The sequence below is a fragment of the Acipenser ruthenus genome, chromosome 6, assembly GCF_902713425.1.
Source record: "Acipenser ruthenus chromosome 6, fAciRut3.2 maternal haplotype, whole genome shotgun sequence".
Taxonomy (NCBI): Eukaryota; Metazoa; Chordata; class Actinopteri; order Acipenseriformes; family Acipenseridae; genus Acipenser; species Acipenser ruthenus.
Genome location: NC_081194.1, coordinates 49870391 through 49942479, shown reverse-complemented (window position 1 = coordinate 49942479; position 72089 = coordinate 49870391). Strand labels below are relative to the sequence as shown.

The 72089-nt window shown below is 37.6% G+C and overlaps 2 protein-coding genes across 3 annotated transcripts; one reads left to right on the top strand and one right to left on the bottom strand.

Annotated features, from left to right (window-relative positions):
• Nucleotides 1–10255: 10255 nt before the first annotated feature.
• On the bottom strand, nt 10256–17236 carry LOC131737401 (uncharacterized). Its single transcript, XM_059025956.1, has 3 exons — nt 15859–17236; nt 10704–15697; nt 10256–10540 (listed from the first exon to the last, which is right to left on the bottom strand). Exons 2-3 carry the CDS (start codon nt 15360–15362, stop codon nt 10415–10417), a joined length of 4785 nt encoding a protein of 1594 aa, XP_058881939.1. The 5' UTR covers nt 15363–15697; nt 15859–17236; the 3' UTR covers nt 10256–10414.
• A 13067-nt stretch (nt 17237–30303) lies between these two features.
• On the top strand, nt 30304–48513 carry LOC117410946 (ewing's tumor-associated antigen 1 homolog). Of its 2 annotated transcripts, XM_034017914.3 has the most exons (6): nt 30304–30940; nt 31618–31752; nt 42861–42937; nt 43399–43511; nt 43973–45924; nt 46759–48513. In XM_034017914.3, the coding sequence occupies exons 1-6, from the start codon at nt 30793–30795 to the stop codon at nt 46860–46862; spliced, it is 2529 nt and encodes an 842-aa protein (XP_033873805.1). In that variant the 5' UTR covers nt 30304–30792; the 3' UTR covers nt 46863–48513. The 2 variants fall into 2 exon arrangements, with proteins under 2 accessions (XP_033873805.1, XP_058881448.1); XM_059025465.1 differs by lacking the exons at nt 30304–30940; nt 42861–42937 and having other exon boundaries at nt 31616–31752.
• The last annotated feature ends 23576 nt before the right edge of the window (nt 48514–72089 follow it).

Genomic DNA, 72089 nt, shown 5'->3' with positions numbered 1-72089 from the left:
GATTAATTCTCACAAAGAACATTCAAACCTATCTGATTTCAAAAAGGGATCATCTTCACATCCTACGATTCACACTCTCACAATGGCGTAGCTACTTTATTACCCTGACTTTGCCATATTAATCTTACTTTACAAATTCACAGAGTGATTTATATCATGTTTAATTAACTGATTGAGGGCTCCCGCAGTAAAATGGCGTTATATTAAGCTACGTCCGTATGGCAAATGCGAATCACGTCTATAGCTTTGCAAGGGAAAATGCCAGGGGATTCACTGATGACAGGATGTAGGAATCAGAATAAGGTCCCTCCTGTTGTTCGAGAATCCAGTGAGGGTGGTTGCCATATGCTCATCATTTCCAAGGGAAAACGTATGACAGGATAAAAGGGAAAGCTGCTGTAGCCCCTTCATTACGTTCAAAGCTCATATGAAAATGATTCTGTACAAGTCTTCTTGGCCAATTTTAGATCAAAGCATCTTGCAAAGTACAGAAGTACCTTAAATCAGAAATGTATCCAGCTTTTAAATTAAATACTTCACTTCATCTAAATGCATACTGCAGATGCTGATCATACCAGAGAGATGCAAAAAAAGAAACAATGTCCTCTTTCTCTAATTAAGTTTGTGTTGAAAATTGAAATGTATTTAAGAAAAAAAAACTGTTATGGACAGGTTAAATGTCATTGAGGATGAAAAAGAACACATGAAATAGGCATAATAGCATAAAATGGAATTCTAGCATAATTTTTAACCTTAATAAATAAGTCATGTCATTTCATAAGAGCAGTGTAAAATAGGGGAGTTATTGACATACACATACATAAAAGTTATTTGAATTAGAATTCTTACTATATTGTATATCAAATGGGTACATATTGAAAGAAAACATTTATAAATGTGCATTTAACAACAGGCACCACAAGTACCGTTAAAAGTACAACACAAACTATTTTAAAAATCTAATAAAACAACATCAATGTGGCTGCATTAGTATTGTACACTAATTTAGGATAAGTATGCTTTTTTTTAATACTCCTTTGTGAGCCTCTGTAACACCAAACTGATACTGTAGTTGATATTTAATGAAGACAAAGCATTATTAAAAATGTGCTATAATTAAAATTGCTAGACTAGGAAACTCCCAGGACGTGGCTGAGAATAGAAATGTTTGCTCTAGTGGATGTCACTATTGACAGTGATAAATTGACTATTATTAACAGATAGGACAACAGGGTTTGGAGTCAAAAGGCACGGAATGGAGGAGCCAAGAGCTCCCTCTGCAGTAAGTGCACTCTCTTTCTCCATTCAAGCTGGCTGCAGCTCAAACCCTTGTAGAAGAGGTTGACCCTGCCATGTAGGAACATGACCCAGAAATATGACACAGCTCAGATGCCACCTCTGCTGGTTGCATTGGGCTGTAAATTCTCAACCTTTTGGTTCATGCAACCAGTATAAATAGTTACAGTAGCGTCTCTTACAGGTTTGCCTCCATAATTACAGGTTTGCCTCCATAATTATAACAGCCCTCACCACATATCTATCTATCTATCTATCTATATGTACACACACACACACACACACACACACAATTGTAATCAAAAGTTTACATACCCCAGGGGCTCCCGGTAAAGACGTGGAGTGCAGGAAGCGCCCTATAGTCTTTTCTGTACATGCTATTCCACTGCCGACCGTGGACGGGAGTTCCCGGGGGCAGCGCATAATTGGCCGAGTGTCGCCCGGGGGGAGGGAGGGTTAGGTCGTCCAGGTTGTCTTCGGCTCACCGCGCACCAGCGACCCCGGTAGACTTGCCGGGCGCCTGCGAGCTTGCCTGTAAGCTGCCGAGAGCTGTGCTGTCCTCTGATGCTGTAGCTCTGGGTTGGCTGCATGGCAGGCCTGCAGAGTGAAAAGAAGCGGCCAGCTGACGGTACACGTTTTAGAGGACAGCATGTGTTCGTCTTCGCCGCTCCCGAGGCAGCATGGGGGTTGTAGCGGTGAGCTGAGTCTAAATACAATTGGCCATTTCAAATTGGGAGCAAAACGGGGTAAAATCAATTGCTGACTATAACATTTTTATAAAAAAAAAAAAAAAAAGTTTACATACCCCAATGGAAATTTATAATTTATAATCTCAAAGTTACAAGAAATAGATGTCTAGTTATTTATTTCAGCAATTTTTTTTTTTTGCAAAACTCCAAAAATGCTAATTCCAAAGTATTCATACCCTTTGATGCTTTAATAGTATTGTCTACAAGGTCCTAGAAATTTCAATATGATAATGCAGAACCTAATTCTAGAAAAATCTATAAAATACTGGATTGTAGATGAACATTCTTAGAGAGTATAAAAGGGTTAGGCATAGGATGACTGCTGTCATTAGCAATAAGTTAATATGGGAAAAAGTAAAGCGCTATCTGAAGACCATAGGCAGAAAATTGTTTATTATCATAAAGCTGGAGAAGTATACAAGAAGATTTCCAAGCATTTGAGTATCCCAATTTCAACTATTGTTTCTGTTATCAAGAAGTACAAGACTCATGGTACTGTCACAACACTCCCTCGGTCTGGTTCTTTCACCAAGAAAAAGTAGAAGAATTGTGAGGAAGGTTAATAACAATCCAAGATTGGCTGCCAAAGATATTCAAACTGAATTGGCTGGAAGTGGGATGGGGTCTCCATTTCAACCATAGGTCAAGTATTGCATGGTGAAGGTCTCAATGGTCACAGGCCAATGAAAAAGCCACTCTTAGTAAAACGTCACAAGGACAATCTCTTAAAGTTTGCAAAACGGCATTTGAATGATGGATATGAGTTCTGGTCAAATGTTTAGTGGAGTGATGAAACAAAAATCAAGCTATTTGGTCACAATGATAGTCGTTACATTTGTAGAAAGTCTGGTGAGGAGTACAAAGAAAAGAACACCATACCTACTGTCAAGCATGGAGGTGGTAATATCCTTCTATTGGGCTGTTTTTCCTCTAATAGCACAGGAAGACAAAGATTACCTGTAATATGGTTTCTTCATAGGATGATGAACTCCACACAACGTGATCTCCCGGTCTCCATGTTGCTTGGGTCAGGGGAAAGAACCAGATCTCTTTCCCATAGATCATTGTTATAATCCTCATTGGCGCCAAGTACGTGCTCCTCCTCCATAAAACCCCCACATGTCCAAATTTCGACAAAAAAGATAGTAATGGAAAGAGAAGGGGGACAGGAGGGTGGGATATAGGAGGAGTTCATCATCCTATGAAGAAACCATATTACATGTAGTCTTCGTAGACTAAAGGGTGGTAGGTTAGATGTTAGTAGAAGAAACCACAGATAAAATGTTTGATAAAAGTATCGAAAGATGCCCAAGCAGCAGCCCTGCAGATGTCCTGAATAGAAACAGATTTTAATGTTGCCCATGTAGTAGCCACTCCCCTTACTGAGTGGGCTTTGATGGGTCTTGGAACTGTATTGCTGTCAAGACTGTAACAGAACTCAATGCATGATGTTATCCAACGAGAAATCGTCTGTTTAGGTTTCCCGCTATCTGGCGAGTTGAAGGAGATGAAAAGTTGCCCTGATGGTATGCTACCGATGGTCCTGTGAATGTAGAAGTTTAGGGCTCTTCTGACATCAGTTAGATGGAGTTTTCCTTCTTCTTTTGATTTATGAGGTTTTGGGTTGAAATCTGGAAATGTTATGGTTTGATCCAGATGGAATTCAGTTACCACCTCTGGTAAGAATTAGGGATTAATTTTGCAAACACTCCTGTCCTTAAAAGACTGAAAATATGGAGCGTCAATAACCAGTGCCTGGAGCTCACTTACCCTTCTTGCCAATGTCACTGCCATCAAAAATGCCATTTTTCATGTCAGGTACTTCATGTCACAAGTTGCCATGGGCTCAAATGGTGGTCCTAAGAGCTTACTAAGTACCAGACTGAGACTCCATTGTGGAATAACATGTTTCCTTGGGGGTTTAAAATGGTTCACTCCTTTAACAAATCTGGTAACCAACCAATGGGAGCCCACAGGGTGATTATCCCAACCAGATAGAATACTGGAGATTGCAGGAACATGTACTTTAATAGAGGATAGGGAGAGACCCCTATGGAATAGGTGGATGAAGAAAAATAAAAATTCTGAGAGGGCAACATTTGAATGGTGCAAGGATTTTTAATTGCACCAGGAAACAAACTCCATCCATTTACCAGTATAGGTTTGAAAGGTGGATGGTTTTCTTGAAGCGAGTAAGATATTTACCACTTGTTCAGATAGCCCCCTATCGCTCAATTGTTGCCATTCAATCTCCAAGCAGCAAGTTGAAAAAGTGCTGGATTGTGGTGTAGTATCCTCCCTCTATTCCGAGATAACAGGTCGTGATTCAGTGGTATGCACAGGTCCTGCCTAGGTCAGTTGTAGAATCTCCAAGAACCAGTACCTCTTGGGCCAGTAGGGCACTACTAATATTAAACTGTCCCTGTCTCTTCTTACCTTCCTGAGTACATCTGGGATTAGTGGTAGGGCCGGGTATGCATACATCAGGTTGTTAGACCATGAAATGGACAGACCGTCTGTTGATACTGCTGCATCCTGGTGGACATGGGAGCAAAAGAGTGGCAGCTGGGCATTTTCTGCTGTTGCAAATAGGTCTATTTTTGGGTAACCTAGGCTGCGTCGCAAACCATTCCCTTGCACCCTACACCCTTCGACAAGTGTACATTTTGCGTGACATTTTGCGTGACGTTTTACTGACGTCACAGAGTGTGCACTTGGGTGAGCGAGAGTGTAGGGTGGAGCTAAAAGCGTTAAATGGGATGCCCTTCAGCATCATTATTCAGCGCCTTTACCTTTTACTAAGCAAGAAGCTACGCAATCTTTTGTTGTCAGATTGTAGTTTGGAAGAATGGTTGTAGCATTTGCACTATTTTCCTGTTCCAAAGAACTGTGGCAAGGACTTCGGCAAGTAGGAGACGTCTTCGCCGTGCTAGTGCCCTACCGAGCAAACAAGAGGTATTTAGAACATTTTACATGTATATGGTTATTTTTAAACTTTGAGATAATTTGATATTGGTTAATAAAATGTAAACTTTGCCACATCTTACGAACATGTACTTAATAATGTAGCCTAATATTTAAGTTTTTTTTGTTGTTGTTTTAAATAATATTTTAAATGATATCTATTTTACTTTAAATCCACTAGGTAATATATTTTGCTTTATATTCAGTATCACTGCGAAATGGCTAAAGGTTCTACACTAATTTATTAATCACTGCAAAAACATATAATGGAAATGATAAAAGTGTGCAGGCTACATACAAGTTTCAAATGTCACTCCCAACCCATCTTCGCAGCGTATCTTTTCCCCATGAAGAGGACATCGTTTGCCGGAAGCAGCTGGATCAGTTTTAGGGTCTCTTCATGTGTCCCTGTATTTTGTAAAAAAAAAATATATATAATAATTTTGAAATGTATTGCTCACTTATATCATCTCCTAGTTTTGCAGCTACCTATCTAGTTCATTAATTAATTAATTGATAGATCATTCATTCCAGCAATCGATATGTACTGAAAAGATTTTTCACTGTACTTTCTAATCATATATTTAAATCGTGATCATAGATTTAAAAAGATTCATTTTATTAGCTAAGCGACTCAATACAACATACATTTCACAAATAATTTGCTTGTTAAATAACTTAACAATATCTACAAGTTCCTAGCTAACTACATTTACATTATATTTATTTGCAGCCGCGTCTGACATATTTGCAAGGGTGGGGTTCCAAGAAGAAAGGAAGCACCTCTGCGTGTTTCTCATATGTAGCGCCGTGTCTCTTACTAGGAAGACTGATGCTGCTATGTGTCCCAGAAACTGCCAATAGGAATGTGCTGTTGGTCTGCCTCCTATTTTGAAATGGTTTGCCGTGTGTCGAATTGTGGCGGTTTTGTTCTCTGCCAGGTACGCGGTTCCTGAGATTGTATTGAACGGTGCTCCTATGAAGATTACAGACGACTTCTCTTTGTTGACCAGTAGGCCCAAATCCTGAAAACAGTGGAGTGCCTTGTCTCTGTGTTCCAAAGCTTTTTCTCTGGAGGGAGCCCTTACCAGCCAGTCGTCTATGCAAGGGTAAACATGGATGCCCATGTGCAGTTACCACAACCATTACCTTGGTGAATACCCTGTGGGCTGTAGAGATCCCAAAAGGAAGCACTTTGAACTGGAATTGATTGTTCTTGATGGAGAACCAGAGATATCTTCTGTATTCTTTGTGTATGGGAAGATGGAAGTAGGCACCCTTCAGATCTATAGAAATCAACCAGTCCCCTAGTTGAATTGCCTTGATGACAATGGCTAGTGATACCATCTTTAATTTTCTGATGGAATAAAAATATTCAGGTTCCTGAGGTCCTAGAATAGGCCTGAATTCCCTGCTTGAGTAATGGCCCAGTGTCTGTGAAGATAAGGGGACCTCTTCTATGGCATGGGAATGCAGCATAGTTTTTATTTAGTCTTGCAGGTAGATGGCCTTTGACCAATCTAATACTGTCTGGATGATGCCTGTTGATTGTTGGCAGAACCTGGGTCGGGATCTTGTTGTCATCTTGAATGAGCCTCAGGACCCCGGGGTCTGATGTAATTTTTTCCCCAATTGGTGAGACACCCTTCCTCCCATTGGCAGTGGTAGGAGTCGGGGGTGGTGGAGAGAAAGAATCATGCCAAAAGCTCATTGGCACATATCCTAATCGTTTAAAAGAGGTTATTATTGCTAAAGGTGCCTCAACTGGCTTTTCATTTCATTTTCCTTTTCAGGGTATGAATACTTTTAAATTTGCAGTTTTGGAGTTTTGCAAAAAAACTGTTGAAATTGAAGACATCTATTTCTTGTAACTTTTTTTTTCTTCATTCACAAAAGTAAAACTTTTGCTACAAAAAAGATTTTTCCGATAACTATTTGTTTTCGAGAAATTTCTAGAAATTATAAAATTTATGTATGTAAACTTTGACTTCAACAATATATATAATCCTGGTATTAGTTACGTTCATACGTATGAACGTGACTAATATGTTTCATATTAGACTCCTTCCTACGTCATCACTGTCTTCAGTGTGCAGTGCCTGCCTGGGCTGCTTTATATCAACAGACACCATGTTTATCGCTAATTAAAACAAGCACTGTAAAGTGTACAATAATAGGTTACATTCAAAACAAAAATATGGACAATTCGGGGGGGAAACGAGCTTCATACCAATGACAAAATGATTTAAACAAATGTTATTAAAGTGAGCAAGAAAATGAAAATACAAGAAAAACACTTACTGACATAAACCTCACAATGTAATGTTTTGCGTTCAGTGGAATAAAATGAGAGAATCGCCAACTACCTGAAAAAAATCTTGTAAGTAAAATATATAAATGGGGATGACTTTACCAAGTTCTCTCCTAAGCATAGCAGCGTAACCTGCACAGACATATGAGGCAGCAGTTTCTACAGCAGCGAGTAGCGGTTTACACAAACAAAGTAAAATGCTCAGCCAAACAAAAACAGCTTAAGAAAGAAGGTAAGACTATATAATATGGGTCAGAATATTTTATCACACAAAAATCATTGGTTTCTACAGATCCCCTAAAGGGACATAGTGGAAATAAATCAATAAAATACTATCTCGGGCGCACCAGACGCTATCTCATGCGCAAAACTTAATATCTTACGGACTATAGCAGACACCTGGTGTTCTCGGTGGATAGGTTAGGAGACAATCACTGTATTTAACTCATGGCATAACAAATATGCAAAAATGATGTGCTTTTAGACTGATATTTTAACTTAAATACAGTATTTATTGCATCCATTTGTATTCTCTTACTGTCTGGAACATTTCACCTGGTTACAAAAGCAACTGTGAAGGATTAATTTGAGTCTTCAGGATTTGCCACTTAATTATCTTGAATTATGATGAAGAAAAATACGCACATATATGCCCTTTACATTATACAGTAGGCTACGTCATACAACAGTTTATAGCTCCTGAAGACTAAAGGCCACCTCACACTAGACCGACCCGATAAGACACCGACACGATTTCGTAGTGTCAGTGTCTCGTCGTCGCTCGTCTGCGGGTTTTCAAACATGTTTGAAAACCTGCCGACAAGCAAAATCCATCGGTATCGTGTTGCTTCGGTGTCAGTTTCAGCCACACACAAAACTGATACGACACTGACACAACAAAATCGTGTCGGTGTCTTATCGGGTCACATATCCGCCCTAACCGGTTATCCGCCATGATCAATCTCTTCAGCAACGGTAGTTTATTATTGAGCAGAGATTAGTTTAACACAGATATTGTAGATCCTACCAAAGTTTTTGCACACTGTGTTCCTTTCCTAACAGCAAGAGAACATTCAAAGAGGAGATTAAATGTCTAAGAGATACAAATGGCAAAATCATAGACAAAGAAAAAAAATAGCAAATATATTAAATGATTACTTTTCACAAGTTTTTACAAAGGAGGATACGGACAACATGCCCCACATGTCAACCTGTTCCTATCCAGTTTTAAATAACTTTAGCATAACAGAGGCAGAAGTGTTAAATGGACTAGGAGCTCTTGAAATAAACAAATCGCCTCCCAATAGTACTCAAAGAAATGAAAGACGTTATTTACAAACCGCTAACCAAGATCATGCAACAGTCTCTTGACACAGGGGTTGTACCGACAGACTGGAGAATTGAAAACGTAATAGCGATCCACAAAAAGGGAGACAAAACTGAACCAGGTAACTACAGACCAATAAGCCTGACTTCTATTATATGTAATCTTATGGAAACTATAATAAGATCCAAAATGGAAAATTACCTATATGTTAACAGTATCCTGGGAGACAGTCAGCATGGTTTTAGGAAAGGGAGATCGTGTCTAACTAACCTGCTTGATTTTTTTGAGGATGCAACATCGACAATGGATAATTGCAAAGCATATGACATGGTTTATTTAGATTTCCAGAAAGCTTTTGACAAAGTCCCGCATAAAAGATTAATCCTCAAACTGAACGCAGTAGAGATTCAAGGAAATGCATGCACATGGATTAGGGAGTGGTTAACATGTAGAAAACAGAAAGTACTGATTAGAGGAGAAACCTCAAAATGGATCGAGGTAATCAGTGGTGTACCACAGGGATCAGTATTAGGTCCTCTGCTATTCCTAATCTACATTAATGGCTTAGATACTGGAGAGCAAAATAAAGGGGCATTCAGAACAGAAAATAGGAGGCACTATTTTACACAGAGAATTGTGCGGGTCTGGAACCAATTCCCTAGTAATGTTGTTGAAGTTGACACCCTGGGATCCTTCAAGAAGCTGCTTGATGAGATTCTGGGATCAATAAGCTACTAACAACCAAACGAGCAAGATGGGCCAAATGGCCTCCTCTTGTTTGTAAACTTTCTTATGTTCTTCTTATGTTCTTATATGCTCCGTGAGCTGCCATTGCTGGTAGTGTCACATGAACTGTTCAGTGTGTTGATATGTAAATAAATCCTGTTCGCCTGCAGGGTGTATCAACTTCAGTCTCCTGCCTCGATCTCCTGCCTGTCACTCAGCAGCGAATGCATGCACCCACATGGCAGATGGCTACTTTGTCACAAGCATTAATACCCTGTATCTTTCTAAACAAGGGATTTAGAGGAGCTAAATAAACTCTGAATCTCAAAACAATTATTGTGTGAATATAGCAATTGTTACAGCTGTGTATAATGGTATTTAAGACAGGATTCATTCATTTGACGTTTTACATATCCGCCCTTACTCTAGTCCCACCAGTCGAATATGCAACGGATTACTGTATGAGTGCAGCGTTTTCTACAGCAGCATACCACAAGAAACATAGAATATATAAAATAACAATACGGGTCACAAATATGTCTCTCGTTAGTTTTGAGCTAGCAATGCACTTGAGTCCATTACAGCTCATAACTAACTTTGTTTTTTTTATTAGTATTTTAGCCGTCCCTTACCTTTTTATGAGGTGTGCAATCATGTTGCTCTAAAACCAATTGCTATCCTTTTGTCTGTATTGCTCAATCTAACTGGCTGCCATCTTGCTTGCAGGCCTGTGTTGTTTTATCACTGTTTTTTGGCTTGCTGGAGAAATTGTATAATATTCTGACCTTTCAAAAAAGCGAAGGGAGAGTGAACAAAGAAAACTATTAAAATGTAATTTGTAATTATGTCTGTGACAGGAATGGCTGAGTGGGTGGTGGGAAGAATAAAAGAGACCAGTCCCGGCTTTTAGTTATAATCCGCGGCTTTATTGTGCCACAACAGAAAATAATGGAGCCGGGATACACAACGATGTGTAACCCGGCAACCACAAAGCAAAACAAACAGGGGGAAATTGGAAAAACCAAAAAACAACGAAGAATGTCAATAAACCAAAACAAAACAACAGTCCGTCCTTCCTCCTTTCCCCCAGGTACACAGGGCGGAACCAGTGCAGCACTTCCGGGTTTGCGCTCCTCCCGTCTCGCTCCGGAGCGTCCCGTTAGTGCTCTAATGGGTGCAATAAAACAAGGGGTTAACAGGGAACCTCTGTGCCACACAACCTTCCTTCTTATTTCCCTTCCCCTCGTTATTTGTACTCCGTCCGTTTACTTCCTTTCTCTCTCTCTCTCTCTCTCTCTCTCTCTCTCTCTCGCCGTCTCTCACGCAGTACCTTGCCAGAAGGAACAGAACTCCGGGCCACGCCCCCTTTTGTACGCTCCGTCCCGCTCCCATTGGGCAGCGCGGGCAACCGCCGTTGACCAATGCGCGATTGCCACAGCGCTCCCCGTCTGGGTTGGTGACGTTGCGCACCGTGGACCCGCCCCCCTTCCAAGATGGCCGGCTTCCACCTCTCCTGGGGATATCTGCTCCTCCTCCCCAGCACCGTCACCGGTCGGAAGGGAGATCTAAAACAAGAATTCACTCTCTCTTTGTCACATATCCCACCGCTCAGAGTGGAGCCGAAGGAACACTCGGCCAAACCTACCATTCCCATTACTCCCCCCTCCCGGGAAAAATAATCCGCATTTTGGTGATCTTTCCCAGCACGATGCACCATATGATACATATAAGGCTGCAATGCCAAATACCACCGAGTTATTCGAGCATTGCTATCCTTCATAGTGCCTAACCATCTGAGTGGGGCGTGGTCCGTGACCAGATCAAATGAATGTCCCAGCAAGTAATATCTAAGGGAGTGAGTTGCCCATTTAATGGCTAAACACTCCTTCTCCACAACCGAATAGTTGCGCTCCCGAGGAAGCATTTTTTTGCTGATATACAGAATGGGGTGCTCCACCCCGTTAACTCTCTGGGACAAGACCGCCCCCAAACCGACCTCTGACGCGTCAGTATGGAGGAGGAATCTCTTGCTAAAGTCTGGTGCTATTAGCGCAGGAGCCTGGCACAGTTTTTGTTTAATGGTCTCAAACGCCCCCTGACACTCTTCTGACCACTTAATTAAATTTGGTGCACATTTCTTAGTGAGGTCTACCAAAGGATTGACCACGGTGGCATACTCGGGGATAAAGCGGCGGTAATAACCAGCCAATCCCAATAGTGACCTCACCTGGGATTTGGTTTTGGGGACAGCCGCATCCACCAAAGCCTGGACTTTGGTGGCTACGGGTTTCACCCGTCCATTCCCCATGATAAATCCTAAATACTGTGTTTCTAATTTAGCAAACGCACATTTCCTCAGGTTAGCTGTTAGCCCAGCAGCCCTTAGAGACTGAAGGACGGCTTCCAGTCGAATTACATGCTCTCTCCAGGTGGAGCTATATATAACCACATCGTCAATATACGCTGCTGCATACTCACGATGGGGATGTAACACCTCGTCCATCAGTCTCTGAAAGGCAGCGGGCGCACCATGTAGCCCAAACGGCATGGTTTTAAAATGGAACAAACCATCCGGAGTTGAAAATGCAGTTTTCTCACATGAATCACGAGTCAAAGGGATCTGCCAATATCCCTTCGTCAGGTCCAGAGTTGAGATAAACCTGGCCGTTCCCAGTCGGTCGAGGAGTTCGTCGATCCGAGGCATGGGGTAGGCATCGAACTTGGCGATAGCATTGACCTTTCGAAAGTCAACACAGAAGCGATTAGTGCCGTCCTTCTTGGCCACGATAACAATAGGACTGCACCACTCACTTCTGGAAGGCTCAATGACCCCAAGTTCAAGCATCGCCCTCACCTCGTTCTGGACGCCACTCCGCCGACTTTCTGGGATCCGGTAGGGCCTCTCCCGAACAGTGACACCTGGCGGAGTAATAACAGCATATTTGGTAAGGTTAGTCCTGCCGGGCACATCAGAAAACACATCCCCAAATTTCCCAATCAACTTACGTAATTCTACTTGCTGATCCGGAAGTAACTGTCCCCCCATTGAAATCTGGCTGGGGCTAGGGGCCTCTATACAGGGTCCAAAGTCATCCTCCATCTCGCCTGGGGCTATGAATAAGACCTCCCTTGCCTTCCAGGGCTTTAATAAATTGAAGTGATAAATTTCTGTTTTATTCTGGCGATCAGGCTGTCTAATTTCATAATTCACTAATCCTACAGCCCGTATCACCTCATATGGCCCCTGCCATTTAGCACACAGTTTTGACTCCAATGACGGGAGAAGAAGCATCACTTTATCTCCGGGCCGAAAAGTTCGAATTCGTGCATTAGTATTGTAATGCTGCTGTTGCCGACGTTGAGCCGATCTAAGATTGTCTTGAGCCAATCGACCAATTAAATCAAGGCGATCACGCAGTAGGAGCACATGCTGCACTACATTTTTAGAGGAGCCCTTGTGTTCTTCCCAACCTTCTCTCAACAGGTCGAGGATGCCCCGTGGCTGCCGGCCATACAGCAGCTCAAAGGGGGAAAATCCCGTTGAGCTCTGAGGCACCTCTCTCACTGCAAAGAGGAGATAAGGGAGAAGAGTGGCCCAATGTTTCTGCTCCTGACTCACAAACCGTCTCAACATTTGCTTCAAAGTTTGGTTAAAACGTTCCACCAGTCCATCCGTTTGGGGATGATAAACCGACGTCCTGATGGGACGTATTTTTAGAATTTTATACACTTGCTGTAGCGTTTTCGATAAAAAGTTCGTTCCATGATCAGTTAATATTTCTTTTGGGATCCCTACTCTAGCCATAATCTGACTTAACTCTTTCGCAATTGCAGTGGCACTAGTGGACCGCAGCGGAACTGCTTCCGGGTACCGCGTCGCATAATCCACCATCACTAATATGTGTGTGTACCCGGAATCAGAAGGCAGCACTGGCCCAACTATGTCCATTGCAACGCGTTCAAAGGGAATGGAGACAATGGGCAGTGGGACCAAAGGGGCGGGGCGCACTCGACCCGGCGCTACTCTCTGACAGTCCGGGCAGGTAGCTACATATTTCGCCACCTCGGTGTAGAGCCCTGCCCAATAAAATCGAGCCAGTATCCTGTCCCTCGTCTTGTCAACACCAAGATGTCCTGCAAAGGGGACGTCATGCGCCAGCCTCATGACCTCTGGTCGACAGGACGGGGGAACCATCAACTGTTTGACAGGCTGTCCTGTGCCCGGGGCGGGGTTTACTCTATATAGCAAGTGCCCCTCTACAACGAAATGAGGATATACCAGCGTCCCAATGCCATCAACATCCTTACCCTCGATAGACCGGACCTGTTCCCAAGCGTGCACCAGTGTGGGGTCGTTGTTTTGCTCCCACACTAGGTCCGCGCTTGAGGCCCACACGTCCGGGATATCGACGGGGGCTGGAGCAGTCTCTGCCCTCGAGGGTCCAGTAACCTCGCCCGCCCGGTCACACTGTGTCCCCACTCCCTTCGATTGGCGTTTGGGACCATCAGAACCTTCCCCCGCCAGTCCCCAGCCGTGTCTCATCGATGCGCCCTCCCACTTTTCCTTCCGTCTCTCCTTACGTGTTTTCCTAGGATGGAAAAGGGGAGAAAACAGTTCGGCGTGGAAAGGAAAAACGGTGCCAATGACTTCCTTTCCTCGGGAATCTGCCGTGTTTACACGTGTGGTCGAGGCTGCCGATGCTTTTAGTAAATCTTTATATTGCGGCCAGTCTCGACCCAGAATAACTGGGTGTGGTAACTTCTCGGCCACCCCCACTACTAGGTGGCGCTTTATCGGACCTACCGATAAGTATACTTTTAGAGTGGGGTATGTCGCCGTATCCCCATGGATACAGGAGATCGCCACCTGGCCTTGTGGCTGCCACGACATACCGCCAAGGAGAGCTGTTCGAATCAGAGTTTGCTCACACCCTGTGTCCACTAATGCGTGGGTACTCACATTCCCCAGCGCCACATCAACAATACACGGGCCCTCCCGACCATTTCCCCATTTCTTACCTGTCTCAGACGCCAGGTGACACGCAGCCACATCGCATTCCATAGCGGCCGGGCAGTATCTCGCGATATGTCCCGACTGCTGGCACCTGAAACAGATTGGAGGGGCAGAGGGTGAGGATGGTACGTATCTGTCCCGCTGTTGGTATGTCAGCGGGGCAGGGGGAGCCATTCTACCCCAGCTGGGGGCCAACCTCTGCCTCCACGGTAAGGGGGCTGGATGACCCGACGGGACTGGTGATTTGCTGGGTCGTGGTCCGGGAGCGAAGTTCGGTGGTGGTCCTTTGGTAGAGGAGGGAGGGGTGCAGTCCAGCAACGTGGAGCGGGCGGACACGAGGGAGTCCTCAAAATTCTCCGCCAGGGCCACGGCCTGTTCCAGAGTGGTGGGATTGTGCCGGCGTATCCACGCTTGCGTCTCCGCCCCGACCACATGGCAAAATTGTTCCATTACAATGGCTTCCCCCATCTGGATCCCAGTTTTCTGGCTGGGGTTCAGCCATTGCGCCATGTGGTCGCACAATCGTTGGGCCACCACCCTGGGCCGGGTGTTTGCTGGTCGCTGGAACTCCCGGAAGCGGACTCGGTGGGTCTCCCCCGTGATATTAAGGCGGCGGAGGATAGCCTGCTTCACTAACTCGTACTGGCTGGCGTCTTCATCAGTCATGGCCCGGTATGCTGCTTGCGCTTCTCCCATCAAGCAGGGGCCAAGTTGGCTTGCCCAGTACTCCCGGGGCCATGCTGCGGTGGTAGCCAGCCGTTCGAAGGCTACGAGGTAGGCTTCGGGGTCATCCTCCGCCGTCATCTTCTGAGCCCGGGCCTTCGGGGCCACCATCACGGGGCCAGTTGCCGCCGACGTCATCCCCATCCTGACCCTTTCGATGAGGGCTGTGTACCGCTCCTCCCTCCTCCGTTCCTCAGCCTCCCTCCGGCTGTCCAACGCCTCCAGAATCGCGGATAAAGTGGTGGGGTCCATCCCACGATGACACCACGTGTGACAGGAATGGCTGAGTGGGTGGTGGGAAGAATAAAAGAGACCAGTCCCGGCTTTTAGTTATAATCCGCGGCTTTATTGTGCCACAACAGAAAATAATGGAGCCGGGATACACAACGATGTGTAACCCGGCAACCACAAAGCAAAACAAACAGGGGGAAATTGGAAAAACCAAAAAACAACGAAGAATGTCAATAAACCAAAACAAAACAACAGTCCGTCCTTCCTCCTTTCCCCCAGGTACACAGGGCGGAACCAGTGCAGCACTTCCGGGTTTGCGCTCCTCCCGTCTCGCTCCGGAGCGTCCCGTTAGTGCTCTAATGGGTGCAATAAAACAAGGGGTTAACAGGGAACCTCTGTGCAACACAACCTTCCTTCTTATTTCCCTTCCCCTCGTTATTTGTACTCCGTCCGTTTACTTCCTCTCTCTCTCTCTCTCTCTCTCTCTCTCTCTCTCTCGCCGTCTCTCACGCAGTACCTTGCCAGAAGGAACAGAACTCCGGGCCACGCCCCCTTTTGTACGCTCCGTCCCGCTCCCATTGGGCAGCGCGGGCAACCGCCGTTGACCAATGCGCGATTGCCACAGCGCTCCCCGTCTGGGTTGGTGACGTTGCGCACCGTGGACCCGCCCCCCTTCCAAGATGGCCGGCTTCCACCTCTCCTGGGGATATCTGCTCCTCCTCCCCAGCACCGTCACCGGTCGGAAGGGAGATCTAAAACAAGAATTCACTCTCTCTTTGTCACAGTCCTTTACAGGTATTCCTCTACCTGGATGTTACAATAATTGTCTTATATTCAAACACCAATACAGACATATCACAGGATTAGGTTTCAACAGTTTTAGTATAGGTTAATTTTATAATAATTGTATTAAAAGGTTAGAGGTTTTGAAGAGGTATCTTTTTCATGTACTGTAAAATTTCTACTGAAATCAATAGGTTTAGGACATCATCCTATGCACTTTGCTTTGGCTTTATAAAGTAATTTCATTTTACAATAAATCTGCTTTAAGGTACAGTACAAATTAAATATTTGTTTCAGAATGTTATGGTAGCCGATATCAATTAGACAACAACTTACCACAATTGTTTAAAGGCAAATGCCTAATGTATTCATTTTAAAGTTCTCTAAACACTGAACTATTTTTTGTAAAAAATAAATAAATAAATAAATAAATAAATAAATAGAAACACATTGTCACAATCTTTAATTTATTGTTTCCCCCCTTTTCAAATTAAAAGCTTTGGTTTATGAATGTTTTAACACATGTGCACTTCGTGGGATATTTATCATAGCTTTGCTATTATAAACAGAATAAATGAGCAGTCAACCTGTCACACAGCCAGACATATCACAGGTTAGATTAATAGGCATGGAGCCAGTTGATCTGCTTCCTTAATGAAGCTGGATTATATTCTGTTACCATTTCATCTGCATTGTGGTGCAGCACTTATAAAGCAAAATCTAGGCTGGGTATTGTTAAAGGTGTACATGTAGAGTTTTAAAGATATAGGAAGGTTGTTACCTTTGAAACCCACATTTCTGCTGTAGGAGCATTTTTTATATTACATTTCTTAACTGTTATGTGGGTACCCTAAAATTCTGTATTGTGGTTTCTTTTCAGATTATTATTTGCCAAGCTTACTGCAGTAACTATTCCAACAAAAAAGCTGTGGTTTGAAATGAGCACTAGGGATGTGCAGCTGTAGTTTCTCCCTAAAACTGATTTTTTTAATATATATTCTTATTTTTTTAATTTTTCACATTATTTTTACATACAATTACCCATTTATACAGTTGGGTTTTTACTGGAGCAATCTAGGTAAAGTACCTTGCTCAAGGGTACAACAGCAGTGTCCCCCACCCTCTGATCAAGAGTCCAGAGCCCAAACCACTACTCCACACTGCTGCCCTATGCCTCTCCTCTCTCTGTCTATATGTGTATGGGCTGGTTTGAACGGTCACATTGTCTCTATTCAAATTTGTCACTGTCACTTTATTCAAATTTGTTCAGCCCAAGCACTTTGGTTTCTTGTGATAAGTGCAAAGCAAGTTCAAAGCCAGATAAAGACTGATATATATAAAATTGATAACTCAATATTGCACCCCAAAACCACTTACAAATACCATAAAAAAGGTGTAAAGGGAAAATGTAAAACAAAAATGTATACATATATATATATATATATATATATATATATATATATATATATATATATATATATATATATATATATATATATGACCAATTCAAATGCCATTTTAAGCTACTTATTTCTTACTGTATCAGTTTGTGCCATACAGATAAACTACCTTTGCGGAATGCAAACAAACTAAACTGTCAACAAGGTCTGCATTTCGATAAGGTATCGTACACAGAAAAATAAGCAATGGAAGGATTTGTGAAACAAGAGAAATACACTTGTAAAGTAATCATTTTTTTTCTGTATGTGACCAGTTAAATTCACTTTAAGTTAGAAATCTGCTTTTCTGTTAGGAGACTCCAGCCCTCATTACCCGCAATTAAAGATGTTTGGGCAAATCCCTTTCACACATGGCCCCAGACCAGTGGAATAAGCTGCCAGATGCTATCAAGACCGCTGCCAGCGTGTTCACTTTTATATCTCAGCTGTCTGAACATTCATATTATTTGTGTGTGTGTGTGTGTGTGTGTGTGTGTAACTGTGTGCCTCAAATGTATAACATGAAGAATATTTTTATGGATGGATCTTTTTGCCCCTTTTTAACTGCTTAATGTTTTATTTCAACAATCTGTTGAGTGCAAGATTCTCGAATAAACATATAAACACATTTAGTACCCAAGCCAACAAACATGGCCTGTTGGATTTGGATATGACTCGGGAGATAGAGATGCATCAAAATAGAACTCATTTGGACCAGGAAAGGATAGCCTTTTTGTATTGTTTCAGAGACCATTCTTTTAAGCGCCAGCTAAAGCAATAATTGAAATAATTTTGTGGTACTGGCTTGGTGCCTCCTGGACAAAATCCACATCACAAAACCTCCACATGTTATCCGTCATACATGAAGCAATCTCTGCCCAAAGAGATTTTGTGAAGAAAACTGTGAAGTGATAATTACCTTGATAGAGACTGTTTTCTCTCCAGGTCAGGATTTGAGGCCTTGTGGCACTTTTGAGTTACCTGGCTCCGTACCCAAACACACTATAACTGGCCTATGAAGTAAGTAAGTAAATAAATAAATAAATAAATAAATAAATAAATAAATAAATAAAGCAAGCTTCAGTTCTTGCTGCCGTTAATCCCATGCCTTTCATAAACCATAGCAGCTGGTACTGCAATTAGCGGTACGCTGTGTACTTTTACAACAAAGAAATCCTCAATGATCTCGACAATTAGTATCTAATTGGTTCTAAACAACTAAGACGGAAAAAATAAATAAAGGAACAGAACAGTGAACAGTTATTAAATACAAAAGCTTCGTATTGGTATACTGCATTCTTCGTGTACACAGTAGCTGTCAGGATTTTATGCCAGCTGCTATTAAAGATTAAAAGATCCGAACATGCACCCACCATTAACCATTTGCCTTTTATCTAACGCTATCTGAACTACACAACAAATTACCATAACTCCTAAAGCTTATCAGAAACAATCCACAAGAGGATGTTTGGACTGCTTATAAGGAAGGAAAAAGAGTTTTTTTTTCTTAAATGTAAATTATCATTTGGTTCTTAGTTTGTTTTTTATACTTTAAATGTGGCATTTATAGAATTAAAATACAAGCTACAGTATATATAAGGTAGCTGCTGTTTACTAGTACTTAATCACGTCTTGTGCTGTAGTTTAAACTCAATCCTATGGACAGGAGGTTGTGTGGTCCAGTGGTTAAAGAAACAGGCTTGTAACCAGGAGATCCCCAGTTCAAATCCCACCTCAGCCACTGACTCAGTGTGACCCTGAGCAAATCACTTAACCTCCTTGTGCTCCGTCTTTCGGGTGAGACGTAGTTGTAAGTGACTCTGCAGCTGATGCATAGTTCACACACCCTAGTTTCTGTAAGTCACCTTGGATAAAGGCATCTGCTAAATAAACAAATAATAATAAAAACAAATAATAATGGACAATGTGACCTACAGCACAAGAAAAAAGGAGTAGCATTTTATCTATAGTGATTTAAAGTATTCAACTGAAAAGCTCAAAGATTTTCAGCACATTCAGAATGCTGGTCAGAGTAAAGAAATGGATTTTAAAGGCTTGGTCATCACTTCTTATTCTGAATACACCTGCATCTGTACAATTCCTTTGTCAGGTATCTAACATATTCCTGCAAGTTCATTTGGCCCTGGACATCTTTTTTTAACTACCCCTATACATTTAAGTTTAACTACCCCTATACTGTAACTATAATTAATGTAGTCTGTTTGCAGTTTGATTTGGCATTCCAGTTCATCAGGGTTAACACATCTAATGTATTTTACTACTGCTGAGCATGGTTGTCTGTGGCCAACCAAGCTGTTATTTTATTTACCATTGTCGAACCATGCAACTCTTATAGCAGTAAAATTGATCCTGTTCAGTACAGCAGTTTGACTTGAATGCAACATGCAGTAGGAACTGCAAGTCATATCCTGGTTACAAGACTTACAACTTGGGGTGGGGGACAGAATTGAAAGGGTTAAAGGGAAAGTCAAGGAATTTATTTTATTTCATCAACAGCATTTCCAAATGTGCACAGCAGTCTTTCCCTGTTTTTAACAGCTGCCAAAAATGCATCTGCTTTGTTCCGGGAGGGGAACTGTGAAGTACTGTAAAACATACTTGTACAGTGCTTGATCCTCTCAGCATCAGTTCATCCCCCCAAGAATTCAACATTCTGAACAAAAGAAGAAAAGAGGCACCATCTAGTGCTTTATTCAGGGAAAAGCTGGTGCCGCCTTTAGTAGAATGGGAGAAAGGAAATGTTCATTTTGGCATTTTAGCATCTTACAATTTAGAAATGTATTTAGAATCCCAGTGTCCAGCAAGTATAAAGGCAGCAGTGCTGAAGCACAGCAATTGCTGTATACAGTATGGTATCCAACTAAATAACACAGTGAGCAATTCAGTTTTGCACACAGATTTAACTATTTTAATGTAAATATATGTATACATTTTAAATTGCAACCTTTCATTCATTCACCCTCATAAATGTTTACTTTGGTATTTTTTGTACAGTTTACCTCACTGTTACCATAATTATCACCTTGCTTGATCATACTTTGATTTACCAAATTTTCCATGTGTTTTGCAGTGGTTTTCTTTATTAATAATAATAATAATAATAATAATAATAATAATAATAATAATAATAATAATAATAATAATAATAATACAAATTCTTAAGTGGCTTGTAACCACTTGAAAAAAGTAATATTCCATTTAAAAACAAGGTTATTTTATGAAACATTTGAGGGTGGAATTTATAAATTGCATAAATGTATAAATGTAACAGCACCAAATGAAGATTTGTCTGTCGGGGAAGGTAACAGCCAGGTATGAAATTGTCCTCAACTAAACACTACTTGCTTGGAACCCTCATCATTAGTGATACAGGTCATTTTAATAGACTGTATAAGCTACTAGATACCTCATTAAAGAAATGTATAATCAAATAAAACCAGCATGAAACTCTGGAGTGTTAGCTAAGTATGTCATGAAAAGGTGAAAATACCTTTTTACTGGTGTTTAAAATGGTAGTTAAAACACTTCTCTTGTTAAATAAAGCCCTTTCTTGCTCTAGATATCCAGTTGGTTATGCATGTGATGGTACAATCAGTTTAACACAAGATTATAAATCCTTTAACAATACCACAAAGGTCTATTTTACAGTACACACCGCGTCCGATCTACATTTCAAGCCTGCTGATGATTTCCCCCTGGGGTGATTTATTGACCCCCTTTATTAACATGACTAAATGCAATAAAGAAAAGAGTGGAAAGAGGTCCACATAAGAGCAACTTCACTGATGAAAGTATTTAGGTCTTCTGTTTAGATAATTACAACATTCATGTAAAGAGGTAGTTTGTGTCCCTATAAACTACAATTAAACTACAGTTGGGAATGAAGTGCACAGAAAATTATACATAAAAAGAAACAAAGAAACTTATATGAGTAGAAAAGTGAACATTTTCGCAGATTTAATAGTGACAGGATTTAGATCTGTTGCTTGAATTCTTAATGACTTAAGAATTTGCTTTTATACATAATTTTAATATATAGTGTACAGGCTAGAACAGGGAGTTGAATCATGTGCACCAACAGGATTAACAATTTGGGGTACAGGGTCTTTCTGATTAAAGCTTTCGCTAAGCTTTATGTCTGTGTCTCCGGCAGAAATCTCTCAACACTTGATTTGTCTTTGAAAGTATTTAATCAAGAGGCTAATGATGTAGCTAATACATCCCGTTCTGCAATGGGAGTGCAGGCAAACAAGATGATACTAAATTCAGACCACATTGTAAATACCGAGTACACTGTTCTCTGGCCCGAATATAGTCCATCTTTTATAGGTTCATTGTCCTCTTTGTGTCTGACAGAAATACAAGAATGAGAAACATATGAGAACCAAAAAATAATGTCTATGCTGTATACGCTTTGCTATTAACCACACCCATAATATATGTTGCTTATATTTTGCAGTATATTAATGCATAAGGAACTGGGCCCTTTAATATATTGTAACAGAGTAGCTTCGGAGCAGGGTAAACAGAGACAGAACTGCAGCAGCAAGGGGCGTGGCCCTGGGACTGCGGACTTCTGTAAATAGTTGCAATTGGTTGTTTTGTGCATCTGTGTGTATTGGTGTTCTCCTTGATTTGCTAAATGTGTTACTTTGTTTATCATTTTGTGTCTGCCTGTCTTCAAGCAGGTCTGCAAGAACTGTATAAAAAATAGTCTGGTGGCCTGGTTGGGTTAGTCTGTCGGCGGTTCCAGTCTTGTGTGTTTCGTTAATAAAAGGAGCTTAGATCCATTTTATATGTCATTTCCTCCAACCGCTACAATATTTAGAGGCTGTTTACATGGAAAATACAGGGGGATTTAAAAATCCCTGGAGATCACCAGTTCCATGCAACGTATGAATAAAAAATAAAATAACCCTCGAAACAGACAGTAATGCAATATTATATGGTACAAGGTTTCTATGGTCACATGGAATTTAAAAAGGTTGTAAAGGGTTTTTCACTAAAAACAACTTTTTATTCTCAAAAACTAAACCATCTATAAAAGTCAATATTTAATTATTATGTGTCTAAAGGCAACTCTAAGCAACACTTGTGATTTTTAAAAACTAGATACAGTACATTCGTGGCCATAATATGAAGTCTTTACAAGATTATTTGTCTTCCAGCTCATGCCAGTACATGTCCATAGGAAATAGCCTTAGGGTGTCATTATGTTATGTGTCTAAAACAATAACAGTACAGTATTAGAAAGTGCATGACATCTGAAGTCTACAATTCACTGTTGTAACCTATATATTTTAAGCATTTCTTTGTGCTAGGTTCCCATGACAAGGAGAAAAGTGTCTGAGAATGAATCAGTCGAGCCAACAAGTGTCACAGGGCGTATATTAAATGTCTTCATAAGAGGTGCAGTGTTATTATGGCTGGCATACACAGTCAAAACTTTCAATCTAGATCCAATCACACAGCTATAAATAACTAATAAATGCCAACTTGCCATGTTTACTGACGAATCATGTGGTCATTTAGCATCAGCAGCATCATAACCATGTGATGCAGCTATACTTGCTGACTGGCAAATTGATTTAGGGAAGTGGGTTGAACGATGCAGTGAGCTTAATCAAATCAAACTATAGTAGCTTGTTTAAACATGAGCATGCTTATCTGAAGAAGTTTAACGAGTTACAGTCAACACTCACATATCCGACCTTATAAAATGTTGACTTCAGTTACGGTTAAACGAGTGTGACGCATATCTGATTATTTCATTTTGGCCCATTCCAACCCTTGTCTGTTTTTTCAGGGAACACAAAAAAGATACAATGTCAAAAATATATAGTTGAAAAGGAGCTTACATTTTACTGTACTGTAGTTGGTTTTGTTTGTACAGTACTATATTTTCAACAGAAGTAGTATTTTAATTCAGAACGACAGGATTGAAAATATCACTTGACAAAAGAGAAGACTGTGGACACGTGGACTGTAATACAGTACATACTTTTAAATCCGGTACCTATTGTAGCAGTATGTAAAATTCTCCATTAACGACCCAACAGCAAAATTAAATCAAAATGTTACTGTGACAGAATAAATTCTAGTCAACAATCTCCCTCCTGACCTGTGAGGGCGCTGTGTAACAGGAACAGTGTGCCCCAGACTGGATGGTTTGGCAGTTCATTCCAGGGCAGGGTTGCCAACTGGCTCCAGAATTTACGGACACTTTAAGCCAGGTCAGGTTTTTTAACTCGCCACTAAACCACAAATGAATTGATGTTAAATCAACAGGTAAAGTGGTGTGAATTGTGTAAGCGGCTTCAATAAATGTGTTCAGTTGCTTAATTGCGGTGGCAATTCTATCCGGAGAGCATCATAACATGTATTACAATCATATTGCTTGAAATGTTATATGGTAAACAATATGTATCAAACTAGTGCAATTCCATCGTTATAGAGAATTATGCACTCACCCGCACTCTTTCTCGTTTAACCTTGGGGATAAGGGGAACATAAGGACCTTTTTATTTTATTGTGTTACATGTTCCCATGTGTTGCTACAACTATTTATGTAAGGTGTGTTTATTGTTTTTATTTCATTTATTTTTTTTTACATTTTGACCACTTTTTTAAACTTTTAAATTGCATTTCCTGCATCAAGATGGCTTCCCATGTACCTGCATGGACCTCACAAACTACATTTCCCATCATCCTCCTGCTCACTGGTAAATCCATCTCAATTACATATGTTAGCAGGATGATAATGGGACATGTAGTTCTGTGAGGTCCATGTGGGTACATGGGAAGCCATCTTGAGGCAGGGAATGCAATTTAAAAGTTTAAAAAAGTGGCCAAAACGTAAAAAAAAAAAAAAAAAAAATTAAAACAATACACACACCTTACATAAACAGTGGTAGCAACACATGAGAACATTTAACACAATAAAATAAAAAGGTCCTTATGTACCCTTTAAGTTTCTATTAATGTAATACTTATTTCTGCTTCGCACAGTCCCGCCCCAATCAGACAAATACAACAAATCTGCAAACTGTATAGGTCTGATTGATGGAAACGATCCTCACAGGAAGTAATTCCCACCCCTAGACAGATGTGTGCTTTTAGTAATAGTTAGCAAAACAATTACATTCTTAGTGACAACTCACACAATTTACACTAACGTTACATGTTCAATAAAATCAATTAATTTGTGTTTAGAGATGCGAGTTAAAAGACCTGACCTGGCTTAAAGTGTCCGTAAATTCTGGAGCCAGTTGGCAACCCTGTTCCAGGGTCAGTCGGAAGCCGGCCATCCAAGAAGGGGGCGGAGTCACAATACAAGAAGTCATCGCCTTAATACGGTAAGCACTTGCTACCGAAGGGGGCAGGACTGAAGGTATATCAGGGGATGTGGCTGAGTGATCTGTTCCTTGTGTTATGGTTACGAGCGGACCGACAAGGAAAACCAATGTACCAACCGTGTGTGTGTGTTTGTTTGTTTGTTTAGTCAAGTCTAGTAATTGTTTTGTGCTAAACTATCCAGGAGCAGTAGCGAGACACCAGTATTAAACCGGGACTACACTTCACCACTGTATTTCACCACCTGCACCAAGTGCACTTATTCTGGACTTTGTGAACATGCTGTGTTTGTGTGTGTGTTTATTAGTGCTTTATTGGGACTGAAACTGGTTTACGAACGGAGCGATACACATTGTTGTGTAAAGCCTGTTCTTTATTATTTAAGTGTTGCAGGCACGCAACCCAGCCTATTAAAGAGCTGTTTTTCACTGTGAACTGTCTTTGTGTCCATCGTTACTAAGCACCGCATCACCTCTACACCTGCACACTGCAAACCACTTTGCTAGTTACCCATGCACAGAACCCCATAAAATGTAAAAGAACATTTGTTTTTGAAAAGATTACAAAAACAACACCAGTTTCCAGAATTAAAAAAATATCCAAAGTCAGTATTCCAAATTGCAAAATATAGTGCTCGATAAGGCCCTAATTCACTTGCAAGTCACAGTCACTTGTAAATGAAAATGCACAAAAGTAACTAAAAGCTAAAAAAAATGCTTCATAGTATCTAAAACTGTTTAATGATTTACTTTTACATTACCGTAGCTTGTCTCGTTCGCTTTGTTTTTGCTGCATTTTCGTCATGTGAAATTGGAGGAAGCGCTGTGTAACTGCACAATAAAGACAGACTGAATAGGCATGCGAGAAAAAAAAAACACGGGCTGTGACGGATAAACATTGTAACACTTAAGAGATGGGCTTTCTATCAGAAAACTGGTGACGGAGTCGGAAATCGCGTGTGATGGGTAAGTGCATTAATTTATTACATATATACAGTATATATAACAGGGATTGATTTTATTCTTAATAGAAAGGTGGTAAAATGTGACTGACATTTTATTTGGTAACAAATATCCGAGCGCTGACTGTATAACAAAGACTTTAAACTTATTCTTACCATATAATAATTCAAATTCTAACTACTGAAGTATTTAAAATGATAGGAATGACACAAAGGCCTAAAAATATATAGTTCACAAAAGCAAAAAACCTAATTTTGTAAAAGCTCTCTTCTATCTACATTGCTACTGCACTATACAGAACATTTTATGAAACACTTGGTTACAGCAAAAATCTTCATTATACAATTAACTGTCTATGCTAAAGCAAATTAAAATGCCCCACATTACAAAAGTTACAAATACTGTGATAGTGCAGATTGTTTACTAATAAACATGGACCATACAAACATCACGCAAAGTAGCCCATTAGGACCATCATATATACTGTGATACATATTGCATTGTAAATTGCATCATGTTGCAACCTTACAGTATTGTTCCACTACTATGACACTGCATTTGCTTATGTTTTTTTTTAAATAATAACATTAATAGCTTTGCAATTATTATTATTATTATTTTTTTAAACTAACCTTTTTCTACATTCCTCTTTGTAGATTATTTTCTCAATTTCTCAAATACTTAAGCGTTCCTTCTCAATGTTCAATATAAAACCTGAAAGGTCTGTTGGTTTATTCTAAAGTACAATACATCACATTTTTTCTGTAATAGTATCATCCTAAATTTAAGTATTTAAGGTTCTAATTTTAGATGCATGTGTAATTGCATTTCTTTTTCAGTGTAAAATACATACCTTTTCCAGAATTGGTACAAAAGGTCTTCTTCATAGTTGGCTTTTATGGAAGGTGTCAGTTTGCCTGTCCCAAGCAATTTTAAAACTTAACAACCAGAAGAATGCCCTGTCTGGAAAATATATTACATTATGAATCATTTTACAGAATGAAAATTAGGTGACCAGTAATTCAACAATTCCGTTTTGTTCATAAAGCACTCCACACAACAGGTATCATCAAAAATAAAGCCAATACAAAACAATTTCACAGGAACAACATTATACCTTACAGTCTGCCGAAGTGTATCAGCAGTTGATCCAGATTATCATAAATAATACAGGAACTGCAGAAATCAATGTTATCTTTCCAGCACAGTTCAAATGTGCTCACATTATCGGCATTTTCTGCATTACAATTCTGTTCTGAACTAGGTTGGTTGCCTTTGTGATCATTCCAATGCCAGTGCAGTGAAGCCATGTTAGATATGCCTTACTTCATCTCTGTTTAAGAACTGTTGCTGGCTAAAGGCCAGAAAGACTCATTGGGTATTTTGATCTGATGCCATTCCTTTATGAAAATTGAGTCTAGCTATTCTGTAAAAGCTACACTTCTCATGTTTCAGTGTATCACAGAAAACAGCAAATATAATCACTGTGAGATCAGTCAAAAAAGCTGGTCTCAGAAGATCTGATTGTGTATAAACAGACTTGTGCTAGTCTTGTAGAATATATATTGTAAATATGGACTGGAGAAACTATGCCCCCCCACGGGAAGAACTATAGTTACCTAGGGGGGACTATAATGTCCAAAGCCGCTGGAGGTAACTATACTTCTTCCCTCTGGCCTTTAGTTTCCCACTATGAGCCAAGGTTTGCAGTCCATATTTGTTTTATGAATCAGTCAGGAAAGTAATGTTTTTGAAGTTCATAGCGCATAGTTATTAACATTTTTGTGGCCTAGAACTGTCCGTAGAGGAGTCCGCTCAGTTTGTGAACATCGTATTTATTTACATCATCGAGTTGGATGTATTTGAATTTTAGGAAGTCAGAAAACACTGAAAGCGAAGTTTTTATGATGATTTTAGTGTTTGCAGCATCTTTGTTCTGTACTATTTTTTGTAATTCATTTTCTGTTGTCCGCCATTTTGCTTAGTTGTGTGAAGATAGGAAGGACGTTCAACGTGATGTGGGAGTTTGTAAAAAAAATGGACGATTGACTGTAAGCAGCGTCAAGGGAGCAATAGTTGAATCTATTTTTGTCATGTGATGAGGTTTTAACCAATCAAATGCCAGAATATCTAAGGACGGATTCATACACACACATATAAAAATGAGAGAGAATAGATGGGCTTCAGTGAAGCCCATCTATTATTTTATATAATAGATCAGCAGTGTGGAGTCATGGGTTCAATCCCAGATGGGAGACAATGCTGCTGTACCCTTGAGCAAGGTACTTTACCTAGATTGCTCCAGTAAAAACCCAACTGTATAAATGGGTAATTGTATGTAAAAATAATGTGATATCTGTATAATGTATAATGTGATACCTTGTAACAATTGTAAGTCGCCCTGGATAAGGGCGTCTGCTAAGAAATAAATAATAATAATAATAATAGTAAAAACCCAACTGTATAAATGGGTAATTGTATGTAAAAATAATGTGATATCTTGTAATAATTGTAAGTCGCCCTGAATAAGGGCGTCTGCTAAGAAATAAATAATAATAATAACACATGGATATTATCTGTGATAAAAAAGACAATAAATGGGTGTTAAGGTTAAAGTGAATTTAATGAATAATAATGTTAATTAAGTCAATATTAAAGAATCTTAAATATAACTGTTTTTGATAATTCAGGAACAGTGAATTAAACTGGGTAGATAATGAACTGCCGAGTGATTTAAAACAAGACATTTTGTTTGAAACCGGTCGGGGTGCACAGGAGTCAAATATGGGTCAAAGGTCAAGTATAATCTTCTAGACGAATATGCCATTTTGACGTCACTACTGCGGTATTATGCCTTTTTTTAATAAATGTAGATGTTAGAACCTGTCCAAATACAGTACCTTCATGATTGTATGGTTCAAAGAAAAAAAAATACTTTTAGTGGAATAACTATTGGCTGCAACTAGTTTTGGGAAAGTACAAGCTACAGTAAATAAAACAATTTTGTGCAGAACATTTACTTTAGGTTTTGCATTTACGTTTCCCGGGAAGAGTTCCCTTGTAATCAAATATTGAACCGTTTTAAATTTGAAAAGTTACAAGGCCTGCACTTTTAATTTTGTACTTTTTATCTATCTAACAACAATAGCAAATGCCTTAAAACCGCAGTTAACAAATTTGAGTGTAAAACAGTTTAATGAAGTAAAAACTACTCAAGGAACCATGACAATATGGTCTTGTAAGTGATTTAACAAACACATAATGGAGGGAGGGGCAGCACAGTGGCGTAGTGGTTAGCACTGCTGCCTCACAGCGCCAGGGTCCTAGGTTCGAATCCGGCCTAGGATACTGTCTGTGTGGAGTTTGCATGTTCTCCTCGTGTTCGCGTGGGTCCAAAGACTGTCCACGTTGATTGGTCACTCTAAATTACCCTGTGTGTGTGTGGTGCCCTGCGATGGACTGGCGTCCCGTCCAGGGTGTAGTCTCGCCTTGAGCCCTGTGTATGCTGGGTTAGGCTCCGGCTCACCGCGACCCTGTAAAGGAGTAAGCAGTTAATGATAATGGATGGATGGATAATGGAGGGATTGATGAAGTGGTCCCAGTGTAAGTAAACTTGAACATGAGACAGTTTTCAAATCTTTACCTCTCCTACCATTAGTTTTCATTAAAATGTACATAAAATATGGCTCATGTACTTTTGGACCGATATAGGGTTTCCACCTGGCCCCATAATTCCGGAACACTTTGGGATGGGACAGGGTTTTTAAGTTGCCCTTAAACTGAAAGAAATAAACATGTGAATTGAGCACTAAACACTTGCTTAAATTTATACAGCTTCTTAATTATCTGAATCATGGTGATAACACAAATCTTACAAAATAAAAAAAGCATCTTGAATAAACATGTGTGTAGGTTTATTCAAGATACATCTTTTATTTTGTAAAATTAGTATTTCAGTTATCAATATTTAAAAGTTGCTATTTATATCCTGTTAATTAGTAAATATAGCCCTAATTTACACTGACTCTCAGTATTAATGATTTGAGCGGGAGAATGCTATATAGTATTAGAAACTATAAAGGCACTTTAAAATATATATTTTTAAAACTATTAATAAAATAAATTAATATTGATGATGATATTTATTTATTTATTTAATTTGTTAAAAGTTATTATTGTATTGTTATGCTGCCTTGAGATAATTAATCAACAGAATCAATTTTGCAAAGGTTTAGCGCTCAATTCACGTGTTGATTTTCATCAGTTGAAAGGCAACTTCAAAATCCTGTTGCCTCTCGCAGTGCTACGTGTGTGTGTGTGTGTATGTGTGATTGATATATATATATATATATATATATATATATATATATATATATATACACACACACACATACACACACATTTACAACAAACGACACAAGTAGAATAAACGCTACAAACACTGTTTCTGATACTTTCAGTATCCTATTAGTAATAGTATTACAAAGCAATACCAAACGCGTTTATTAGAGATGCTCGTTACCAGTTTTGCGCTAGTGATACTAACTTACCCTTAAGACGCAGCTTACAGTTGTTAATTGTTTTGTTTTTATAGCGGAAGAACCCGCCTTAAAATTGTTTTGATTTATCCAAGGCATTTGCAGTGGTGGGATTGATTTAAAACGTGTGTATGTCGCCCTTTAAGGATGTTTTTTTGCTTGGGGCCGTTCCAATACTTAAAATGACCAACCAGGGCAGCATCCGGTTACAGTCGGCCAATGATAAGTGGAATTAAGTGAAAAGCTAAAGATGGCGGCGAATCTAAAAGAAAGAAATTTAAACTATTACTAACGTGGTTAAAATGTGTTATTTTTTGTTTTTATAAAATATGTGTTTGTACAAGACATCGTCAATATGACGAAAAGGAGAAGACATTTTGGGGAGTTGGAAATAAAGAAAGAGAGACCAAAAGACAGACGGAGATCAAACAAATCGAAAACAAACAAACTGAGCAGAGGCTTACTGTATACACAGTTTTCCCCTACATCTACAAAAAGTGAAGGTAAGAGAAATGTAAAAATGTCAATACTAAGCGACCAGTAATCATATCATTAATTAAAAAAATAAGTTTCCCGAAAGCCAGTGTCACAATTGTGTAAACGTGTGCAGTCGTAGTATCGTGTTTTGTTTGCTAAAATACATAACCGCTGTTACTTTAGACTGATATTAGTTAATTACTGATTATTATTATTATTATTATTATTATTATTATTATTATTATTTATTTCTTAGCAGACGCCCTTATCCAGAGCGACTTACAATTAAAATGATTAAAATAAATTATCTTAAATTAAGAAATGCATTTTTTCCCTAAGAGAAATTACTGATACTTGATTATTATTATTATTATTATTATTATTATTATTATTATTATTATTATTAAGTTGTCGTGCACTGGTTGACACTGTTTTCTTCCCGATAGTTTGCATGCAAACAATTACCTGTCATGTCAGCCACTGAAGAACAAACATACTATTAATTGCAGCATGACGTACATGTGATAAAAAGTTTTTTTTTTTTTTTTTCCTTTAACGCAGGGAAGCAAAAAAAACATGAGGGATATATTCAACCAATTTTTTTAACGTTTTTTTTTAAGCTTTCTTTTAAAATAGCAGCATGCACAATTATAATTTATTTATTTATTTTTTTATATGAAGGCTATTTATTTTGTTTCCACAGATGAGAAAACTCCTAAAAGATATTTAAGGACCAGTCATCACACATCAAGTTATGCAGTCTCTCCTTGTAATGACAATGAGTTACACTTCCAGCAAGATATATTTTGGGACCCAACTTATTCACCAGCCAAATTTGGTAAGTTTATTTCTACTTGGGGAATAGGTACTTTAGCTCCTGATGTGGCTAAAAATCCTAATGCCAGTTCTATGATTAATAGTAACCCAAGTATACCTGAATTGTAATTCCAGTAGTGTGTTTACACTTGGATTAGGACCTGAACTGGATTTGGTTCGATCAGATTAAGATTTTTATCATTTGAGCCACCCGTTTACATTTAACTTAAGCACAGACCTAGGCTGGCCCAAGCCCCGTATGCACACGCATAGCCCCTGGAGTGTTGTGCGTGCCCGATGACATCATATTTAACACCCCTTGCGTGAATACATTTCCCCTTCCCAAAACAGAGGCGGAAGTGTTTTAAATCGACAATAAGCCTGTCATTTGTGTGTTTCCGTGCAAATTAAGATTGCATTTTGTTATTAGAAATGGAGCGAAGCATCGAAATGGGTGTTACTGTATACATTTACACATCAGTCTGACAACTCTTCTTGTATGTAAATGTAAACGGTAACTCCTGTTTATTTCTTACCCATGAAAAATACTCATTTTTGCTGTTCAACAAAGGGGAAACGTGTTTAATAGCTAAAATGAAACATTGTAACTTTAAATTGTGTAAGTTCTCCCCCCAGAACTAAAGTTTATTTGCCATATACTAACAACGCATCACGGTACTATTAATGATACAGTTTAAAATAATAAAACCTTTCATAATTTAAGATTTTTCTAGGGAGCGAATACAGTGCTTTGTTTAAAAGTAAAGTGGTTTGGGGCTTAAAGCTAGTGCTTATACATATTCACATCTAGGGTTACCAGATTTGCAGAGAAACTTTTTTTTTAAAATTCATTGACTGCTTTAAAATACTATAACACAATCATAATTTAAAAATGAAACATTGGGTGTATTTATTGCAGATCATAACTTGTTGTTTTCTTTCTATTGTCCTCTAATCGAAACATATTAAACATGCAAAAAAGCTGATTAGAAAAAATAGATCAGCTGTTAACATTTAAATGTGATATACACACAAGCTGAATTATTAAACATATAGGGGTAAATTTCAGTTGTAATGACTTGAGTCTGCGACTAGAGTCGCAATTTTCAGTGATTCCACTCGAGTCCCTGCTCAAAAGACTCGAGTCAGTCTTTGATAAAATAAATTGCACTATCAGTTTCATTTTTCAATAACTGCAGCCCTTCTGATGCATACAAGCCTTGTCTCTGAGAGACAGGAACATGTGACGTGACCGCATAGAGACAGAGAGAAGAGTCAACAGCATGGAAGGTAAATCAAAAGTACCTGCGGTTGTCGAGTTTGCAGGGAGTGAAATGAGCAGTCTGCATCTTGCCAGCACTGAGAAATGCCAAACAAAAATAAACTGTCTAAAATAACTGAAATCGTTTTTGGTCTTTATTTCTTACCAAGTGTCAATAAGAAATTACTTATTTGGTCGGTCAATCAATATAATTTTTATTGAAGTCAGCTTAACTTCAATGTGGTAGAAAAAATAGGGGTTTAGTGTATATTGATCTAAAGTTATACTATGTTTTAAAAAAAAAAAATTGTTTTGGAAAACAAAAGCCATATTTTGCTAATTGTTAGTTGTTTTTAAAATCCAAGCTACCACTGCGAAATGTTAAGTAATCATGCACTGTACAAGAAATGAACACACAAAACAACCCTCTAGAGCTTTAATTGTGTTTATGTTTTTGCGTTCCCATAGCCTTATACAATCACTGGCTGCACACGGTACAGATGATCAGTGAAGCTGTTGCACGGTCATCTTTGTTTTCCAGAATTCCCAAATTGAGTTAATTGGTTCTAGACGTGTTTGATTAATTTAATACATCAGGATTTGCATGCTGGATAGATGTTTTAGAGATAGTTTGGTGTGACAGAGATTGAATGATTCTTGGTGTTAGATCTCCCTCTTGACCCATGAGGGCACTGCGTAAAAGGAACAGAGTACCCTTAACTAAATGGCACAACAATTTATTCTGTAGGGTAGGTGGAAGTCGGTCATTTAGGAAAGGGGCGGAGCAACGGTATCCAAACTCAATGACCCAGACGGTAAATGGCGTGGCATCCTGGGATTGGAGGAGCGGATGCGCTCGTTAACCTAGGGGTCATGAGCGTGGATATAAAATAGGAGACATAGCGTAAGTGATCTGTTCCTTGGTAAATGGTTCGTATTTTAAAAAACTACAAGGAGTCTGTGTTGCCGTATTGTGAACCGTAAGTTTTGTCTTGTTTAACTGTTGTCTGTTTTTTAATAGACTACCAGTAGCACGATCCGGAGCTGTAGCGAAAGCCAGCATAAACCCGGACATCACTTTCACCCCTGCATTTCACGGAGAACTGTAATACACCACTTGCACTTATTCACTATCACTAGGAACTGTGTTTGAGTTTTGTGTTTAGTGTTGGTGTGTAAAACTGGTCTTTTGGTTACGGGTCAAACCCGGGGATTTACAAATACCGAGTGATACACACCACTGTATCACACCATCATTATTATTTACAGGTGTTTGCCATAAGGCTCTGGACATTGTTAATTAAATCAATAAACACCCTTGCACCTGGAAATCATTGTCTGTCTGTTTTGTATCCGCTCTGCACTGAACACACCTGTATTCACTCACCACTTTGCCATATTTGTTAAAAACGTTTTGCTTTTTTTAAAGAGCAAATTCATAAACGAAAATGGACAGACCAGACCACAGCAGCATGATTTTGGGAATAGGCACAATCAACATTGCCAGATGAAAGGAGGTTGAGGACGGACATGTGTTGTTTTCAGTGAATTTAAGTGGTCTGCGGATTTTGTTATAGTGGGGTGAAAAGATTAATTACTGCACCAGTTTAAAAAAAATAAATAAATAAAAATAAAATTAAAGTGTTTGTTTGCACTGCTAGGGTGTTTTGCATGTGTATGAAACAGCAGCTACAATATCAGTCTTGTGTTGGTAGGGTTGTTCAAAATACAGTTGATCTCTTAGTATTCCTGTACTTTTGTGCATTTTAACTACATTGATTTTATTTGGACAAACAACTTGGATTTTATTGTGCTAAGTATAGGTGGTTAAAGGGTTTATGGTGCGATGTGGTTTGTTTGAAATATTTTTGCAATTTTTTTTTAGTTGTGTGTTTTTTTTTGTTTTTTTTTTTAAACATATATTGGTGAACAACACATGAAAATATCTTATTTTGTAACATGCCTAGCCTTTTAAGATGCATTCCTTTCTATAATCAGAAAATTAGGCTGAGTTGATTGATTTTTGAGCGGGAGCATATATGTGCGCGTATGCAATGGTTTTAAAACTGATTTCACTGCAGTTGCATTACTTGGACTGTTTTCCTTTTGTAACTGCTATGTTTTAACACTAGAACAGCCGCTAGCAGTCATTATGACGGTTACATTTTAAACAACCTCAATATTAAAATGAAAAACTGTCGGATAAAACAGAAGTTTTCCCCCATTGTGTAGACCAAAGGCTTTCGCCACCATATGCTCCACGAACATACAGGATTGCAGTAAATGTTTAAAATTCTTCCAACGACGTTGCCCAGGAATCATCATTTTCTATTCTGTGTGCCTTTGCTACAGTACAGCTTTGAATGTGTGTAGCATTTGTGTATCGATCAACAAATGAAAAGCACTGAGTGCTATCTGTTGCGTTTTGCATACAGCGTGGGACCTGAGGTTTCAGTAAAAACATTTTGTGCAGCCTGTCTTCCCACAGCGTCAACACCTGGGTTTATAATTTCCCACATAGTGCCCATTTTCCTGAATGCCGGTTCGTGCTGGCGATGTCCTTGGTACTGCTGCGGGTGAAGCGGTTGGCATGGCTGGTACGCCTGCAGCTGCTGCAGGAGATGATACAGGCAAAGCGGCTGGCACTGCAGAGGATTTCTCGGGACTCCTGCTTCTGCCTCGCATTCACTGGTGGAACTGCCTGTTTAACAAATGCAGGATTCATCGCTGTCATGATCACTCACATTCCCTGCATCAGAATAATTTTCAGACAGAGGTAAGCATATCAATCGCTTCTTGAGTGGTCATGTGTCGTCTGAGCCATTTTGAGTTTCAGCCTAGTCTCTGTCAGTGTACCCGTGAGTAAAATAGTAATATTAAAGTAAAAAATAAAAATTTTAAAAATGGCAAGAAATGATTTGTTGCTAGCAGCAGTTCTGTTATTGTTTTGCCCTCTGACTCAATTGACCATATTTAAGCAAGCACGAAGGCAAAGACACAGTTTCTTAGCAATAAAAAACTGAAAAAACAAGAAAAAAAATTCTTGACTGGTCCTTCCTGCAACTAAGTTTATACTGTTTTAAATTGTTTTATTCAGAAAAAAAAGTATAGCATTTTTAATTGCGTATTGTCATAATTTGCTAATGTTGCCATTTTCTTCAAAAGTTCTTGGGCAAATGTGAAATCTACTTCAAAAGTTTTATACATTTTTTTTTTTTTAACATGGTGAAAACCAGCAACATTTCTTATGCCTCCATTGACTCTCCATAGAATTTTGCCGTGCTCTGTATATTCCACAATGCTTTGCACGCAGTGAGACGGAAGTCTCCATTGAAAATCAGCGCAGTCGAGTATCTTGTTAAATAGAGTATCTTTTGAAACAACCTTTCTAATAAACTGCAGTATTATTGGCTGAAGCAGTTTTGAGTGAGGCTGTATTTTTCTTTGGTTAAAATATTAGTGTGTGCTCCCATTGGCTAGTAAGGTTGCAGTGTTTTCGGCACAGTGCGAGATTGACAGTTGGACGTTTATCACAAATTGGACGTTTTTGACAAATTGACCAATTCATGAATTGAGAAACAAATTGACAAATTAATGGCTGGATAGTTTTGGCATAAATGGCGCCCCATACAAACCCCCTCAAAGACGACTTGGGCTGTGATTACTTTTTACAAATAAATGATACCACAGAACAGCAAAAACAGTGGAGAAAATTATCATTTACCAACTTTATTTTCACTGAAGAAAATAAAATCGACCTGGCAGTGCTGTCTGTATGTCTTGAATTACTCCTTGTTTTGTTTTTTTAATTATTTTTAGAATGGCAAAAAAGTGTAATTTGATCTACAGATCTACCAAATCAAAACAAACAAACTCCAGGGTTTTCTTGTATTGTTTAATTATATTTATATGGCTTTACACACATCTATTTACTGTACATATCTTTTTAGGTACAGTATCCTTATTTATGGCCACACTTTTAGAACCTTTCTAATCTGTAATTTACACTCATTTTATTTTATGAGCAAGCATTTGAATCACTGTACCCATGTTGTACATTTTTTTGGGTAACTGCAGAAAATAATTGAATGAATATTAGGCTACTGACAAGCTCGTACTGTCCAGACTGCAACGTCCCAATTTTTCAGTGTGTTGAACTTTGTATTGAAAACAAAAATTGAAGGCCAATTAATGACTCAAATATGTCATTATTATAAACTAGAATTGTATTCATTTAATTTATTTGTACTGAAATGAAGGAAGTATGAATTGTTAGGGGTCTCTACAACATTTCGTTTTTGGGTTGTACACTGAAAACATTATTGTATTTATTGAATGTATTGTATATAGTTAAATTATACATGAAAAAATATATTTTTAAATATGCATCTATGGTCTCCCTCTTCATTTGAACAACTTGCATTGTTGAAATATTTCTTTTTTTCTAATGTTTTGTGAATTAAACAAAGATTAATAAAAAAAAATGTATAGTATTACATAGTTGTCAAACACTATCCTCTCCTGAAGACATACTGTGTATAAAATAATTTATTAGGAAATTATTTACATTTACCTATAGTACAAATTTTTACCCAGTTTTCCAATCAAATAATAAAATGCATACCTTTACAACCAACCATTTTGTAGCCTGCAAAGTAGGGAACATATTATCCTTTTGTACTTTTTTTTATATCATTTTTTTTTTATATAAAACTATACAAGGATATATAAAACCACTTACTAAATCATGCAGAATGTTGGTGAAAGACAACATTGTACGGAAAAACAATGTGGCATTCAAAATGTTAAGGCCGGTTTATATTCCATCGCTCGACTATCGTTTCAGAGCAAGGCGATCATCGCTGTCGTGTCGCCGTGCAGTTTATACTTACTACAAGCAATCACCCTGCTCAAACTGCAGTTGCTGACGGTTCAAATCATCTGAACTTTGCTGAACAAATGCAGTCAACTTGTGAGTATTTTAACCTCCACTGAAGTGTAACTGGTGAAGTTTTAATTAATACAGCGACTGCAGTTTTAAACACATTGTATATTACAAAGTGCTCCAGGTCCAACACGTTGTTGTTATTACTGTGCTACAAGATTTTATTTATTTATTTTTAAATATAGCATAGCACATCCAATATTTTCTGCAATACTTATTTTGTGTGCTACAAACTCTGAAAAAGCTATTCAAATGATTGCTAGTAAACTAATGCAGCCACGTTAAATAAAGTAAACAAGTTTTAATTTTGGTGAATTTACTGGAATCAATTGTATCTTGAACTGACTTGGTTTTTAGGCTTGAAAAAAACATAGCAAGTTAATGCTTGGCAGATCCTCAGTCATAGTGTGACAATAGAAAATAGCTTTTCTTTTTTTATTTAATTTAATTTATTTAATACAGGGTTGATGAACAGACCAGGCTAAATCTAGGAATGAAAAGCAAGAGTATTTATGGACTACACTGCTGAGGCAGGAAGAAGGCTGCTGCAGGAGAATACAACATGCAAAGTTCCTGTCAGTGATGTCAGATGGTTCAACTGATAGCGCTGTCATAAAAGGAGCTAGTAGGCTATATGTATGATTCTGCCAGAAAGGGCTGGTGACTGTGCAGTTTGTGGGCATCCAGTGTGTGGAGAGGGCAGATCCCCAACACATTTCAGAAGCTATATCTTCACTCATGAGGCAGATTGTTTCAGACCCTGTTGAGACTGCTCATAAATGTTGCTTGTTTTTGCGATTTTCTTTGTCGTCGTCGCCCCCCGGAACGATGTTGGCAGGTAAAATGTCTGTGTGGCCGGTAGATCTTTCCCTCCACCAACCATGGTAGCTAGTGCTAATAGTGCTAAAAGTTAATTTCAAGCCCTGATTTCTTTTAGAGCTTAATTGGGGAAAAAAAAAAAAAAAAAAAAAAAAATTGCTTCCCTGTGCTCAGCAGTTAGTCCTTCAGTTTGCCCCCCCCCCCCCCACTGTTTAACAAAGTTAGGCGCCTATGATTGGCACAATTCTTGACCATTGCTTCTGACATTGATTAAAACACTGAATTGCTATGCTGCTTTACACTCTCCTATAGATAACAAAACTGACTTGTCTTACTGAATAAGAAAGGTTACTCGTGCAGAGCTTATATATAAAAGTGAGTATGCATTTAGATTTGTTATTATACAGTTAAATAAACTTAATGCAAAAACTTTCTTTTTTACAGTTTGGTCATTAGGTGTCAACCTAGAAAATGTCAAACTCAAACTGTATGAACACTGTATTTACAATATCTGATTGAGTTAAGCAGAGATTGTATATTTTTTTTATAAAACTATATAACAAAATTTTAGTGGGGGAATGGCAAAAGAAACTATTTTACTGCATCATTATTCACGCTGGTGTTGCTTTAAAATTAGCTGCTTTCGGGAGGCTGAATAGCTGTTCATCACTGTGTTCATCCGTTTTCATTTATTTGTTTAACTACTGGATAGTTTGTACTGCATCCATGTAACATATCAAATGAAAGGCCACATTTTCCTTTCATATTCTGTAAGTTGCAACATGATCAGGCCACACTATGTGGTAGAGGTGAGACTATATGTAAAAATAAAATTAAAAAAAAAAAAAAAAAACTTTTCCCGCACTGAAAGTTGCAGATATGTGGGAGCAACTTGGAAAATTGTGCGATTCCCGCACTGAATTTCAAGCCCTGAATTAATATGTGAATTGGGCATACATAAAAGGTTTGATCAGTAACATTTCAAAAACTGTTTAACTAGCCTCATGTAATATTTATCAGGTTGATCCATCTGGTAAAGTGACAAGAAGTAATTTCTGAATTTCTTTTTCTACAAAGTCAAGTTCAGATTCTTCTGAAAGTGGTCAAAAATGGTTGAATGCATAAACGGACAACCGCAGAATAATTTAAATTTGAAAACCTGAAACCAAAATGACTGCCGTGGCGGTTCTAGTGTTAAGGCCTAGAAGCAAGATCTCTATCAAATTAAATGTCACCATTTTCTTTTCATATGGTTAATGTATCTGAAAAAAACTATTGGAGTTTTACTGCCATCAGTAAAAAATTATAAAAAATTCTTTTTTTGTTTGGTATCCATTACTTTACATCCAACCCAATTGAACATAGGTAAAAGGGCCTCTGTATGGTCAATAATAAAATATGCTTATAAATAGGAAAAAACACAAGGCAGAAACCGTGGACCTTTTTAATAGTGAACATCAGGGCATCTCAATTTTGTTTGTAATTGAAATTCTTTGCTTTTTACTTGTAGATTCCTAATCTCCTGTAAAATGAATCTGATTAAATCGAACTAATGACTCGAGCCAAATAGGTGACTCAACTCAAGCTTGGCATGTCAAAGACTCTACTCGAGTCTTACCCCCCCTGTAACTCGAGTCCCAAGTTTTGTGACTCGATTACAACACTGGTAGATGCAAGTATAGGCGCAGTGCAAATTGCGGATGCAAAATTCAAATTGCACTGCAGCCAAGCAATTATTTTGCACTGCGCCCTGTGTAAGCTTAAGAACAATGCAAATTACTCAACACGCACAAATAATGATCCACAGTTACGATAATGAGGGTCTAAATGAGTGCGTCGGTCTGTTTAGCTGCTGCAATTGCAGCCCAGAGATGATGGAGTTAGGAGCACAGAGAGCAGTGAGCGCTGTTTGATAATTGTGGTGAACGAAATACAAACCCAAAGAGTCGGAGGAAGGGCAGCAAAGTCCTCTTGGCACCACAGAAGAGAAGTTTTCTGAGAAGGAGCTGAGAGTCCTTATGGCTGAGGTCACTCGGCATGAAACAGAGTTCTTTGGAAAAGACTCAGCCAACATACTATGCTAGTATCAGGAAATGTATATGTATTGGCTTGCCCATTTCAGCATGACATCCAGAAACTTGCCTAGCACTCTGGAAAAGGTGGACTGGACTATCCTTCCAGATATTCCAACTATGGTCTGAAAGGAGCCAAAGGCTGAGTAGTACACAGAACACAGCACTTTCAAATGTGCATGGATAGCGACCCTAGGTTGATGCTGGGGTTTAGCTCATCCCTCAGTTCAGCTATTACAGGTCTATGATGACCTGCGTAGTGAAACGATAGTGCTTTAGCACCGCTTCCTCTGGCATCCCAAACAAAGTGACCATAGGATTGAATATGCAGGGTCTTCTCTGAACGTATTCCTGCCTCTGCTCGACGCCGCATCAGGAAATGTACCACAGCAGCCATCCTGCAGTGTGGAGTAGTGGTTAGGGCTCTGGACTCCTGACCGGAGGGTTGTGGGTTCAATCCCCAGTGGGGGACACTGCTGTTGTACCCTTGAGCAAGGTACTTTACCTAGATTGCTCCAGTAAAAACCCAACTGTATAAATGGGTAATTGTATGTAAAAATAATGTCATATCTGTATAAAGTGAAATAATGTATAATCTTGTAACAATTGTAAGTCGCCCTGGATAAGGGCGTCTGCTAAGAAATAAATAATAATTAATAATAATAATAATAATAATAATAATAATAATAATAATAATAATAATAATAATAATTATTATTATTTTGCACCTGCAAATTACTTTGCGCGTACCCTTACATCTACCTCATAGTGCATAAGATTGTTTATTTTAAATGCAACCTTATAAATGACTGCTGTTTAATTTGCTGAGCGCATGCGCGCGCACACACACGCAAAAAAACTTTTTAAACATGTTAAAAAAACACCTTGTTGCACACCAAGTATAGCCCCCCCCCCCCCCCCTTTTTTTTTATCGTGGCCATCTTTTTTTTTTTTTTTTTTTTTTAAGCCTCTGCCTACTTTGGGCATTTGTAAATAATTGCCAGTATGTTTATACTAAATGAATAACGCATTTTAAGAATGTTACTCTAAGCTAAACGACTGCTTTAAATCGGAGGATCGATGTTTTGTGTGTACAAGCCAGCTTCTTGAAAAACTTACATCTCACTATGGGCAGAAGGTGGTAAGGGTGTGGCACAGACACAGCTGATCTGTCACAGCAAAACTGCGCTGTTGTCATTCTCAGAGCAGAGAATGAGTTGAACTTTGACAAACCTGAATGTGCGTTGCTTCATCCAACCCACATATCTTCTAAACCCTACCTGATAGGATAATAATTCAAAGAGGTATGTCTTCCGGACACCTAGAATTAACCAATTATGTAGTTTGGAGTTTGGTTTCGTTTTTAGAAATACCGGTCCAAAAAATGTACTATTTTCTTTTAATGTTCCAACTGTCAAAATAATGTGAAAACGGATTCAGAAAGATAAAAAGAAAATAGTTAATTGATGGCCGCTTGTCGTAAACAAACTGTTATACATAAAATACACTTGAGGAAAATTGATTGTTTTGTGCTGAACTACTCAAACATACTTAAATAGACGTGTAGTGGACAAAGTTATATTAAATATATTTATTTTGCAATTGATGATTACTGGGATAACCTTTAGGGCTGCAATGAAGGATACATTTTGACCTTTGACGTTTCATAACACACTGAAGGAAGGTTCGAACCTTCGATGGTACTAATTTACTGGAGACCTCATCTTAGCTACTTGTTTTATATTTGAATGAAAATCCTATTTTACAGGAAAGTCATATACATGGAATAAAACATTCATATATAGTGGGGGAGGGGGGATAACATAATCATGCCCTGTTCTGGCTTCTCTAGTACAGTAGACATATCTGGGTTAAGTGTAACCTGCTCCCCACATAGTTTTGTTTTGTAATTGATGTATTGAAACGTCCACAGTTATTTGATTTTTGCAAATAGACTATACATAACAATAGTATAAATTGTTTAGAAAGGGTGCCAATATTGTTTTTTTTATTTTTGTGTTATGCATACTTAGGTAAAGGAGAAAACAAACTTGCAGTCAGTGGACATGCTGTAGAAATTTCAGACATTGTGAATCGGATTGCACCCAAGGTAAAAATTACGTTTAAGGATCCTTCACCCTGTCTTTTTTTAATGAATTACCTTACTGTTGGAGTGGTAATTCAACAAAGTGCTGTTGATATTTAAGATTGCATGTATACATTACATACACAATTTAACTTTAATGTATACAGAACTTTTGATACTGAAACTTACTGTAACTGTCTACATAATTTAGTGCCAATGTACTGGCTCTGGGGACGTGATATTCTGAAACATGAATGTTAATTATGATGATTGAAATGTGGTATGATCAAACATTCTGAAGTCATTTGGCCAGTTTCACAGACTGATCAGCATTAATCTTGGAATACCTTACCCAAGGTAACATTAGGTGTTCCAAGATTAGTGCTAATCCGTGTCAAATGTAGTCTGAAATCGGTGGTAATCAGGGTCTGTTAACCATCTGATATTCTACGTTTTGATAATGTTGATCATTCATTTTATTAAAGGATGAAAAACCAGCCGGCCCTGAAGTTCCACTGCTTGAAATGTGGATTGGTGACAATGCAATTCCATGTACTCCTGAGGTACTTCGGGCTAGACCAAAAAAAAATTCCTTTAGGTGAGTTACTTCATTCCAACTCAAGTAGTCCAAGCTAATCCGGGTCAGTGAAACAAGACAATCCATTTTTGCAGCAACCATGCCTTGCTATTCCAAAGTTTTAGTACATGGGTTGCCATGTAGCAACATTCTCACATAGACAAACTTCTGAATGTAACTTTTTTTTTTTTTTTTTTTTGTTACACAGTTCAACCTGTATGGAAGGATCACTTAAGGTCACAATGATGTTCTGTGTTTATTTTCTACGTTAAATAACCTACCTATCAAGACCACTTTTAGATAGTTCCTTCACTGGTTGTTTAAAATCAGGTCTGAATGTACCATACTATTTTCAAATTATAGGGTCCCTATACATTTTTTTTTTTTTTTATTTACTTTAATTTTTTTAAAAGTACTGTGAATAAATGTGTTATGTTTTGGTTGATTTTAGGGTGTTATTGATTGATGTATTCATTTCACAGGAGCAGTGGTGTGGAGGACCTTTTGAAGTTAGCAAAGCAGTTTGACAGACATATGATTCAACAAGATGGTGAACAATATCATGACAAAGATCTAGAGAATATTTTCCAGCATGAGAATGAAGACCAGATGGAATCAGATATGCATGAAAAGGGTCTTCCTCCTTTAGGTGAACTGACTGGAATGAAAAATAGTTCCTTTAATTCAAAAGATGCTGGCATACAAGAGGAAATTCAAATTAAAAACAGTAGCCAGAAATCGGTGGATCAGGAGGCAGAAGCAGATATCAATGCCCTGTTTGATGGCCCTACTCAGCCCTTGAGTGGTAGACTGAGTCAGACTTCATCAAAGTCATCACTTTCGTCACCAGAAAGAAAGTGCATGTTTGGTGCAGAGACTAACAAAGTTACAAAAAAAAGGACTTGCGAAGGGGGTGTGAACTTCAAATTTAATAAGCCTCCTGGGTTTGGAACAAAGCCGAATTCTTACCAAAATACAACACAGCAATGTGCAATAAAGCGTACAACTGTTTCTTCATCAAAACCAACTGTAAACGGATCAGAAATGGCATCTAAATCGCCAGTGTCATCTGTATCCACAAATGATTTTGATGATGATTGGGGTAGTGATGATTTGCTTGATGACTCTCTTGTCTTAGAAATTACTCAGAACCCTGAGCTTATTGCAACTCCCAAAGGGACCCACTGTTCTAAACAGACAGGTGCTAGTATTACCCCAAATCATCAGAGTGTGTCTGGGGAAGAGACAAACAAATGTATTGAACATGGCAGCAGCGTGTCTTCTATGTTGCATAGCGGTTTAACTAGTAAGGAGTCTTGGCAGTGTGGCATTGATATTAATCCTGGAGAATTTCAGAGAATAAACCTTGCTTTTGAAAAAGTAAGGAATAGAGCTAGTTTTATGCTGCATAAAAACTCACAGGTCCAAGCAGGTGAGACAAGTGCAGAGAATATATCTAAGCAGACTGACTTTTGTGCATCAAATAAACCTGAACTACAGAAAGACTTGCATCAACAAAAGGTATATACAAATGAAACTAGGTTCAACAAAGGGTCACCCAGCACACCTTATAAAAATATACACAACTTTCAGCAGGTTGAAAGTGGAAGCAGCACACACAAACCCTTTAAACAGCAAATTGCAACATCTTCTGATTCTAAGTCTGTAAACCAATCCATCAAATGTCAAGAAATCAGAGTTGAGGCACCAAAACAAACCACCTCTTTGGTTGATGACTGGAATGAATCCAGATTCTCAGATGGAGTTTTAATAGATGCTCTTGATGAGTGTGGCAATCTTTGGGGTGATGTCAGTGATGATGACTTGTTTTATCAGGTGTGTGATGATGTAGAAAAGTTGGCTGAGGCTCAAAGCACAGGGCTTGGCACAAACATTGCGCCATCTTCTGTAAAAAGGAATAACTCCCAACCAGTCACCTACCCAAACAAAATAAAATCTGGCTCGGCAACAAGTGCAGTTCAAGGAATGTCTGCTCAAAGCAGTTATGCTGCTCCTGAAAATCGTAACCAAAACAGATCTGTGGGAAACTCAACAAATAAACCTCCAGCTACATTTAATCAAGCTAATTCTTTCTCTACTACATTTGGAAAGGACTCATCCATTAATGCAACTTCATCTTTAAACCAGAAAACCTTCACTTTGAATGCAAATTCAAATCAGAGTGTGTTTGTGCCTTCTGTTAATAACAACAAATCAAATACATCGAAGTATGTATTTACAAAACTAAGGAGCACTTGTGTTGAAGTTTCAGAAGAACAATGTAGTCAAATGACAGGCCTTGCCTCTGGAAATAGAACCTATATGCAAAGTTATAATAAAGGAACTGTCCAATCGCATCAGTCTTCCAGTGGAATTACTGGTGCTTCTTTCAAAAGGCATCTTTCTGACTCAATTGCATTGACAAGTAGTAAAGGTAAGGGCTTTTTTTTGTTTTGTTTTTTAGCCGGATCTGTACTCTAGCAGTTGCCTTTCTTACTAAGTTTTTGCTAATGAAATTTCTAGATGTACATGTATGGGTATGTATTTTATATTCTACATATTGTGCACTGATGTAAAAAAAAAAGATACTGTTACAATATGCTCTTATGAAAAATGCTATAGAAGGAACAGAACTTTAATTTGTCACCATTTTTTTTCTTCAAATCCAGTTTATTAATGTGTGTTAATTTAGTAAAATAATTAAAATTCCTTTCTCAAATTGAGGCCGAGCCAACTTTTGAAAGCTCTATGTTCATATATTTTCATTAGCGTTACTTTAAATGACAGGGCAGCAAAGCAAGCTTACTCATTAAACCCATGCATTTCATCTCTGGGAGCCTGGGTTTGAATCCAGATCAGGTCACAAGTGAAGTGATGGTCCAAGCTTAGCCCTTTGTCTGTTAATTCACATCACAAAGCCACAATGCTTGTCGGTACTATTTGCTTGTGGGTAGCCCAGGACTGACTAGTCAGAATCTTAGTGATTTTGGAAGTTCCTGTATGTAAATGTATCTTGTCATGGTCCCTCACTGCATGATTTAAACATACAATATTGCCCAATTGAATAATGGGGGACATTAAATACATCCAGAGGGAAAAGGGTGGCTGTATTTCATATGTAATATCATTAAAAGTTATATTTTATGCTTTAAATATTTAAGTTGTTGTGCTTGTATGTGTCACTTCTGTAGATGGCAGCAAAAGCTATGTGAGATCGTGTCTTTATAAATATTTAATAATTTCACTGATTGTTTTCCAAATTTTCTAGTTTTTGTAACCAACCAGCAGAATGTAAAATGCTCTGAAGAAGAGATTGAAAAAAAGAAACGGGAAGCACTGGCACGAAGAATGGCGCGCCAACGTGATCAGTAAGCACTTGAGCCATACCATTCCAAAGAACTGGAGAGCTGAAGAACGGACTATACCTGTTTCTGCCAAATACTGTCTTGATTCTGAATGAAATCATTGGGATAATTGCAGCCTTATTACTTCCTGTTTTTTTTTTTTTGTTTGTTTGTTTTTCTTAAACATTAAAAGCTCCTGCTAGTGATTTTAAACTTGAACTGTTACTACAAAAGGTAGTATTGAAAGTGGACCATTCAGGAATAAAAGAACACTTCTAGCAAGATAAAATCCCAGGTTTAAAAATAGTATAAAACCTTGAATCCTATATAGTTTACCTACTTGAGGCAATTTAAAAGCCTCCTAGGACACAACGTTGTATAACGGCCCGTTTTCTTTAAAATCTGTATCAACTTTTAGACTGAAGGAGTGGTTATAGTAATATCAGCTATACGGTGCTCCCTCATTTTCACGAATTCAGTTAATTAACGTTTAGGCCATTTGACAGTAAATTGTAAAAGTGCTATATTGTACTAACTGCCCTTCACCAATTCACTTCTTTTTTTATTTTTTTTTAATTGTTTTTATAAGTTAAATAGTGTACAAGTTTGAAAATGTGATTCTTGAACAACTAAGGCCTGCAAACCGACTATTTTCTTTCACTGAAAGGTGTGACTTTCTGCTTGTTTTCCGGTTATGTCCGTAACCATGCGGATATCTTGTTTTTGTGTATCAGTTCTCACTCCAAAATTTAATGGAATTGATCACTGCTTTAGTTAAAAGTAATAATAGTGGAATGGTCACTGTATAGCTATGGCCAAAAGTGTTGCATCACCCTGTAGTATTAACTAATTTTGCTTCATAAATTCGAATGAAACCTGCTTAATAATGTTATGTTAACATATTTAATTAGATACCGCTTTGTACTTTTCCACGTACTTAATGAAAAACTGACAAATTGAAAAATGTGACATTTTGAAATACTGTACTACTATTATGGCTTCCGGTAGACTTTTGCGATATCATTTTGTAGTTTCTTTAATTGCATGATGTTAAGTAAAATTTCTAAATTCTTTTCATATGTATAATTTTAAATATTCTCTCAATCCTAAAAGTTTAGGTTATGCAAAATGTTTGGCCATAGCTGTAGTAAAGTTTAATATGCACATAAAAAATTTATAAGCATATTGTTTTTGTAAATCATTGTTCTGAAAGTGTTTATAAATGAAATACCAATTGAAGATTGTATTGTTTCTATAATTTAATGTATTGCGTGCTAAATCCACGAGGGGGAAAAAAATCCCAAGGTATCCATAGTGTTTTAGTGTAACATACGGGCTATAACGAAATTCAGTGCATTTGCTTGTTCATAGAATGATGCTGACAATCCGTACGGTTACATGAGATCACGTAGGCCTAATTTATTCGGAAAACAGAATTTGTTTTCTGAAAAGGACACATGTGTTTACATAAGTTGGAATAGATAATCCAATTGCAATTCCAGGAAAACGTAGAGCATTTGCACATATGCAGCTGCGAGTAGTATTGAAACAGATGGGGCTCGGTTCAGTCTACATTAAAACTGAGGCATGAATTATCTGTTATTTTAGACTCTGCAAAGTTGCAAATTCTTATACTGTGTTCAACATATTTTAGCCTATACATCTCCTCCTTGTTTTAATTCCCCAGTGTGTGCAAACTGTCCATGCCTTGCAACAGCTCATGCTTTTCTTTATACACTACCGTATCTTGCATACGGTACTGTTTAAATTCTCAATGCTTTTTACCAAAAACGTGAATCTGCTGCTCCAAACGTATAGTCAATTTCTGTGTGAGCTATGGTTGTACAAATGTTCTTTTGATCAAAAAGTTCCATAACTTTATTCGTAACTAGACAAATGGATACATGTAAACTGATCTGTGACTGAAATCTAATATGCATTTATAATTCTTTTTGATTTCTTTGTTTTGGAAAAATCCAGTATTCCTTTAGAATTTAAGACCGTTTTTAAATTTTTTCACAAAAATGACCTGCCTCATCAATTCGAGATACGGTGATGCTTGTATTAATCGCCAGCAAAAGACATCTCGTGACTACCCGAGTACACAAACAGGAATGTGACTGACTGCCCGAGATCTCGAATCATCCATGACATACAGGCAGCCATTAAATTCAAAAGAATACGTTCAACACAAAACAAAAAAGCATCCATTGGACTACATGTTCTAGCTTTGTGTATGAAAATTCAGATTGCGTATTTCAAAATGTCATACTTGCGATTTGACTATGCATATACACAACCTTCATAGTCGAGTATTGAGTATACATATAGCTTGATTTCTCAATTTGCTACTTTTGCTAAACTCCTTTCCAGTAATCCTGCAAATACACACATTTTATGAAAACAAAGTAATAGACCACACGTAACAAATTCTTCCTGGAGGAAGGTTGTTATTTATTTTAATTAGAGATCGACGGGTATCTGTTAGGTTTTAAATTACCCAACAGGACACGGGTCTCATTTTACTACCCAGGTATCGATTTATTAATTTTGAGAATTTAAAGAATGTAGAAAATATGACAATGCAATTGTAAGCGCAGGTCTCTGGCTGGCGTAATAAAGACAATGTTAAAACAAGTTTTGCATTAGCGGCAAGTACACGTCAATAACTGTGGCGCAATTCTTCTTCGGAACTAAATTGGAAAGAAAACAACATCCTGCTGGTTTGTCAGTGATAATACGCAATGCTTTATCTGCAATTGCGCAGATATAGTTTCTTGCCAAAAAGATCAAAGAAGTAGCTTTTATTTAAAATTAAAGTATTGAGTGGTGTACCCCAGAAAAGACAGTCAACTTTTTAATTAAGTAAATTTACTAAGAAAGCATACGCACTCCAAAATAGGGGTGTTAGATTCAGTATAGTTTTATTAAAAGTTTTACATTTTTTTTTTAAAATGGTTTAAACATTAAAATGTTAAAGGTGCTATTTTTAAACAAATTGCTTTTTATAAAATTACCACATGTCTATAAATAAATGTGTGAAAACAGTGAAGCAATATGACAAAATAATACCATTGGTGGTATGGTAATGGCCTGTTTTGATTTGAGGGCGAGCAATTGCATTACAGAAATGTTATGCAGTCTAAGTGTGCTAAAATCCAATCGCTAATCTATCCTACTGGCTGTATATAAGACAATAACTAGTTATGTTCACATCAAACTGAGTATTTCAAGTACAGTATCATGTTAACTCCAAGAAAGAGACTTGACATTTGCAGGATCAATATTCAGTTTTTAAAAATAAAATAATTTGTCTGACTGGCAGCAGTAGGAAAAAAAGACCAAAAATTAAACCATGTAAGCAATCTTATCGTTTTATATAAAATAAAATTAAAAAAAAAAAAAACACGTATTAAATAGCAGTTCTAAATCGGCATCTTCCTCAGTAGGGTGCAAACTATGAAACAAAACAGGAAAGAAAATATTTTGTATAAGTATTATACTGTTGTAAAACACGGCACCCGCATTTCTTTGGTTTTGCATGAAAATGTTTGGCTTCTGTGTCTCTGCAATTGTAGCGCCGTATTTAAAATTGTAGAGGAATCCACCGACCGTCCCAACATCAGTCCACAACCCCCCCACACCCTTGTTGGCATGCCGGCACCTTTTTCAAACTACTTTAAACACTGCAAAAGTGTAGATCAGAAATACTACTTATAATACTGTACCAAAGTATGCATACCGTACATTGTCAATAGTGTTATAATAAGAGTAGTAAAATGTATTGTAAACATTACCTGGACAGGTTACAGATTCTTGTTCAGAAATACCAGCATGTTCACATTGTCCTCATGCAGTCATGATTGTAGTTTGCTTACTAGCAAACCAGCAGCAAAAGTGGATAAAAATCTTCATGCATTTTCCACCACTCAAGTGGGTCAGAATCAATGTGGATTGCAGGCTACTGGAGCACCTTTACCAGATGCGCCACTCGGGAGCCCCCTGATTTTTATTTAAATGTATTATTAGTATTATTATTATTATTATTATTATTATTATTATTATTATTAATTATATTAATTATATTATATGTTTTTTTTTTGTTTTTTTTTTTAATTAATTAATTTTTTGAATCATTACCCGAAAAAGACCCGACTATTTCATAGAGGGTACCCAGTTCTGGATTTTCTACCCATGCTGACCTCTAATATGAATATATATATATATATATATATATATATATATATATATATATATATATATATATATATATATATATATATGAATGACATTCATTCATTGTGTGTTTCCTATTCCTAGTTTTCAGAGTGTTTTACTACCTACAGTAAGAAATTACATTAACAGAAAGAAAATGGTAAGCTATTAAAAATAGTCAGGAACCAATATTTCTTTTAAAAACCCATTTCCACATATTTGTAAGGTAAAGTTTGGATTGCATTATATATAACTTGCTAAAATATAGTTAGATTTTTAGAAACTTTGTACATCTGCCTTTTTTGTGTGAAAATACAAAACCTTTATCTTTATAATTGATGCTAATATTATACAATGGTTATTTTTCATATTTTACAAAGATGCAACCTTAATTACGCATATGGAGGCAGTTGGCGTCTGTCTGCTATCACACAGAGCATTACATTTATGCTGCTTATTTCCAGTTGTGATTACTCTCACTCAAACTCCCAATTTGTGAACTGTGGTATTACTTAACATGTCGAAAAATACGGGGGTCTGCTTAGAATTTCCGATCTGTCCAAGCTGGTACTGTTTATTAGAAACTCTGAAAATGTTCTTTGAATTTCTCAGGAAGCTAATGACGCTTCTTTGAAAATGGCTGCCTGTATGTCATGGATGACTTAATCGGGCAGTAACATTTTCATCTTTTCTCTGCAGTCAGTCACGTTGCTGTTTGTGTACTCGGGTAGTTGCGTCTATTGTTGGCGTTTTAACCCTTTGAGTAGTACGAACATACCGGTACATACACTGCTCTCTGGTCCCCAGGGAGTACAAATGTACTGGTACATTCTGCAACTTTAAATTTGAATTACTGAGCCTACAAAACAAGATATTGTAACACTAGGTTTCTGTAACACTTTTTATTGGTCTCTTGTGCCCTCTGCTAGATATTGATAGAATTACATACAATACACCATCACAAAAATGACAGCGATGTCTGTAAACTGGCGAAAATTGCTCTGTGAGAAAGAAGTATTAGAAATAATACTGAATTCAGATTCCGATTTAAATTCAAATACATACAATTCTTTCACTGAATTGGATGTCAGTGAAGACGTAAGTGAAGAATATTTACCATCAGCATCAAGCGACAGCGAAGAGGCGGCACCAAGCTCTGTGCGTTGATCCATGCTACAAGGAGTATCAAACGCTGAAGCATTAGACACTCTCACTCCCTCCGGCCCCACAACCTGTTTACCCAGATATGATTTATTCGTGTGTCTCGCTCGCTCTCTTCCTCTAGTTCAGCCTTTTTTTTTGTTGTTAGGACATGTTGTTGTGGCTGTTCCACCCCGTTGTTTATTGTCTACCTGTTCTTTTTTAGTCAAAACCTTTCCCTATGATAATATAAAGCATTATATTTGTTTTATTTATTGACGGTAAATTATTTGTATTTTGTCAGTGTTCATTACATACATACAAACATAGCTTTCAGCTTGTTTGTAACTGTAATAATCAAGCACATGCAGTAGACAGAAAAAAAAAACTCACTCCCATAGGACCGGCAGTGCATTTTAGAACTCATAACTCAAAGGGTTAATACACGCATCATATGCTGTACTCTAATTTAAGACACAAGCTATTTTTGAGAAGAAAAAATTGTTTAAAAAGTATGTTTTAAATTCAAAAGAATACAGTACATCTGCATTTGCCCTGGGTGTTGCTATAGCACTGTAAGGCATAAATATCCAATAAACAGGTTACTTTCAAATTGAAACTGCAGTGTTAAAACAAATTGCATGCTTGAGTATACTTCTGTGGATGTGTTGTGTTTACATGTCTTATGGCTGTCACATTGAACAGATTTATAGATAATGTTGATCAACGACGACACATTTCTCTTACCACGTGTAATGTGGCGTTGTATTTGTAAGTACATGTCAAGAAGTAATCTCTGGACTACATTTTACTGCACCTGATAGTCTTGTCATAATATGTTGGCATGAGCCTTCCATTTAATATGTGCAGCGTGTTGATTTCAACTAGATTTTTTTCTAATGACCAGCGCAGCTCCACATCGAACGTAGTGTGCTGAGATAACCCTTGCAGACTGGCGAAGCTCCAGCACCCAGCAAAGAACCCAATTGAGAGGTTACCAACTTGTAGATGGTAACGAGTGCAGCTGCCATAGACAGCCATCATCAACATGCCATAATGTCAGAGGACATCAACACATCTTCATGCATTTTTGTCTCACGTGATCAGATAGTCTTGCTGTAGACCATTGGCTACAGCATCCTGTTTTGTCAGCACTCTCATGTTCTGTTAAGATTGAAGCCAGTGAATTACATTAAACATTTTATGAAAATGTTAGTGAAAATAGTATATTTAATATTGTAGATTCTGGATTCACCTATTTCAGGGAAACGCATGTTACACAAATGATGCAGCTTGTGACCTTATGGGCCCCCTATGAAAAACCACTACCGTTAAACCACTACCGGTTGCCTGAAAGAGAAGATAACTGCCAAAACAATACTTTTGGGATATGCCTGCTTGCCAGGTATTTACTGAGCATTTTATATCAAAGCTGCCGATAGCCCCCTCCGTGGAGTGACATCCTCGGCTCGAGGTAATACATGGTTCCCGCACATCAAGTCATTTAAATGTGAAAGTATTTTAAGGCCCTTAAGTCAGAAATTCATTTCGTTGTCATTAATTCGAGCAAAGTTGTTGTTTATATAATACTACTTATACAGTCGGTTATATTGAATACATCAAATGTGCATTTTTTTAACTGTTATTATTTAAATATGGGAGTATCTTACTGTGTGGCACTTTATTACAGTTTTTGCAACATTTTTATGAATAAAACAAAACCAGAATATTTTGTTCCTCAACCATAATAAATGAGAAAAAAGGAAAAAAGGTGCCGCATATTTAAATTATAGGCTACATTCTCAGTCTAGCTAGAAAATGTATAATTGCTTAATATTGTGTATCAACAGTACAAGGTAATGATATAACGTCCAATTGCCAATTTTATATAATTAAAATATGGTATATAGTTCTGTATTCACTTGAGACACTGGGTTATGTGGGTCTTGCACTGAGCATGAAGCGCTTCATGCAACTCGGCATCGGCGAGCTAACCTTCCTGAACAAAAGGCTTCACTTTTCATTTTCATTTTCAGATGTCATTTCAGATAATAATGGAGCTGTTTTTGTTTTAAAATGTGCTGTATAAATGTAGGTCGAGCAAGCATACTAAGTCAGTCTTATACTTCATAGTACTAACTCAGTCCACCTGAACAGGATCATCACACATCCGATTTGGTGCGCTGCAATCAGGATCTTGTTTTGTCCGATTTAGCGGATGATCCACCTGTGGTGATTATCACCTGGTACGCTGCAATCGGGATTAACAAGTGTACTAACTTTAGTCCAAGCAAGAGGACTAAACTTGCTTAATCCACTAGTTAGACGCATCAAGTGGACTAACTTTGGTACGCTGCAATCGACCCCTTGTCCTTGACAGACTCACTGTAAAGCATTCATATACATCACTGGGCGAGCACGGTTAAGCAATTAATTCCTTCACTGCTGGTTTAATAGGTAGAATGAGGACCTATGACTTTTAGGACAGAGTCATTGATTTAATTTCTAATTATTAAAACAAAGACGTATGCAATATCAAGAAGTAGTACAAATGTAATAATAATAATAATAATAATAATAATAATAATAATAATAATAATAATAATAATAATAATAGTCAATAAAAATCAAAACAAAACAATTAAAGAAAACTCGAAATTAATAAGATGAAAACAATTATTTGTAAGTCAAGTTAAAAAGACTAAAGTAGGGATTCCCAAGTGCCGCATCTGGTAAAGGCACTCTGCCTAGAGCACAGCATGCGCCCTATAGCTTGGAGGTCGCCGGTTCGAATCCAGGCTATTCCACTGCTGACTATGGACGAGAGCTCCCAAGGGGCGGCGTACAATTGGCCAAGCGTTCCCCGGGTGGGGAGGGCTTAGGTCAGCCAGGGCATCCTCGGCTCACCGCTTTTCAAATTGGGAGAATAACGGGGTAAAAATCAACTGCCCACTACTACTAAAAAAAGGCTAAACTAAAAAAATAAGTCTTTAATCATGATTTAAAAATATTGACCGAAGCAGCATCTCTAATAGGAAAGGGCAATGCAACTAAATGCACTTTCTCCACTCCTTTTAAATTGTACCTTTGGAAGGCACAAAAGGTGAGCATTATCTGACCTTAAATACATAGTTGGAACAAAAAGCTGTCTACTCCAGGCCTGGCATTTGTTCAATGCATATACTGGGGGTGGTCTCCAGTACTCCAGTTCATCATTCTTCACTTGATAGTCATAGCCTGTCCAGAACTGGAAGCAAAACAGTACATGTTCATTCTGTACAGCTGGGGTACGTGCTGTTGGATAACCAAATACACCAACAAAAACTAAAAGAAAATATCCAGTAAATCTTACCTAATATCAATTACTGTCAATTTGTAAGTCACATTTTCCACACATTATATTATAAAAGTGGTTTTGGATATTGTATGTTGTTTTCCTCATAGCATTACTGATTTGCATTCCAAAGGCTTAACAAATCATGCAAATAAACCTTGTTTTGATAGGACTGAAATTTACAGATTACTTTTTAAGTATGACTAATATTCCAAACTTTTTGGAATGAGTAAAAAAGCTGCAGATGTCATCAAGGTAAATGAACTGTGAACGTTCTCCACAATGCAAGTTATTAGTAGCCAAGATATTTTGCAACAAAGCTTATCCAAGAGTTTATTTTCATAAAGTCAAAGGTATGACAAAATGCAAGGCATATTCTGCTTAAATATCAGGCTATGTTTTTTGTTTTGTTTAATTCATTAATTTAACTAGAAGAATTCCATCCTTTAAGAAATGATGCCAGGGAGTTTTTTGGTAATCTTTAACCGGGGGAAGACCTGAGGTCTTTACTGTTCTGTAGTTAAATTGCAAATTAACTCAAATGATACTTGTCAAACTAACAATTAAAAACAGATTGGTAACACAGAAATATATCAACTCATCTGTGACAGAGAGAGAAAGAATCAGAGCTGTCAATTTCAACCAGAAAGAGTGCTGTGTGAGGTATGCTTCCCCCTAGACAGGTTGACTCGATGGTAGGCAGAAACCGGAAGTCGGCCATCTTGAGACAGAAGCACGTAGCTGCACGTACACGAAACGAATCCCTTGCGATCAGTTACGGGGAAGGCAGCGATTGGAGAAACCCTGATGTCGGGCTGATTGCAGGGAGGAGTTGGGTAGTACAAAGGGGACGCAGCTATGTAAGTACGGCCCCTTGCGCTGAACACGTAACACACGGCCGAAGCTACTGTTTATGAATGAATGGTGTTATGACTTTGTTTTTGTGTTCTAGAGGAGAAGTAAATAAGCAGGAGCTGCCGCCACAGAGCCAGCACGAAACCCTGAATACTATCCTCACTGCACAGCACCACAATCCGTCGGATTTTGAAGAGCACAATTTCATATGCCGTGGATTGGGACTGTAATACTTGTGTACTTTTTGTTTGGGTTTGCAAGCCCGCCATGTTCCCCCTGATACCATCGTTGGTAGGTTTCTTATTTTAAAATAAACACAGATGCTATTTTGGGAGATGCTTACTGTCTGGACAATCATTTTGTACACTGCACCACTCACATCCTGTTCACATCATCTTTGAGTTTGTTTATTGTTTTCTGTGAGATTCATCATCTTTAATTGAAACATGTCTGTGTAGAAAAAATGCTTATTAGATTAGTACCAACACTGAAATGTTTTCTTTATCTTCACCTGGGCCAGTAAGTTGAATTTCATGAAGAAAAAAAAGTAAAATACTAGATTTGTTTTTATGGTGAGCAAGAATATCACAAATTAAAAATAGTCTCATATTTTCTTACATCCTCCTAGTCTGCAGTCGGCGATGCCTCAGCATACTATGTCAGAAGCTACACTCCCATCTATGCCTTCATTCACTATTCATCCCTGTCAGGAATGTTTAAGAGAGGTCTCTGTATTTCCCATCTTTGGGTAAAAATCTGTTTTTCCATCTCCAAGCTGCACATTAACAGCATTTATATGTTATCTTTTTTGCATGCATTGTTATTAAAATAAAAAGGTTGTCTTACTGTTAGAAAGGAAATCAAAAACAGACCACTAACTAAAGCTTATCAAATGGAAACTATGAAAGCTGAAGTTTGTAGCATTGTCCTCGATAGAGGCGTCTGCCAACACCTTTGCGGTACATGCATTCAACTCAGTTTTATTTTTCACATACAATAATAAGCCTATCTCTGTTATAACGGTGTGTTGACAGTTATTCCTCAAAACAACGGAATGCCGTGCAGTTAGCATTTTGAGATTTTTTAAACTGTTACTCACAGGAATACCGGTATCATGAAATGTCTGTCAGTTTAAATGGGGCAAATTTTGGTTACCCTTTAGTACAGGACAGGTATTTATCCAACACATTTCTCTGACATTTCATTGATAAAATACAGCATGCTTAATTGCAAACCTGCTAGTTTCTATTTTTTTTAACCAAATATGGCAGTGTACATGGTCCAATGTTTGGAATTCAGCTTTGCTTAAAGAAAATTCAAGAAAACAGGCTTAAGTGAATTATGAATCTTGTTTGCAGCTGCCAACTACTGTCAAATTGGAGTGACCCAGAGCCACTGGTTAAATGCTATTTGTTTAGGGGCATAGGGCTCTTTTTCCCACTGTGCTGTAATGATAAGGCATTAACTATTTAAGGTCCAATTATTAAGTACACAGTTCCATATTTTACTTTTATACATTGTAAGTCCCTTATACTGAGATGTTTAACTTAAATGAGTTATTTCAAATAGATGTCTGTACAGGGTCTATCATCCAATTGATCTAAACAGCTGTGTATCTAAAGTTATACCATCTTTAGAGTAGCATTGAATAACCTTTTTACATATAATGCTGTGCTTGTTTTTGTTTTTTTTCTCATTTTTACGAGATCCCATTTTGGATTTTATGTTGTGTTCATTCAATTCACTTACTTAAAGTAAAGTAAAGGTTGATGGATTGAAATCCAACAATAGAATGAATAGCTGGATCTAAGGTAAGCAATTCTCTGAATTCAGCTATTTAATTTATGTTTAAACATATTTTATTTTCCTTCCACTGCACTTATACTACTTAGAGCATTTCTGTCAATAAAAAACTGTAAAATGTGAGGAAGGTTGTATTTTAATGATTTAAACAACAGTATTGACATTCACTGTCATTTTGATCAATTGAATAAACCTCAATGTTTCTGAAGCATTTTTTAAATTCAGTTTTGTTGCTAATCTATTTTGCTTCCTTACTGCTGTGGGAACCTTAGACTGTGCTATGATCAATGTTTATAGCATTTGGCAGTTTGTCAGTAGTTACTTTACCTGGATATGCTTAATTAATTCCAGCAGCAGAAGAAACAGATCTTGTATGGAGATGAAATCAGCAGTGAAGTGCAAAGGAAAATACAATGGGCTATGTGTTTTATCCTAAAAGGTATGTCAATAATCCCATCACACAACATAAGAAGTGCCAACGATTACAACAGCTGCTTACAAAAACAGATTCAATCCTTAAGAGTATTGTCCACGCTAATATACTGTCAACTAAGGGTTTATCTGATACCTTCACTTTTAGCTGTCACCCTTAGCAAATGAGTCATGATTCAAAACCATCCATAACTTCATGAACACACAATCATAGATTCCAATCTAAACCTTATAAATAGACAAACTTATTTGGTTAGTGCTTTTCTTATTGACAAAATATGCAATTCTTTTATACGTTTTGAGATTAAAATCCTGTCCAAAAATGGCCAACAATGTAGTCATTGACAGTTGTTTAGCAGCTGAAAGTAGTGCAGTTGTCTTCAATAAAGGTTTGAATTATAAAAATCCTTATACCACTTGTGTTGCTTGATAACCAATGGTATCTCATGAAAGAGAATGAAAACAACACCATAAACCACAGACTAGCTTACCAGGTTTTTACTTTTTACACTAAAAAGAGACATAGCACTGAATTTAAACTTTGAATTGTAAGACTGGGATGCCTTAGTACTCATCATAACAGCTATCCTATGCCAATCACAAAACAAAATATGTATATATTGCACTACAATCATCTTTTACTTACAATTATAGACTGTTGGGGATCAAATGTACCATATTGAGTTTCCACCGTTCTTTATTCTCAATATCGGTATGGTTATCTGCTTTAAAATATCATACATGTTTACTTCTTCTAGTGACAATATTCTCTCATGCACAGACAATATGGTGTTGTTTGTTATCCACTGTAGGAGCAAAAAGGTCAGTACCCTATGCCACTTTCTAAAGCTGAAATGAAAAACCAAACACTGCCGAGGAACAAAAACACAGCATTTTTGAGACTTTTATTAAACTCATTTTGTACTTGGTTTAATATATGATAGATTACCAAATACATTTTTGATTAACTGTGCATACGATCATAACAGAGATCCAATGATTACTGAATATCAAATATTTCCAACTATGCCAATTATTTTTATTATTTTCTTCCAATTTAGAATTCCCAATTATCATTTTTAAGCTCGGTTCACTGCTACCAACCCTGCGCTCACTCGGGAGCAGCAAAGACAGACACGCTGACCTCGAAAGCGTGTGCCGTCAGCCAACCGCTTCTTTTCACACTGCAGACTCACCATGCAGCCACCTCGGAGCTACAGTGTCGGAGGACAACGCAGCTTCGGGCAGCTTACAGGGGGCGGGACACAATTGGCCGAGCCATGAACCAGCAACCCCTGTAGTCTGGCCAGGCGCCTGAAGGCTTGCCTGTAAGCTGCCCATACTTTGGGCCAATGGGAACACAATGAACACGTGAACACACAGTGACTCACATACGGGACTAATCACAGGGGAGACACAGACCATGCAATACACGACTGATACAGTGGGAAGGGTCAATCACAGGGGAGACATAGAACATACCCCAGCACGTAGGCTAGGGTCACACAGCAACAAAGACAGAGTTAAACAACGATGGGAAATACAGAGGGGGAAGGGAACACAATTACAAACAATGGGGACGACATAAGACACACACAGCACATAAACGCACATACACAGAAGAACAGTACCTCACAAATGCACAGATGGTTACAATATATATATATATATATATATATATATATATATATATATATATATATATATATATATTGTTGTGGCATATTTTCATTTTCTCTCTCATTAAAAGTATTACTTATACAACAGCAAGTCAGTAAAAATACAGTCCAAAACTGTACCAACTGAGTTAAAAAAAAAAAAAAAAAAAAGTCATGGCCACTATGGAAATGACAAGAGTTTAATTGGCAGCTGTGAATGGCAGCACTGCAAACAACTCGGGGCTTGTTCTGAGGTCTGGCAGCATTCTTACTTTATGCTTTAAATAAAGGCTGCTCATTGAGACGGAAAAAAATAACTGACAGGAGATGATTGATGATTGCTCATCACGCAATGGCTGACACTTACCACTCACTCGGCACATTTACAATGTCACTACCACATTGCAGACACAGAGGCAGTGAGGAATCTAATCAACATGGATCGCCAACCAATATAAAGCTGTTTAAAATAGTTCAGAATATATAGAGGGCACATTAAAAATAAAAAACACACATAAATATTGTATATGTTGGTCTCAAGGGCATATACTGGTTACACATTTTCACAAAATAAAGTAAAAGGGAGTGGCGATAACCTTTCAAAGACAAATAAAGGGCTGTTAAAGGGAATATGTTTGAAAGAAACATGTATTATAAAATGCAATGTGCCAATTTCAAGAACAGATTGGAATATTATGTTATTTTCCTATTATACCTCATAGTGTAATTGCGTTAATGAACTAGCAGCCCTCGTAGCTTAATGGATTACCTGCAAAGGAAAATATTATAGACTCAAACACCATTAATTTCCATCATTACTGTACAAAAAACACGTTTAGAGAAATGGAATGGGAAGTTATAATTAAAATAGTTTTCCAAAAATGTAAGCATTATGGTTAAAATTAGGATATTTTCGTACAATAGCTTGTTGGGTTTTTACAGATTGTTTTATGGCTTTTGAGAGAATGGGAAAGGGGATGTTATATGAAGAAAGAGTGTAAAGATGATCAAATTACCAGTATGTTCATCCATTTAACCGGACCATTTTTCAAATAAAATCACCAATCACTTATTCTTTCTGTTTTCCATCTGCTTTGGAAATTATGTCTGATTTCAGAGCTGCTCTGGAAATAAAATCAGATGTGGGGTTATTTCTTGAACTACTCTGCAAATAATCCCAGAATAAACCAGGCCTACCAGTAGTCTTAATAATATTGGGTAACTAAATACGTCTGATGTTATTTACTTAAAATGGTAAAACAAGAGAGGCAGACTCATACAAACTTAATATGTATTCATACATAAAATACATAAAATCAACTTCAAAATAAATGAATTGCAGGGCAGTTTTTAACCAAGGGCAGTCTTCCTTCTCTTCTCCTTGCTGTTGATTTTTTTATTAACCATGGAATTTGATTAGGTGTTTCAGTTGTATCATACATCAGGGCGGTGTATGTGTTTTCAATTACTCCACAGTAGAATGAGTGATGGTAGGATATACAGCTCCAAAGCTTGTAGTCTCTACACAGGACAGACTACTGTTTGATTAATCTTGGGTTCTGCTGACTCCGTGTTCTCTACACTTGATGATAGGGGTAAATTCCCATCGCCGAAACCTTAAAGGATAAACATAACTAACTTAAGAGAAGGTAGGCATAATGAAGAACAAAAGTACAAATTGAAAATGGCATCTATGCAAAATGTGTTTTAAAAAATGTAATATGTAAGTGGACAAATGTTTTGGCCAATTTCATGAGTTTGTGAAATAGAAGCTTTTTTATGAGTTTATAAATCATTAATAAAAGGGGATTTTGACAAAACCAACTAATAGGGTGTGTGCGGGTCTCAAGTGTATTTTTGTCTTTAAAAGTAAGTAAAATTATACATTTAAATAATGGCAGTATTTTGATATAACACTGTTTTGATCAATGTAATAGAACCCCTTCATTTTTAAATTACAAATAATAATAATAATATAAATACCGAATTCTGCCGAGTCAATGGTTTGATTGCCCCACCCCAACTTCAAATTCAGTCAAGTCAAATTTTCACCATTCATTTCTGGTGTTTAATAACCATGCAAAAATAATGCCTGAGTGGCAATATTGCAGCTCACTGAATAGAAAAAGCTGCCTAGAAGTATTTGCTCTGTGCATTGAGAGGATCGGTAGTTCCTTGCGTCAAGTTATCAGCGAGAACTGACAGAGACTCTCTATACAGCATGGATAGTTTACGTGTTTTCAGGGTATTGACGCAGCAAAAGTAAATCAGCCAAAAGCACCATTTCTCTTTTAATTTGCAGTTCCCGCCAAGTTTCAAGAAACCATTGGGGCAACCTTGCTCAGCACAAAGCAAATAGGCACAACTGTAAAAGCGGTGGGGGTCAAGGTTGCCCCAATTGTTTCTACTAACTTGGCTTGTGTTTTTCAGGCACAATAAAAAATGGATCGAACTTGCATCAAAAACATAAGCCAAATTAATAAGAAACAATTGGGGCAACCTTGACCCCCACCGCTTTTACAGTTGCTTGGTGCTGGTCAAGGTTGCCCCAATTGTTTCTTCTAACTTGGTTTGTGTTTTTGATATTTTCACACTAGACACTTTCTTATTTGCAAGGATTATGTAAAGCCATTTATTTTAGTGGACCAAAACGTTCACGTGTTTATATTTTTTTAAAATCTACTGACTTTTATTTTAGCGTTTTTCACCTACAAATGTGTTATTTCATGATGTGGTTTTGCACTAGACACCGCAGCTTTAAAGTTTAATGTTTGTTTTGTGAAAAGATTTGAAATGACAAAACAGTTTACTTACTGCAGCAGCTTTGAATTGTATTTCACCAGTCATTAAATATGTTAACTGCACTTTTTGATTCTTTATCATTGTGTGCTGTGCTCTACCTTTGAATTTTAAGCATGCCTAATTCTAAACATAATCTATCTAACTAATGTTAAAAATACTCCCTCTGCAATAATGCTTGAAACTTCGCCCATGCCTGAGCCAGCTATATGGGGCTCTATGTACTAACATTACTTAAGTGTTCGTAAATACTGCAAATTCGTGTCCTCCATTCTTCGTAGAATTTTTGCGGGCGATGTGCTAAACAACTCTTTTTCTTGAACAACTATCGTAATATCACCGCAAGTTTATGAACAGCATCAATTACTGCTAATTATACAGGAGAGATCAGAATTTGCATCGCATTATAAATAGATTCGCAATGCCGAAGTCAAGATTTTGTACTTCCTTGTGGCACAGATAAATGAGTGGTATAGTGAACAGAAAGAAGTAGTACTCAGATATAATAGGATGGAGCTCTGGCTTCTGCAGACTCCGACCTTGATGCAACTGTAGCACCGGCCAAAAAGAAAAGGAAAACAAATTTCCACAAAGACTTAATTGACCTGTTAGTCAGTGAAATGGAAAGAAATTAAGAAATATTATTTAACAATTCTCAGGGCCAAAAAACATTAAGAAAAGGAACATGGAAAGAACACTTGACATAAAAAATGTCATGAGGATTACAAAAAAGAAAGCTGTAGAAAATAAAAAACAAAGGACAAACTGAATGTGTTAAACGTAATCGAGACCCTGGCACAGCGAAAAGAAACCAAAACGTTGATCTGAAAGAAAGGGCCCCAAAAAATGGAAAGCATAAATAAAACTAAGTTTGTTTCTATATATGGTTATATACCATGGTAAATGTGCACAGTAATTCTGCAGTTTACCATGTTTGTACCCTAACCATGCTTCCCTATGCTTTCCGTGCTTTAATTTAACAATATCACAGAAAACCTTTGTTTGAGTCTATGTTTTAGTTGTGTAAAGGAATAAAAGTACAGCACATACAGTAAGCTATGCAAGTAAATACTTTTTGTCGTACTTCAGTTGTCTATGCACTACATAATAAAAAAAGCTAGACAAGTCAGTCATAAAAAAAAGCTAGACAACTGTGATGGAAACAGGTGCAATTCGGTTCATTTATGCGAGCGAACAAAAGAAAAATGCTCGATAGGGGTGGAGAATTGTAAAACAAAGGAAATGTATCCTGTACGATAAATGATGCGCACAAATGCAATGGAAGTACTTTCCAAGCAAATTTTATGAGCTTGCACATACTTTTTTCAGTCATGTGATGGTATTCACGTGGTCAACACAACACATCTCTACCCGGACAGGGCACGTAATTAAAACTCAATGACAGATATCATATGTCAATCAAATCTACATCTATGGCCAAAAGTTGTGCACATCATTTTAGGATTTAGACATAATTAAAAAAAATACTACATGAACATACTATTTCATGTTACATTTCGAAAAGTCACATTTTTCAATTGTTGTCAGTTTTTCGTTAAGTATATGGAAAACTAATAATGTTAACATAATAATGTTAACATAACATTATTCAACAGGCTATACTGGACTTTATGAAGCAACATTGGTTAATTATGTAGAGTGCTGGAAAACCTTTGGCCACAGATGTAATTGCCCCCTATAGTTATCAAAAATAATAATTATTGTTTTTTAGTAAGATCGGAAAATCTTGTTGAGGAGCATCGGACAGTTATGGTAATTCAACTTAAATAACACATCATATACAGGGGTCGGCACAGTCATGTTACATGACGGACACTAAAAAATACTGACCTCACTAGGACATGATCATATATCATGTCCGTTAGTATTACGTACATTCAATTATAATATAAAATAAACATACCTCATAATGCTGTGATAGCATTACTGACACACTACCTTAAACTACACCATTTTCTGTACTGGATCATTATTTTGTTAATTTTACAAACACTGAACTTATATTTTCTGCATTACAGCCTCCAGATATTTCTGTTAGGTAAAAAAAAAACAAAAAAAAACGATAGTAAATAATAAGTTGACTCGTGTCACTTTGGTCAGTACTGTATTGGCGGGTCCCGAGGTGGGCTGGTGAGATGGGCGGGGCCGGCACCCTGACTGAATGTTAACAACCCGGAAGAGCACACCCCGCGGGTCGGGGGGGCGTGGTCAGTGCGCAGGAGTGAATGGGAGAACTCAGCCTGTACTTTTCCATCCAGCAAGGTTCCCCGTGGTCAGGCTGGGGCCCCACCCACTTTCATCTAGAGTGTTCCGATTCCCAGACTGAGGCAGCTGTCATTCTGGAACCTTCCAGAGGTGTCTGGTCTGGATTGGCCGGAACAGGCACCGCCCCCCTCCAGCTCTCCTATAAAAGGAGCTGAGAGCTGGATCCCGGGGTCGGACTGAGAGAAGGAAAACAGAGCGAAGAGATAAAAAGCTGAAGAGAGAAAGAGCTAAAGAGAGAAAGAGCTAGAGACAGAAAGAGCTAAAGAGAAGAGAAAGCCAACTTGTAGAAGCGTGAGCTGTGACTGACAGCAGCTTGGTAAAAGCGATTATTAAGGCTAAAACCAATTTTAGCCTTGAAACCTTGTATTGCATCCTTGACACCGCTACAGTCCTTTCATCACACATTTTGCACACAAAGGGTAGATCTACCACTGATTTCAGGGTTTAGCTGAAAAGGCAGTCGCCAAATTTCTCATTGTTTCTGGCAACAGTTTATGCACTACAGTGCAGTCTTTGGAAGGCAGTGGAATTGGGGACAATTTTTGTGGCGATTTCATTAAAGACGCTACCTGTTGTAAATTGTAAGCTTTTGCCAAACTGTAGTGTAGGCAAGACAGAGATCATTCTGTGTGTCTTTTTGGTCCAAGTTTACAAATGTCAACATACACCTGACCCTCCTGTTTTCATTCACTTCTCTTACAAACATCTTTTCTGCTGCAGACATGCTTAATATTTTCGTCATCTTTTTAGACAAATTCTTGGCATGACCTCTGGCCACTGTATATTTTAATTCCACCCCTCAAAAACAAAATATGAATTTTCCCAAGCAGGATGAAATATAATCTTTTAGGTTTCGGTGCAGCTACAGTATCTCCAGAGGGCATCTGATACTGGACTGCCATTCTGTCTGTTTTACTATTAGTATTATTAGTAGTAGTATTACTATTATTGTTATTATTAGTATAACGATTGATTACTTAAATTACATATGAGGGAAATAGTACAGCTTCAAAAAATATGAAAAGTTGTACAATGGTAATATTTTTTAAATTTATATAACCAGAATGCTCAGGGAATTTATATATGTGGAAATGCATCAAAAAAAATGTTTTTGTTCGGATCAAGAAAATGTATGCGATAACCATTACGTTCAACTGCTTGTTCACTAGAATCCAGTTCAATGGAAACCTGTTTTTGTTACATACATTAAATATATATATTTGTTTTGCACAAATACTAATATATTACATGAATAAATATATTTAAGTTCAAATCTTTGTAGCCGTGACCATTCCGTGAAATTGTCTATTTTTAGCCGTGACTGTGCCATGATTTTTACATATTTTTACTGTGACAAAATCACATCCGTAATTATTATTACAGTATTATTATTACAGTTTAGTTTGCATGAACCAATAAGTACCTGTACGGTTGCTTTGCTGTAATTGTTGGTTTCTCACCTCAATCATATGATAGGGGCTCTTTGGCTACTGACTTAACTGCACTATTGGTCCAACAATAACATCATTAGTTTAGTAAAAATGTCGACAGGGAGCAAAACAAAACAAACTGTTTGGAGTTACTTTTCATGCACTGACGACACCCCAAAAAAATTATGCAAAAAAATACATTCAATCAGACAACTTCTCCAATGTGGAAACACCTGATGACTTTTCACTTTTCGTCTTCATAATTCTTCATAACACAATTTACATTTTAAATCAAGAAAAACATGCTGTAAGTGTATATTCTACAGCTCGCTAAGGTCTGTAAAATTGTAAATATTTTAATTACTATTTGATAATTATTTTCGCTATAAATGATTTTCTAGTTATTTACTGTTACTATCATCATGTAACGCATGTTTTAAGCCAATGCAATTTATGGTGGCCTAGTTTGGAAAGGGTATTATTTTATTAAGTTGACATATTTCCCAGACAAATGCAAATTTCAACAATATAACAATAATCATTACCACAGCATACCACGAAAACCAGAATTTTAAACAGTAAATGTCAACCGCCACTGCTGTAGTACATCTTGCATAACAACAAAATAAAGACATTCTAAATATAGTTTATATGTTATGTTGCTTTTAAAGTTTCAACATTTTTTTTTTAGAATCGGAATCGGAATTATATGATTCGGAATTGATTCTCAAAGTCGATTCCATTATTGATTCTGGAATCGATTCAAATTTTTGGATTTTCCCATGCCTATATAAAATAAAATCAACCAATAAAAGATCTGCATTTTCTTTGCGGCAGTCCAATCATAAGTGAGCAGAGGCGGGGCATAAACGGTTGAAGGTCTTTAGTAGGTTTAACCAATAGGAGAGTCAAAGATATGCACATTGTTATGCAGGTCCAATCATGAGTGAGCAGAGGTGGGACATAATTGGGAGTTTAACCAATGGAAAAGTCAAAGATTTGCCCTGGTTTTGCAGCTGTCCAATCATTAATGAACAGAGGCTGGATAGAAATATGCTAGGGTAAGTCTGTAAGAATAGCTGAATTCTGCACAATATTGCTTATTATAGAGACCGTTATTGAGAATTATATTGAGAACTTCGAAGTAATATTTCAAATAGCTTTTTATAAATAAATTAAAAAAAACAAAACACGTCATCAGACAATGGAGACATCATAGTGGATTTAGTTACAATTCAATTTTCAAGAAGAACTTTTTCAGAAAAAATGGAGGTATACACCACAAAGGGAAGGGATATACTCGCCACTTCCAAAATTCAAATTATGAAAGGTATACGTCGCTTACCGATAGCTTTCAATTTTAAAAAAACTATACTGGTGGAACTGTATTTTGTTCATTAGAGAAAAGGCGATACGGAACAGCACTGGCTACAGCAATCGGATGTCTAACAAAGTCAGCACAAAAACATGACCGTTCCCAAAGTCACTTGCGAGCCACTGTAACGCTCAAAACGTTTGGAAAAAAAAGTAAGAAAAAATTGTGAGGTTCTTAAACGTTTGATTGATTCTTTTTACCTTGGCAAGCAAGAACTGGCTTTCAGAGGGCACGATGAAGGCACCAATTCCTGAAATATAGGTAATTGTGTGGAATTACTTTCTCTGATTTCTGACTATGACAGCATATTAAGCAATCACTTGTCAATAGCCACCATATTCTAGGGTACCTCTAACAAGAATCAGAACGGCTTAATCTATTCGGTGCCTCAGGTTCTGCTAGATGCAGAAGTACAGGAAGCCAAGTACCTAGTTGTTTTGGTAGAATAAACAACCGATGTTGGAAACACAGCTCAGCTGTCTTGTGTTTTCAGGTATCTGACTGACAGTGGCCCAAAAGAACAGTTGTTCTGTGAAAATGGGGTACATTTACGAAAATAAAATTATTAATAAAAATGTTTTTAAAAATATCAAATTCCCATTGGGCTTATATATATATTTTTTAGATTCTATTGATTTTTAAGTATTACTATGCAGGTCAGCCACTATAAGATTGTTACCTTTATTAAAAATGTGCACGGATTAATCTGCCCATAAATTAACCAATCAAAAATTTTAATCGAGTGACACACAGTAATCCATTGCATATCCAACTGTGGAGGGACCAGAGTAAGGGTGATTATGTAAAAAGTCGGATAAATGAACCCTGTTTTAAATACCATTATACAGAGCTGTAACAATTACAATATTCACTCAATTATTCAGCGTTTATTAAGGAGCACCCCTAAATCCCTTGATTAGAAAGATACAGGGTATTAATGCTAGTGACAAGGTAGCCATCTGCAGTGTGGAGTTTGAAGTTGATTCGCCCCACAGACGAACAGGATTTATTTACACTGAACAGCTCACGTGACACTACCAGCAATGGTAGTGCACAGAGTACATACAACACAGTGTACAAAAACTTTGGTGGGATCTACAGTCTTTGAACTAACCTTCTGTGTTCAATAATAAACAAACTCAGGCTACTCGCCCAGGTGTCTGCGGTTTCGACTTGCTTACTAAGTCTTCAGTATCCAACCCTGGTTCTGGTTCTCTCTCGCACTCACTCAAACACACTGTGCTGAAGCGCTTGATCATGGCAGATAAACGGTTAGGGTAGATATGTGACAGGTTGATACACGACGGATTACTGCATATTTATTAACGCTGTGTTACATTCTATTAAATCAAAATAGCAAAAAATTATGTTTATGTTATAATTAGGGTATAGTTTAATAATGCATTAAAAGATAATTATTAAATATGATGATGAAAACTAATAGAATTAAAAACACTTAGTAATGTGTTTGAAATGAAGCATACTGGACACTGTGATGCATGGTTAATATATTAGTGTCGTATGTGCTTTGCTTAAATAGAGAAATAAACCAATAGTAGGAAACAAACACCTGGAAATTAAATATTAGTGAAAAAAATGAAATACTATTAAGAATAAAGAAATCACAAAGCCTGTTCTTAGCTATAGGCTAGAAACAATTAGGAAAACTTTTGATAGTTATCTATTTTCAGCCTGTAGTGAAAAATAATACCACAATAATACTGGTATGCAGCCTCACTGCTGCAGCCTTTTCTTTATTAATAAGGCAATGTTACTTAATACCCACATATTGTCTTTCAAGCACTCAAGTGGAGCCTGACATGGAGAAGCCAAAGTTGTGTATCCTATTCATTTCTGCACATTGTGAACAAAATAACAAGCTATGATCAGATATTCCCTACAGGTTCCTTGAACACAATATTGTAGCTACATTGTAGTTACGAGTTTGGCATGTTCATATATAGATTCAGGACAGAAAGGCTTTGGCTGAAGGTAGAAACATGGTGAGTTGGGAAGCATTTTAGAGTGGTATTTAATGAGAGATTGTGTTCGTAGTTCAGACTCCATCGCACACGGACTGTTCAGTAATTGCTCCGTTTATTCATCAGGCACTGTCCTGATTATAAATAGGGGTTTACAACCCTAACAAGTTAATAAAAAATAAAAATCAATTTACTGAATAAAAAATAATTGTTTTTCTCTTTATATGTATGTCATTCTTGTCCCTTATTTAAAAAATGTTCGGGACTATTTTCTTAGAACGTCTTTACTCAGCGGAAAGGTACCCAACAAATCAGTACAAGTTCAAGGTAAATGTAGGTTTTACTTTTTTATTTTAGAGAAACCAATGGTAAAAATCGTTTTCTAATAGTGATAGTGCCCTCTCGATGATGGCTCTGCCGTGTGATAGTTGACCTTGTCTTTCGTTACCGCCCTCGTCTTCGGCTTGGGAAGCATAACTCCCGTCAGCTATCACACAGTAGAGCCATCATCAACAGGCACTATTGCTTAAGTGTATCCCAATTATCTTCTTGGTCTATATTATGGATCCTATTTTATCCATTTTTATTTCAGGGTGCACCGTTTTTGTAAAAAGAAACAAAAACTGTTAATGATGATAAAGAAACAAAAGTTAATCAATTCAAAGTAGTTATTTCCATTTAATGTCTGACTGCACAATTGTTAAAAATCCATTAGAAACAAAGATCATTAATTCAATCTTACAGAGAAATGTAATGTTCTGCATTTTTGACACTGTGCACATCTAGTACAGGGGTAGGCAATGTTGGCCTTTCCATTCCAGGTACAGTATTTTTTGCAACTGCTAAACACCAAGCCATGTCCTAAATTATTAAACTATTTTACCTATTAAACCTGGAGTGGAATGGCCCTCCAAGAATGGAATAAGGCACCCATTAACAATCAGTCTTACCTTCATAAAGTACTTTTTTAGGTTTGACATACAAAAATATCCTTTGCCAATAGACGTGTTTGTTGAGTAATGCCTAGCTGTAGCAGTTTACTTCTCCCATAAGGGAAACCCCACTTGCTCAAGTTACAAGAGTGACATCTAGTGAGTGTGTTCATTATCAACATTTTCATACTAATGCCTTCTGGGCAATAGCTGGGCTGTTGCCTTTCCTAGAATGGAAGTACTTTCACTTCTTAATGCCAAGAATAATGATGACTCTATGCAACAAATGTAGCTGATTCCTTGTACAATATTCCAGTACAATATATATTATAAATAAATCATAGTTTATCAGACATTTTAATTATTGCAATCATTGTCATTTGATTATTGCAATCATAAAACTGTCAGTTAAAAACAATCCCTGTGAGTGCTTGTGTTTTCAGGATCAGGCACAGATTAGGATTAAAATGCCTATTTTTCTACTAGAAAAAAGAACGACTAAATAAACAAAACAGAGCCAAAGCTCATTGCAGCTCTAGCAAGTTACAGTACAATGTAAGACTGCACAACAACTGAAACAATATTTGTAAGGTATTTGAATAAGACCTACCATACAATAAGAAACCATTTTTAGCACAATGTATTTTCCTTAGACTTGCTGTCTTTTTTTTTTTTTTTTACAACAGCCTAAAGGCAAAAGCACAAGGGCATTGAATTGTAAGTTATTAAAAGAGAGGATCATTTGCATTTTGTTCTTAGGTAGACCGAGAGTGTGAAATTATATATATATATATATATATATATATATATATATATATATATATATATATATATATATATATATTACATTGAACCTAACCCCTCCCGTGATTTCTAAAAAAAAGTGCCCAATGAGGTAATGCCTCAGAATGGATTCTTTAAATGTTTCCTAAAATCTTAACAGCAACGTAAAATTAGGAAAACAATGACAGCTTCTTTCCACAGCCTTGTCTTCTGCTCATTTTGAGATCATGC

Coding starts and splice junctions, on each gene's coding strand:
- LOC131737401 (XM_059025956.1), bottom strand. CDS start 15,362: ATGGACCCCACCACTTTATCCGCGATTCTGGAGGCGTTGGACAGCCGG. Junction 10,541..10,703: donor GTTCTGTTCCTTCTGGCAAG/GTACTGCGTGAG, acceptor TGCACCCATTAG/AGCACTAACGGGACGCTCCG.
- LOC117410946 (XM_034017914.3), top strand. CDS start 30,793: ATGACGAAAAGGAGAAGACATTTTGGGGAGTTGGAAATAAAGAAAGAG. Junction 31,753..42,860: donor TTATTCACCAGCCAAATTTG/GTAAGTTTATTT, acceptor ATGCATACTTAG/GTAAAGGAGAAAACAAACTT. Junction 42,938..43,398: donor TGAATCGGATTGCACCCAAG/GTAAAAATTACG, acceptor ATTTTATTAAAG/GATGAAAAACCAGCCGGCCC.